This window comes from Apus apus, chromosome 14 (genome assembly GCF_020740795.1).
Source record: "Apus apus isolate bApuApu2 chromosome 14, bApuApu2.pri.cur, whole genome shotgun sequence".
Taxonomy (NCBI): domain Eukaryota; kingdom Metazoa; phylum Chordata; class Aves; order Apodiformes; family Apodidae; genus Apus; species Apus apus.
Window position 1 is genome coordinate 7,364,736 of NC_067295.1, and position 61,817 is coordinate 7,426,552.

The window sequence follows — 61,817 nt, forward strand, 5'->3', positions numbered from 1 at the left end:
AATCTACATTATACCTGTAAATTGCTACAGTGAAGAAGTCCCATCCCTTACCAGCCTGCCTGGGAAATGCTGCTTTTTAGTCCCAAGGAAACTGTGACACTATCAGCTCTGCTGGAGCAAAATCAATGCAGCACAGCACAAGCCTGTGATGGCTCCTCTCTCAGGCACTGTTCCTCCCTGGATAGCCCTACTTTGCAGGGAGAAGGACCACACCACGTACTTTTATCATGAGAGGCCAGATTCCACCCTTGCCATCCACACCACAGAGCAACAGCTGTCCTGCCAGCACAGGGCTTCAGGGATGTGGGTTGGAAGGGCTGTAACACAGGGCTCCACAGGCAGCTCCAACTGAGAGCACCTCAGCTTGTTCTTCAGGTATGAGAATACGAGAGAAAGTAAGAGTTCCTCAGTGACATAAAACTTTGTACAGTAAGATGGGGGAGAAAAAAAAAAAAAGCCCATTTTCTTTTTTGAAGAGCTCCTGCTTAATTTATTGTGTTTTATAATATCAGAACCTAACACTAACCCAGAAAGAATCCTAATTACATTACAGGCTTCATCAGCAAATAATTTGTAATTGCACAGATAATTGTCTTACTATATTAAAGCACTTTTATCATAGTTTTAGCAAAAAGTAAGTCCTTTGTCTCTTTTTCATTATTTGTATTACAGTGGCACCCACTAAAGCCAGCCCTGAGGCTGGATGCTCTGGCAACATAGACCACAAAAATGTCCTTACTCTAGAGAGCTCACAATCTAAGAAAGCTTTGTAGATGTTTACATTAGCAAGTACTTTTAAAGTTGATATGCTTTGCATGGTTCAAAATTATCAGAGCAGATCCAAACCACTCAAGTTAAATATTGTGATTTGGTGGCCAGTTTCCCACGTGCCACTTCACTCATCAAGTTAGTCAAATGCTGTCATCAATTTTAATTTCCTCTGTAGCAGGGTAGATAAGAAGAGTTACCTGCTGGTCTTTTTAAGAAAAAACAGGGGATAGCTGGAGGCAAAAATAACCTCTATGGACAGACATGTATTACAGAAGAAGGAAAAGAGTGACAGCAGTACCTAACTGTAGGTGTTTTGGCTGAAGCCATGAACTTAAATGGAATGTTTCTGTAGATGTTCCGCATTGTGATCATCCTCATGTTGCTGTTGACAATGCTGGTAGAATTTCGAACCCCAGGGTCCCCCCATCCCTTCTGCTGCTGGGAAGTGTCCATTGGACATGTTGAGTATAATGGAGGTCAAGGATTTAATGTAATTTTTGGCCAGTGTGAGAGTCTCTATTTTGGAAAGCTTATTCTCAGCTCTCACGTGAGGGATCACCTCCCGCAAGGCCTGGAACGCATTGTTGAGCTTGTGCATTCTCTGCCTCTCCCGCTCGTTGCTTTCCAGTCTCCTCAAATGTCTGTCCTTATTGCTCCAAGAATGCTTGGCTCTGGCTGTAGTGATCTTGCTGCTCTCCTTGTTTCCCCCATTCCTCCTTTCTTTGTGTCGCAAACACTTCACCAGTTCTTTTTTCCTCATTGCTGACTCCTCAGAAAACGCTTCTTTGTCAACAGTGTGTCTTCGCTTCCTTCCTTTCGTTTTAGTCTTCATGTTTTGTAGATGTACTGGTATTAAGCATGAATGTGCTGTAAAAACATGACACCAATATCTTTAACTGTTGCACAGCTCCATGCTGAACACGACATGGTGCAGGTTTGATATCTTGGTTTACTTGTTCACTACTGAAAAAACATCACTGGCTCACAATCTAGTCATGATTGCTTTAGAAGTCATGAATGTTATTAGTCAAGATGACTTCTGTAGATGAACAAAGGAGAAAATCCTTTTTTAGGATCCTCCTTCAGCTGGAAGGAAGAGGTTACAAGTAGAGGCCAAGTGAATAGAACCACTGAAGCAAAGATGCAGTAAATCACCTACTGGTGTCCCCATGTATAGGAAGCCAAATGAAAAATAGGTACCTCTACTTTCTTACAAGTAGGCCTCAAACTAGAGAGATTTGTCTTCTTTCACTGCATGTAAAAAAATGGTCTACAAGCTGATCCAGCCTTCCTGGAGAAAGAGGGAACCACAACTAAAAAGATATCAGAAGTACCATGGTCAATTAGGTTTGATAACACATTGCCTGGTTTTTGATCTCACACGCTTCTGTTTTCTCCCAGCTCTAGTTGCCACAAATTATAATAAAACCATACATAGGCTCTTTGTATGTATGTGGGCTTGTATATGGGGTTTTAGACAGAACCCTCAGGCTCCTACTCAGAAAGTAATTGCTCCTTGATATCCTAGTAATTGCTTGTTCTAAGAATAGGCTTCCACTGTATTTATGAACAGTCCACTAGAGGGAAATATGACACACTAAAGCATATAGGGGCTCAGAAACTTCAACAGCAACGTTTTCACCCACAGCATCTCTGCATTCTGTGCTAGTCCCCACTGCACACACAAACAAAAAAAGCTTTTCCCTCTTCCAATAACCATCAAATAATGGTGTGCTTAGCTGCAGTTTCTGCCCCAGTTCAACAGCAGCAGGGCAGTATTTATTATCCAGGTTATCCAAAAAGATAATGTTCCTTCCTCACATATATCAAGGCAGTTGACAGCATTGAAATGTTACCTTCCCCTAGCCCAGATTCTGTGCCAATGCTGTTATCTAAAGAGAGCAGCCTCACAGCAACCCTGCCTTTAGCATCAACAATCACTGAGACTTCAGAAAAAAATCCACTTTCTTCCAGCCCATATAGTCATAAAGGTTCAGTCTTTAAAAAAAAAACAAAAAAAACACCAACCATTTTTTTGCTAAGGCTGTTACGTAGGAGCAGTTAAGAGTTGGTGAGCCAATAAAAAACCCACAAGAAACTAGCCACAGGTGCTTGACTGTCCCAGTATAGGGACATCAATCTCAGCTGGAGCAGGTGGTGAGCAGTTTCCGGGTGCACTGCAGTAAATATAACTTCCTCTCTCATTTCTTTAGAAACATCTTCAGCTGCTCAGCATTCACAGAGACTGTTTGCTGCCTGTGAAGGCAGCCCGGCCATCCCCAGGCTCCTCACTACCAGGGAGGCAACTTTGCCAGAAAGGAGAGGAATTCACAAAGCAGTTTGGTTAGGGTAGCACCCAAGTGACAAATGATGAGCAAAAGGCAGCACTGAGTAACTTGTGTTGTGGGAGCCTAGAAGAAATGTTAAGAGACACAGGTATCTCAAGCCAAGAAAACAGGACTAAAGCCAAGTGCTGGGTTTGCTCTGGACACTCAGTCTAACTCACTTGGCAGAAAAGGCAGGACAGAAAAGTAAAGGCAGACACAAACAAGACCAATCAACTTCACCCCCTCCACTGCAGCAAGCACTCTTGGGGAGAGCAGAGAAAGGAGCAGCTGCTGTTTTAGAGGGAAATAGCCCACAGGAGGTTGGTGGAGGCTCACAGCAAAGCTGGAAAGACAGTTCCAAGAGAAAGGAAGCTTTGCCAAGCTGTGGGAGCAAAGTAGTTTGCAGAGCTGCAGGCTAGGGGAAAGTAAAAAGGATTACATGGGATAAGAGGATGCTTTGCTGGCCAAGGTTTGCTTTCAGAGTGGTGCACAGTGCTGCAAGACCCTTAGAAAGTACCACATGGAGCCACAGCCAGGTTGCCAGGACCCTGAGGGAGCTGGCATGAGTATGCAAGGAGGAAATGGAGAGGGGATCAGGAGCAATAGAGAAACTTTCGAGTGATCAAGAGAAACCAAAGACAGAGCAGCCACATACCAAGGAACTTTCCACCCATCGATCACAGCTGGCATCCCTCCTGTGACTTACCACTGCCACCAGCTGTGGAGAAGGTGCCTAAGGCCCGAGGGGTGACATAGCAGCCTCCTGCGGGAAGCCAGGAGCAGCGGGAGGGTCTGTGGGGGCAGCAGGGGCACTGCCTGTCCTCTGGGCTGGGGTCTGTCAGCAGGAGCCTGTGAGGGACGGGCTGCGGAAGCAGTGTCAGGAGGCTGGCAGGGAGCTGCCGTGCCCGCTGCCCCGGCCCCGCACCGAGCAGCAGCCGCAGCCGCAGCCCGGCGCGCCCGGCAGAGCCCGCAGGTGGCTGCGCTGCCGCGACACGTCGCTTTAGCGGCGGGGGCGGGCCCGGCGGGGCGGGCCTGAGGAGTAACGGGCCCCGGGACAGACCTGCGGGGAGGAGAAGCCCCAGGTGCAGGCAGAGGAGCCGTGCAGGGACACACGACCCCCAGGTATTGCCTCTGCCCTTCCTTCCCCTCGAGGGGGACAAGGCTGCCGGGGTTTGCTGATCACAGGGGGTCAAGCAAAAGGCAGGGGAGGCAGGACCGCAGCGGTGCGTGACACGCGCTGCTGCCACCGCGCTGACCAGCGTCACTGCGGGAGGGCTCAGTTTGGTACTTCATTCAGCACGTGGAGGGTCCTCGGGTGGAGCAGGAATGTGCACACAATCATAGACAGAGCACTTCCATCCCTTGCAAGAAGGCTGGTGATGATACAGATTGAAAGTGCTTACATTCTTTGGTAAAAAGTTCTATGTAAAATGACCAATGTAGTGCCACGGGATGCTTCACATCTGTTCACAGTAACGCCCACTGTCTTGGTCAAGTTTCAGCCAAGTACTCTCATTTTATCTAACAAAGTTAAGTCATCTTGATATCAGTTTCTCATTCCCAAGTCTCAAGAGTTGCTGGGACTCAGAACAGCTGTGATATGATGCAGGGGCTTCCACAACAGCCTCCACTAACTCCTGATAGTGCTGCCATGTGTCATCACAACCTTACTGGTTAACAGGTTAAGAAGAAAAACCAACACCCTCCTCCTGTCTCTCAGTGCCCAGGCTGAAACAGTCCCAATCTCATGTGAAAGATGCTACCAATACACTCAAATAGTACATTTATTTACCCAGTTATCCTGGGTCCATTCTACACACATACTTCGATTAAAGCAGAAAAATAAAACCATTTATAGAAATAAATTCAATGCTGAGAAAACATACCATTAACCTGTTTCCTAAAGGATACTTAAAATTTCTGAAATCTCCATTCTTCCTACAAATGCTTAATTCTAGGATTAAAGGTAATATTCAGTGTTTAGAATTACACTGTTTGTATTCAAGTATTGCTTCTCTACTGACTGCATATATACCTTACCTGAAGTTCACGTAAGGGTCATTTTAGGGGAAATTAATGGTGATTGCACTATTTAGTGTGGACTCATCTCCTGTAGCTTTGAGCTTTTTGTACTTCTCAACCTTTGGACACTAACAAATATATCTTACAGTAGAACTACACTATACTGTGGGCCTGATCCATTGCTGGCATCTGTTTAAGAATGAACAAACAGACAAAGAGATTATAAATATATACCTGTATTTTATTTTCAATATTAAATATTTTTAAATTACAAGCAGTTTCTTGAATCACACTATGCATGATAAACAATATACAGTAGAAATTACAATTTAAAAATGTACACAATTTAAAGACATTTTGACCTGAAATTTCATTAACTATTATATATTGCCATAAACCTCATACCTGTATTAAATTACAATAGGAAAACCTCATACCTATGATTATTACATAGTTTCTCATTTACAAATAGAATTCAACATTATATATATACACACACACACATCAGTACCATTATCATTTAAGTTACACCTACATCTGTGCAAGTTCAAACAATTTCTTAAACAAAACTAACGTTCAAGTTTCTGAAAAACAGGCTGCTGGTATTACAAATACTTATTTTCAATAAGTTTATATGATGTTTGACTCTCCTCTAGATTTTTTCCAATCTTGTACCAAAACCGTTAACATACAAGGATATTTCTGTATGACTTAAAGCTGAAGTAATTTTGTATACTCCATTCTTATTTAAGGCTATTTCTTATAAGGCTAATATACTTTGATTCCACCTTTCACCAACTTCAACAAAATTAGCCATGACACTAACACCTGACAATGCTGACATTATAGCATAGTGCTTAATCATAAAAACAGAGTCTTTCTACCAACCAGCCTCCTCATGAAAAAGATTGAATACTACATAAAAATCTGCTAAAATACTGATAAGAAGAATGAGGCTTAAATGGCTTTCATTAGTGCACCAACAAGGATATGAAAAAAAAAAGTTTATTCTGCTCACATGAAAATGGCATTTTCCATAAATGCAGTTAGACACACAACATATCTGCAGCTTGGGGATTTGGGAGAGTACAGGTGTTCCCATTAAAACTGGACACTTTGTGTTCTGTTGGCTTCTCACTACAGATCTTAATTTTTTAACAAACTTCCTTAGGTGGGAAAACTCAGATCTTTTAAGTAACTTTAGTAGCCAAATTGAGACAAAGCCTTCACTGTTCAAATAATCAAGATATTCTACTAGAGAAGGAATTAAAATGTAACGAGTCCTCATAATAAACCATTGAAAATAGATACATGTACTTTCTGAAAGGGAAACCATGCTGAAGTAGCTAGTGCAAGAAATTACATATAGTTCAATGAATTATTTGTAACAAATCCCCTTATTATAAGTTAACACGTTGGACTTACTGATTCATCTTCATTGTGCCACTGACTGCTAGGCAGATATTTAGATATTGCTACTAGTTGATCAGGTTTTGTTTAAGTATAAATTTTTCCAAAAAAGATCTTTTTATATTATTGCAATCCAGCCTACTGGATTCCTGAAATTAAAACCAACGTTTAAGTGAGGTGAGTCAACTTTTTCTCTTAATTGTACAGCTAAAAAGGACATTACCTTGCTTAATATCATATACATCCCAGCTTGTTTTGGAAAAAAGGCTCCTTGGGCAATTCATTAGCAATGAGTCCATTTGGACAAAGGAGTAAATTTGCCCTTCCTATGTAAGATTTTCTTTAAAGTGGGGTAAAGATTAAGATTCTTAGATTTCCATCAAGCAAAGGAAATTCCTGATGTACAAGAAAAAAAATCAGATTTTCCCAGAATTGTAAGACACAAAATGCACAACCAAATTTTAACATTCTGGAGCGTAAGCTTTTTTTTTTTCTAACCTTGGACTGTATTTTAAATCCAATTATTCAAAATCATGGCTGAACTCCAGGTCTGATAGATTTTTAACCATGCAAGGCAGAGAAGAAAGTCCATACATTCTTTACAGACCGTTATGGAGTTTCATTCTCAGTTTTCATTTTCCACACTTCAAGTATGGTGGGATGAGATACCTTAATGATCTAGCTGTATCAAGGAGTGTAATGGTGGAATTATGGCATTTCTATGCATTAATTTGTGCCCAAAGTCTATTACCTGTATTTTAAAATATTGAGAGTAGTACACAGCTTCCTTAAACCCTCTACAGTATATACTGTAAGTCTGTATTAAGAACTACCTGTCTTTGCCTCTTCAATCGTGTTTTGGGAAAAAAGTCCATGAAATATTCAGTTCCTCTCTTCATACTGAAAAAACAGTTCTGACTAATTCTGAACCTGAGTGCCTCATCAGATCAAGTTATCTCAACAATACATTGGCAACTTTAAATAACATTATAACTAAATCATTCCCTTTCAATTGGTATGGAAACCATTCTGGTTAAGGGCTAAAAAAAATGATGGGAACAAAACAATTTACATATTCCTTTCATTTTAAAACATACTTTAAAATAAATCATAATGCATATAGAGGTATACAAAAGCAGACTTTACACATCTGAAAATATCTAGTCCTCCCATACTTCATGTGATGAAAATTCTCTGGTGACTGGATCTGAACACAGAGCATTTGGACCACCATTATACTGAAGACCTGCCAAAATAGCCACTAAAATACAAAGTACTTAATATTTTAGTAAATTTATATTTTAGTATGCTAAAATACAAAATACAAAGTCAGGTAAACTGTTCCTATCAGTGTTTTCTACAGATCTGCAGCTGTATAAGGCATTCCATGAAGTCAGGGATTTGCTTCTCAACTGAACTCACTCTGGAATAATAATTAAGGAATTCTTTTTTCTTTTTTCCCCAAGTAGTTAAGGGATTTAACTAGCTAAATGCATGGCAGAGTATGAAGGTTAAAAACCCCACATAATATTCCCTTCCCTACAGACAGCTTCAGAGCAAACTTTATTAGACTGCATCTTTGGGTCAGAATGCATTTCATGATGTACCATGGAGCCTTGAAGACATCTTACAATAGGCCTGGCCTATGGAAGGTGCAAAATGGGGCATTAACCATTAATAAAATTCTTAGTTGTCATAACATCACTGAGAGGTAGATTTACCACAGGTCTGAATGGCAGCCCCAGAAGGGTGAGCTGCAAAATTCACAGAATGTACAACTGAAGGGCCAAGCGTGCCCAAATCCAGTCTCTGTTGGTATTAGTCTTTTTGTAAGATTCATAAATTCCACAGTTTCATACAGCCAATTTTTCCTCTTCTTTCTCCAAGGCAGAAATTGTGGAAGGCCCTTAATTATGATATAGTCAGATGCTATTACAATTTAAGCAGTCAGTAGGATCATATTCAGGAATTAAGAGACATTCTCTCTTTTCATCTAAAAATTTCCAAGTATATGATATATTCTTTTCCAGTTTCCTATAAAACATGAACACTAACAATCTATAATCATTATCATTTAGAAATGGTACTGAATATAAGATTTCAGCAAGTCTAACATAACACTCAGAAGTTATGTATGTTTTACAAGTACCGTGCATAGCAAAGGCTACAAAAAGGACAAATTAAACTGGATAACCAGGCCAATTCAACTTGTCTTATTTTCCTTGAAAGATTTAAGATTTTGATTCTGTACATCATCAGGAAAGAAAGGAAGAATAATCCATAGTGCAATTGTAATAAGCAAAGTAATATGTAGTGATATCTTTTTGAATAAATATGGCTCACTACTGATCAACTATAATTCATACAGCTTCAGCAACACAGCCACCTGTTGCACAGGACAGCTATACACAATTCTACAACAGGTGTATGTTCAAATAGATAATGAACTACATGGAAAAATATAAAAAGAATATTATACAATCTCATACATAAACCAGACTGTAGTGTAATTGCTTTACTTGTTTCTTAAGTTATCTGAAAAATTCTTCAAGTACTTGAAAACTGCGGCAGAATCATCTTCCAATGAAAAGCAAAATTGCACTGATTTAAAAATACATTACAAAGTTAAATACACATTCAAATTAATGTCCTGATTTAACATTGCTTTCAGTGTTTACTTTCATTTCTTAGTACTTCTTGATTACCTGTGTTACTCCAGGAGGATGCAGAGTTTAGATAAAGGAGTTTCAAAGTCTGTGTGTTTTATGTATGCAGTCCGAGGAAGTTTTAATTCATTTAATCTTTCTCTCCATCTTCACTGCTTCCTATTAGCAGAAGAAAGGTCATAAGGTACAGTGAGATTCTTCTGCACAACCCTCACTTATTTTGCAAGACTCTTCCTAGAACTTGGCATTCTGCTATTTCCCACTTCCAAGTTTTGGTTAATCTTTCCCTAGAGCTTTCAACTACTGTAAACACTTGGTTCCTTTATACATAGACATCTGCTTAAATCACACAGTTCAATGTCACTTCTTAGGACACGTAAGGCAATGCAGGATCTCCAAAACAATCTCTTATCTCTAAGTTACTAAGCAGCAAACATTATCTAATCAATAAGCACAATACAAGAACAATACAACTCCATATATAATCACCAATCATATTTTTATAGACATTGACCATTCACAAGTAATATTTTTTTCTTTAATAATGCAACATTTAATCAAGATTAATAATATGATGAACTGATTCCAGTCCACTTGTTTTTCCTTCTCTTAACCCTAAAAAATGTATCAAAGCTCAAAAAAAGGTTTGTTACAGAGAAGAAAGCTTCTGTTAATACCACTAGTACTCAATATTGCTATGAACTGATTTCTTCGGCTCTCCTAAAAGGAACTTCCCTACTCACAGTCTAGAAAACGTGGCAGTTCTTGTGAGAATGTCAAGAATGCACTTTCTAAAAAGCAACATGAAAAGAAACCGAACTGTAAAATAAGATTAGACAACAATGGCAGAAACAATGTGTTCCTGGCATCCTCACCTTCTGCGATGAAAATAAAATGCAAATTACTCAACTGCCATAGTGTGGCACAGAAGTGCTTAAAGACTGTACAGACCTCATTTTTAAAAACACAGCACTAGTTTTTTTGAACAGAAAAATTGTGAGCTTGTCCTGTAAATGTTCCACAGAATATTCAATTGCAAGTTTGTAGCTGTCTTAACCAAAACAGGTCAGATGAAGTTTTTATAGTGCTAAAAACGCTTTTCTAAATTAAGCTTTTTAAAATGGAACAAGCTTTTTCATATCTATTACTTGTATCTTCACACAAAGTTTTTAATTTGTAGTTTTTAAATAATTATTACAACTAAATCACTTACCTCCTTGCTCTATATCTGAATCTGTAAGGTGTGTAAGAGAAAAGCTTGCCATGTTTGCAGGAGAGATAGAGAATCTGGAATAAGGGGATGAATTTGACCAGTTCTGATCAAGAGTCCGGGAAGGTGGAGGTGGAGAGAAGTACTTTGATGACTGAAGAGGTGGTTTAGAACCAATAAGACTATTAGCTGCCTTCGATATAAAGGATGGATCTGGAGACGAGAAGTCATCATCCCATTCAAAACCCCCACCTTGGGGACAAAAAAAAAGGAAATTTTACATTACTGTAAAGTCACACACAATTTTAAAAGCAAGGCCCTGGAAGACTGCAGTAACCCTAAACAAAGCTTGTCAATTTTCTGTTCTAGCCCTGGAGTCACAGACATTTGTCACCCATGGTTTGGGAGCCTCTCAGGATTCCCTAGACACATCAACACAAACAACCAGTACTACATCACAAGCTTTCATAATTTATAAAATTAAATGAGCCTAGCTGAAGTGTATGCTTGGGATGTAAAACTGAAGCCAGTAGGGTACAGGGAATTTACAGATCATATCACTTAAATGACATTTCATTAAAAACTATTCATGAAATGGTCTCAGCCCCTGCTGTGCATAAATATGTTCAAGTACCTTCTTCATCTGTTGAGCTTTCTGAATTTGCAAATCTGTTTAGGTAACCAAAACTGGAAGATGGGACAGGAGTGCTGTGAGAGCCTTCACCATTCAAGTCTGCTGCACGGTTTCCCAGCTCCTTAGTTGGTGTTTCCTAAGGCAAACAAAGCCACTTCTTTAACTCTTGCACACACAATGTATCCATGCCTAGAGATGCAAGCATTGAAAAAACACATTCTCCCACCCCCAGCATCAGCTCTCCTGTGGAATTGGTCTGTAAAAATCTAGTTATTACCACACATACAAAACTTTGAGTTATAGATCAAGTATATCCAAGTACTTCTATTTCTAAAGAAAGTGGTATCAAATCTGTGCTAAAATGCATACAGGAAATTACTATTTCAATATTATTTAGGATATGTGAAGGTTTCATATTTCTAGAAACAAAGTTAAAACATGTTCCAATTGAAAATAGTTCCCTTATCAGCCTGACACAGGTAGGGTTTTTTTTCTATTTAATAAAGCCTTACCCCATCTCCCAACATCATTTTTCTTAGTGTTTTTTTACCCCTTAATCACACTTCAGGATAAAGAGACAGACTTTGTATGACCGATATTTGAAGCAGCCAACATTTTATCAGTTACTGTAATAAGTAGAGAGTTCAACACCTAAGAGCAGTTCAAACACTGCTAATATTTCTCCTTCCCTTCTGACAAAAGGATTACTATTCTACAGACTGCCTAAACACAAATATATCACCTATGTTTTCTATTCCAAAACACAACTATGTCTAATATTTATGGACGTCATCATACGCAACATTTCCGAAGCCTGACAACGTGACTGTTCTTTTAAACTCACTGTACTGGTTTAGTTGCCATAATGTTAAAATGAAAAATCCCCTCTGTATCAAATTACAGAAGTTAAATATTGATAAAGCAGATAGGGAAACAAAGGTAACCTTGCATGTTATAAGCAGATCAGTATTTTACTTTAGAGCTTTAATCACACTGGATTCATAAAAAGTAGCATTACCATCTAAATACTGTTTTCATATTTTATTATGGTTTAAGGTAAATTTTACCTTAATGCTAACTGAACACATGATTCAGACTTAAGTGGTGGTTTGTTTTTTTGGTTTTGGGGGCTTTTTTCCTTCTTTTATAAAATAAAGGAATTGAATTTCAAGTCTTCAAAATCAATGAATAGAAACTGCATCTATAAAGTTGCAACAACATTCTGGTAAAATAAATGAGTAAGATCTGGTCCATAATGATGCTGTTTCACATATTCAAATTAAATATAGCTTATAAACATCAGAAAGACCTCACTAAAAAGACATTTCATTCAGAGACAGTCAAGGGTCCAAAACCAATGGAGATTCAGGATTTGGCAACCAACTCTGCCCAAAGCAAAACCCTTCTTCACTTCAAGCCAGTGCTCCTACCAGCAGCACACAACTGCACCTAGCCAAGAAAAAATAAACCACATCACAACTAAGATCTAATCCTGCCAAGACACGAAAGGTGATCTTTTAACAATGTGTCCACAAATACTAAGCTATTCTACCACATCTTGCTTTAAAAAAAACCCCAAACCAACAAAAAAATTTACTTAGTAATTAAAAAAGGATACCTGATCAAACAAATAGACTGTCACATCATCAAAGAACGTTACAGCCTTTTTCTCATTTCTCCAACTCTGATGCTGCCTTTCATCAGGAGGTTTTGGAAGTTTCAACAAGCTTCTCAGATGTTTCGCATCATCTTTGTCAGTAAGTATCTCAGGTACTTGATGAACAGTTTCATCCTCACTGTCAGAACTCAGACTATGCATGTGAAAAGTCCTCATGTCATCCTCAGAATCACTGTTTTCATCTTCCTCATCTGCATCATCACCATCTTCTAAATCAAGCATTCCAGAAACATCGAGTTTGCCAAGGTATTTTCCTTCAATATCTGGCTCTTTCAGTTTTTGTCCTTCAAGGTGATAGAACGACTTCTCACTGTTACTCGGATCTAAAGGACTGTGTATGTTATACACAGACTTTAAGTCTCTGTGTGAAAGAAGTTCTGAAGTATTAGTGCCAACACAAGAGACTGTTTTATGGGAAGTCTCACATTGTTTTATTTCATCCCTTAGGTTACTTCCTACTGGTAATTCCAGAGAATTCAGAGTTGCCTCATCCCACTCATCAGGACACCCTTGCATCCTTACATCCATCTCTTGCATCTCTAAGTTATGATTTAATTCTAGTTTTGCATTTTGATTATTAGTATCCTGACAATTCCTTACATCACACTGCTGCTGCCTCTCTTCAAAACGGTAATCATCTTCAGTATTATTATCTCCTCTATTTGAAGAAACAACACATGAAGTCTCTTTTGGCAGATTTACAGTCTCCTCTGTTTTTTTATCTGGCTCAGAATCATTGTCAGAGAAATAGGCAGAATCTCTATATGAATTTTGACTTCCACCCAGAAAAACCTTTGGGCTTATTTCAAAATTGCTGTTCACTGCATCTAAACAAGCTGCTGCTTCTGAAACAACGATGACTGGGTTAGGAGGTAAAGCACTGACATTGCTCTCACTGGCAAGACAGAGAGCAGTATCTACACTAGAAGCATCCTCAACAGTGACATGAGAAGTCCATTCTGGAGATTCCAGGTTTTCTGTTTCATAGCCACTGTCAGCAGGTTTATCAGGTGGCAAAAGTTTCTGAGGGCTTTGAGCTTGTAAAGATTCTAAAACCTCATTTACATCTAAAGAATCCAAAGAATCAGGTGTCTCTAAAGTTTTTTCTACAGTTTGTATAGGAGATGGACTGTCTTCCAAAAAACTATCCTGACTTGCACAATCAGAAGTAGCAACAGAAATTAAGGTTACCTCTTCTGGGACATCCTTACAGTTCTCAAAATTATTTGTTGTTTCTTGTATTTGTTCCAGTAAACATTCATCTTTTTTTAACAGAGGAGTTTTATCTTGCAAGTTTCCTTTCGTATCTTCCTGATCACTACATTTTTCTCTACTAAAAGTTATTTCATCAGAGTTGAAAAGCACTCCTTGTTTTATCTGTGCTTCACACTTGTCTGTTTCAACAGCAACACTGTAATATGGGTTGTTTCCAACATTACTATTTTTGGCATTATTAGATAGCTCTTCTTGAGAAAGAGTATCAGTGTTACAGGACACAACTTCGTTGACCTGCACATTTGAAAGTTTTCCTTCATCCTTTAAATAAGGAAGATTTGCACATTTATCACATGAATTAAGTGCTGAAGATGGACTAGAAGATGCCTCTGTGTTTACAGTAATTTGAGAATTAAAATCTTTATTCATTGTCACTGGGTTAAAATTTTCATCTTTCACTGTTTTAAGACTTTCATGGGTTAAAGAAACGACCTGTGCATTTTCAGCCAACACAGAGTCAGCCTCCACAGAGTTTCTATTTGAGGTTTCTAATATGTTTTTTAGAACATCTTCTGGTTTTTGCCCCAGATCACTGCTGGTTTTGTTAGACAATAACCCTGTTAATAAGTTTTTCTCTTGAAGAAACAAGAAGTTATCAGAAAGTTCTTCTAAAGTTACAAAATCAGACTGGTTAGAGATATTTTCACATAAGGAAACGGTTTTGTTTTCAGAAGCATGACTAGAATGCTCCTTCTCAGAAAGATCTACTGCCTTTCCAACATCTGTGTTTAAAACAGTTGGTTTAAAGTCTTTAGGAGTATCATTTGTTTCAGCAAACCCAGGTATTTTTCTGTTTGTCAATTCTTCTGACCTGTCAATGTCATTAAAGACATTCTGGAAAGGACTTTCTGGACTACTAGCAGCAGGCAAAGCCTCCTCTTTAGGATCTGTATTGTAGTGGAAGAAGTCCCCATCAGTGCTAGATTCTTCAACATCAAGGTCCCTGAGAACGGTGAAATGAGAACTTTTTTCTTGTACAGCTTCTTGATTATCAACTTCTGTAGTTAGAACAACTGACTGGTTGTCAAAATTTACGCTGCAGCCACTTCCTTTTTCCTCTAATTGGATATAGTAGTCATTTCCAACAGAAAGCTTGTGTGCATCAAACACAGGCAGCACCCCAGGGACAGCAAGTGATGCCCCTTGACCACTTCCATCCTGTGCTCCCGAACCTTGCTCTGAAAGGGACCTCTCAAAAACCTCCACTGGAAAGAAAATGCTTGTGTATGTCATTGCTTCATCAGGATTCACATGACCACATTCATCAAAATGATCATGTTTAGCTGCCTCCCAGATATATTCAAAGCTCAGACCCTGGCTTGTTTCAGTTACAGTAAGTACTTCCTCCATCTCATGGCCAAGTCTATCTCCTGTAAAGTGATCTAAGATTGGAAATGCAGAATTATTTGTTTCTCTATTTGAGGTGTTTGGTTTAAGGGCATTCCACTGCTGTTCAAAATCAATCTCTGAGTCCCTTTGGCTCTGCATGCGAAGGTAAGTTAAAAGTCTATGCACTTCTTCTGCTGTTGGTCTTTTTTCTGGAGGTAGCCAGCAGAACTGCAGAACTTCATACCTACACAAATAAGAAACAAGCTTCATTCAATAGGTTTCACACTGAAAAGGCATTTATAAAAAACAGATATCTAACAAGCTAAGGAGTAACAGGACTTTCCATCTATAGAAACTCCTTTTGCTTTTATATAGGGTTTCTTTGTCAGCAGCATGATTCCATGTAGCAATTTCAGTATATTTAAGAGAACTGAGTAATTTGAGAAACAACTCCGGCAGCTTTAACCATAAATAAAATAATGTAAAGCTTACCATCTATCAGAGTATGGCTGCTCCAGACGTGGCTTGAAGAGTTTAATCTGCTTCTCCTTTATGACATGGGTTAGGACTTCCCTGTCAGAGAACTCCGAGTAAGGCCGAGCAGCATTCTCAAACAGCTCCCACAAGGTGACACCAAGGGACCTGAAAAAGAGTAGCAAATGACAGTGCACTCTAAGAACCATTTACAGTTGCTTGTTTAAGAAAGTAAGAACTACACAAAGTATAACTGACAAAAAGAAAGAAACATCACTCTCCCACTGGCTCTGTAGCAATTCCAGAACCTGTTAACTCGTTTTATTTGACAAGATGCTAGAAGCCTCAAGAATAAAGTTGATTGAAGACAATGACCACGAAGGCAACAAAATAAGAGGCCTCAAATGAGTCTATGGAAGAAATGTCCACATATTAAAGTAAAAAATGCATATTTAGAGAAGAAAGATGAAAAAAAACTTCTGGTGAGCCCAACAGCAGGGAAAGCTTTCATTGGAAATTGCACTGATGGGTCAAACTGCTAGAAAGCTAGTCTTCATTTCAGTGTTCATAAAATTACTTGTTTTTAAGCTGCAGTGGTCAGAAGACACATACTGTATACAACACTCATCACATTTTCAGTGATTAGAGTGATGCTGATCTTTGGGCAGCTTTTCCTTGGCTCAAGATGCAAAGTAAATGACTGCATGTATTAAGGCAAAATAATTTAGATTGGAAGGGGTCTCTAGAAGTCATCTAGTCCAAAGCCATTCAGAGCAGATATGTATAACAGGTACTAAAATTCAAGTTGGAAATTTTAAGACCCTGGCTGCTTGTAGTTTAGAGCAGCAGTATGAGCTGAGGAAGCCTACTTGAAGAACGCAAGGAAATCAGTATTTAGATAATTTCTAGCTATCCCACTTGCCTTCTGCAAGCCTACCTCTAAATTAGCAAATAAAACCTAGTTTACAACTTAAAATACTCAGATTATAAAAGCATGAATTTAACTACAATGTTCTCAGAAACATTAGCCTAAGTCCCAATTTCCATTACTCAAATTTCTTAGGACTTCAGAATTTAAGTGGAACTTGGTGATTTTAAAGAAGTTCCTCGTGAAGATTTTGATTAGCCTTTGTCTATAAGGTCTTTGGTAGCAGAGACAAACAGCTAATTGCAACCCTCAAATGCTGCAGCAAGAAATTGAGATGCTACTGTTCTACTAATGAAACTTAATTGGGCGCTAGTGGGATTCACTTTTTATCTCACCCACAGCTAATATACTACTGGAAAAATAATTTACCACTTCCTTCCCTTATAAACATTTGAGGGCATTTGGAAAATACACCATAATTACTTTTATTAGTATGAACACCTGCTGTTCTGCTAAAGGTTTCTTCTTAATCTAACTGTTCTCCCAACAGATTTCTAAACATCTTCCCAAAGCAAGATATAGTTCCAGATTTGTAGAGATTAACCTACTTTACATCTGATGAGAGAAGGCAGTGCATCAGGCCGACATTCAATTTAACTAGAAATAGTATTTACTACTTTGTGTAACATTTGAAAATATGTTCACAAATCTCTCATTACAATGATTTAAAAGCCTACTACATACCATATGTTACTGTATTTATTTTGCTCTGCTGATAACAGTCTGTCTTGAAAACTTGTCACTAACTCAGGTGCAGTCCATCGGAGAGGAATAAGTTTCTTCTCATCTGTCTCAATATAGTCTTCCTAAATGATTGATAAAAAAACCCAAGACAAACACTGGATCAGCTTCCAGAAGTTGACAGTCCTTTCCTTAATATGGTTTTGTGTGATCCCTGTGCAAAAAATTAGAAGTAACAAAACTAACCCAATTTTTTTCTCAAGCAGCAGAGAATGAGACCATAGAGGAAAGGCATTCACTGCTCACTGCACAGTCTAAAAACTGAATGACAGCTTCTTGTTTAAGTCTTGGTACTCAAAAAACATTATTTAATGCCTTGAATTTTTCACTCTCTTCATATATTTAAATATTTAAAATCTTTTCATTAAGAAATTTTGATTTAATTTTTCCTTTCTTAAAAAATTAAAATTTGTGTATATCTTAGGACTACAGTAAACAGAACCTAAAATAGACTTAACCAGAAGCTTCCTTCTGGTTAAGCATAAACCCTATTGATCTTTAGAAAGATCATTATGTTACATGAACTTACTACAGTTATTTGCTAGTTATACTTCAAGAGCCCATTATTCAAATAAAGGGCAATCTAGTATCAGTTTGTAACTTCAAAGTATGCTTGTTATAACTTTAGGCCCCAAATCCTTAAAAAAAAAGTGGTACATGACTAGATTAACTTACCTTAAATCTACTGAATCCTATACCATAATCTCCTACTTTGACATTTAAATCCGATGTAAGGAAGCAATTCCGTAAAGCCAAGTCGCTGAAAAAGCAAACAAGTAACTAATGAGACCAAACCAAGAAGTCTTCAATGCAAATTAAGACAAGCAGGTTAACGAAAGTAACACTTGGTAGAACCATCAGGCCACAGCTTAAAGTATTACATGAAAAGCGAACAAAATGCTTAAAAAATAAAAGCAGAATGTTATGTTCTAGTAGCAAGTAGCAGGCCTTAGCAGCAGCAGAGCAGTAATGAGAAACAACCAGCTCTAAGGATTCAGCATCCAGGCTATAAACACTCCAGCCACGTCACTCACATGAGCTGCAGCCCAATCGTAGAACGGCTAAGGTTGGAAGGGACCTTAAAGATCATCGGGATCCAACCTCCCTGCTATGAGCAGGGACACGTCACACTAGACCAGTCTGCACAAGCCTCATCCAACTTGGCCTTATCCAACAGACATAAATCCTACTAAAAGGCTGAAGCAAGCTAGGTGCAAACAGGTGTGCTCCTGGAGCTACCTTTCTGACTCTTTGATTTCCTCTACACTAACCAGTGTGCTCCAATAAACCAACTCATCACGCACACTTATAATGCACAGTAACAGGGGAGATTCATTTCAAAAGCAAAATTTTGGTCCAAACTACATGTTAAGATATTTCTGTTGTTGCTTACATTTTCATTAAGTTTTAGAACCTATGTAAGACAACAAATGATCCCATATCTCACTGGAGTATTGGGAACCATAGTTGTATATAAACACTTGCCACTTGCAGAAAAAGCAGACTGACAGAGTCTCTCCTTACAGCTGACTTATTGAACAAGATTTGGTTTGTGAACACAAGGACATAATTCTCCTCAGGCCCTCCCACATTTTTGAAAGAGAATCCATTTAGAGGCACATAATCAAGCACAGAAAAACCCACAAGCCTAGACCATAATGCTGTCCTTTATAAAAAAATTCAAAATGTAGTCACTTCTCTAGAGTAATGAAGTAAACTCTTAAGCATTCAAACCACAGACAGAACGTATGTGCAGTTATTTGATCCTACTCATAATTCCACCATGTCGATTACTGTGGCTGTTCCCATGCTAAAGGGATGTAGGTCCCTCTTTACCTAACACCTGTCACTGTATGTCTTGCATTGTAATTGCCATGAGCAACATCTATCAACAACTCAGATCAGGTTTAAATAACTTACATTATGATTACATTATGATTAAACAATTTACATTATGATACTAAGCAACTAGTAACATCTTACACCTAGATAAGTTCCTCTGAACAGAACCATACACTACAGTAACTAGAATTACAGATAGCCTATCAAAAAGGCCATCAGAAAGAGCAATGTATTTCACAACATCCTTTAATAAACAAAACAAAAAGCTCTTGAAATCACAGAGAAGTTGTTTCCAGTTTCCACCATAAACCAGACCACAAGTACTTGTAGCCAGCAGTGCTGCTGTAATACCACTAAGGAGCTGTTTTAGAAAACTCATCATGCAAACTCAGAAATTTATGCAAGTTTAATGAAGCTGCATGCTCACTGCAGAACTGCAGCTGTGACAGCAAAGAGCTCCACAGACTAATTGCTCAAATATTTTGCTTCTCAGTTTCAAAAAGGGTACCAGGCAATTAACTGCATTGGAAGAACTTCACAATTGCTTCTGTGTGGCATAAAAAAAGGCTCTGAAGTACAAACAGTCTGAAAGCCACACAGTTCCTCTACTGGAAAGAAATACATTTGTAACCTTCAGGCACACCCCAAAGCTTTCCAGCTTGTTTTATACTATTTAAATAAATAACCTGGAAGAGAAAATAAAGTTCTGGCTGCTTGAATTTACCACTAACAACAAAATCACTGATGCTGGAGCTTTACCACTTACTCTGACAGCATCAGGATAGTGTTGCTAGAAGTAAACATTTACAAAGAGAATCCTGCAGATCCACAGAATAATTATTTATCAGGTTTCACTGTATTTCACTGAAAAAGTACTGTTAAATTTAATACCTACAGAGCCATGCTGCTGCAACAGAAGAAAAAGTGATCGCTCAGCCTGACAGGTACAACTGGTAGCACCTTCAAGTCATTTGAAATTGTTAAACAGGTTAAAAGAATACCTCTGCCCATCAGCCACCAGCTGAGTCCAGGCTGATGCCTTCCAGTTCCTTAACACCTTTTCATTTAAAGCCAAAAAAAAATTTTGGCATAATTCTGAGCTACTAGTTTCATTAGTACATTTTTACCCACCCTTTTGCCTACTACTGCAATTCTTCAGTATCAACTTCATTGATTAAAAATAAACCAAACATTCCCCCACCCAATTAAAATGAAATTGTTCTCCCGTTATGATTTCTTCTAAATTTGATTACCTCCCTTACTGAAGATTGAAAGGTTACATGAACACTAATTCAGTGAGAGAACACCTGCTTAGTTTTTCATCTGAAGTCAGCTTCTTCCTTACTGCATTAGAAAGGCAGCATTTTTAGTTCTTCTCCAATTTTTGTAACACAGCTAACAGGTTGCGAAACTGAAGTTCTAAATATAGCCTATGAAAAATACACAGCAGGCAAGATTCATTCTAACATTATAGCATCCCTTCCCCCCACAATAAACAAAGCAAATATAACTTGGCCAAGAATTAAACAGCTACATCTTCTGTACTGGCTGAGCAGTAGGTTGTGTTCTATGGCCTGCAAACCTCAAAAGCTGCTTTCAACCAGGTGGGAAGTGTAACACCACAGCTACTGCAGTTAAACTGGCATCTTCATAAGCATCACACCTTCACGACTTCGGATATGCAAGTTGGATGGAAGTTTGTTAAAACAATCTTCAATATGCACAGATCTTAATGAAAATCTCTAAGTCTGAGAGTGCATCATAACCAAAAGCCATTTACTTGGAGAGCATACCTGTGCACAAAGTTATGCTTATGCATTACAGCAAGTCCAGCAGCAATCTCACACGCCATCCTCTGCAGCAGCATTATTTGTGACTCTCCTTTAATGTGTTCCTGCTCATTGCAGATGTAAGTTTTTAGGTCACCCTGTAAAAGAAATCACTTATCAGCCTTGTATGTTGGTTGAACTTTAAAAACATTTAATGAAGAACTAACTGAACTTATTGATTAACCACATTTGAAGAGAGTTTCAAACACTGCCAGACCACCAGAGCTTTACGTGTAAAAAGCACTGTAATACTCCAGCCAAAGAACAGATAGGATGGCAGCAGTTTTACTGGAACCTAGGCAAAGCTGAGCAACAGACCCAATTAATGAACCCCTAGAAGCACTCCATTAAAAAGAACAGCCTTGGAACAGAGGTAAAATAAGAAAGTTGTCAAACATCAGGAAAGCAAGACTAAAGTAAATGAACTCAAGCAAGGGAAGAGAACGAGTTTTTCATGCCACTATTGTTCCTAGTTTCACAATTGGACTTTCAAGCTACCACGCCCATATCTTCATTATTTAAAATACAGACTTCCTGTAAGTTTAGCAATTTCAGATGGTATTTTTATATAGAGACTGCACAACATGATACATCACAACTTCTTTCACCAGCATAACATTCTGGTTTCTAGATGTCCATGTGCATTGTCTGGCTAAATCTTGGGCCTGGAAGGAGATTGAAGGGAAGTCTTGAAATCAGAGAGGGAGTTTTTTACAAGGGCATGGTGTGATATAATGAGGGGTAACAGTTTTAAGCTGAAAGATAATAGATTTATAGTAGATATCAGGAAGAAATTCTTTGCTGTGTGGGTGGTGAGACTCTGGAACAGGTTGCCCAGGGACACTGTGGAAGCCCCATCCCTGGAAGTGTTCAAGGGCAGGTTGGATGGGGCTTGGAATAAACCTGGTCTAGTGGGAGGTGCCCCTGCCCATGGCAGGGGGTTGGAACTTGATGATCTCTAAGGTCCCTTCCAACCCAAACCACTCTATGATTCTATGACTGACTAGACGACAAGGGAGTCTTTGCACTGGTTAGAAAGTGCTGTGACGTTCAGAAAGACTGAAGATCACTAAACTTCGTGTTTCTCTGGTGCTCATCTACATTACGGAGCTATTACTGAAGTATCTCATTCCTCCTTGACATGGTTAATTGAGGATGAGATTTTATAACTATTAGTTCAAGCAACAGACACCTGTGCTGTGCATTAAAATTTAACAGTGCAGTGATAACTGAGGTAACACATCACAAACCTGGGTTATATTTAATAAATTAAGCCACCATGGGACAGGCAGTACACTTAAAAGCAGAAACTACTCCTGTGTAAACCAACCTCATTTTAATTTTTTGAAAACATGCAAAGATTCTACAGAACATACAAACAGTTATTCTACCTTCATCTGCTTTCTACGTACCACTTAGGCTGCAAGCAGCTACAGCACTTTGTGAGAAAGCATCCATAGCTTCTAATACTATTTAACATTGTAGCACCTTCATTACATTCTCTTTGTTCTGTTTTTAGCTACTAATTAGGTAACATTTATGTATTTGCATCCTACAGAATCACATTTTCTTAAATGCTTCCTGAAAGTCTTCTTACTTACAATTACAGCTTCAATATCATACTGGCTCATGTATATATGTAGAAACACAAACGCCCCTTTCAACCTGGCCAGAGCAGATTTACTAGAGCAGAGTTCCAAAGAACTACGGAACGAACCGTGTCCATGACAGCCAGGTCCCAGTCCCGGAGCCTGAACATCAAGCACCAAGCTCAACGGACTCTAGGTGGCAGCAAGAGTCTGAGGAAAGTCAAACCCTCCAAAACTGTTGACATCCATTCCAACAGTAACTGGCGACTTGGGTTTGTCCCAGACGGATTAAGTTCCTAGGATGCCTGAAACTTACCGAGGAGTTACTACTTAATTTTTAAATGCATTATTAACAGCAGTGCCGAGCGACATCCCTTATTTCTTAAATAATTCACACGGGCACACATTTTTTTTTTCAGGAAATAAAATTTGTTTAAATCCAGCACCTTGAAACATACCAGTTCTGTTTTCACCTTTTATTTTAATTAACGCTACAATAAAGGTTAAAAACATAAACCTCTTTTTTTGGTATTGCTTTAAAAGGACATTGCTTATATCAGACTGGGGGGAACCAATAAATACACTCAAATGCTGGACTGCCACCCCCCCTCCAACACTGATTAACAGAGGAAGTACCTGTGGTCACTACCATTTAAATGCCTGAAAGTGCTGTATGGTACAGAGCATCTATAGTATCAGAAAGTTGTTTAGTATATGTAAGTTTAAGAAATATTAAACAGATACAAGAGCACAAAGTCTTTGAACCCAGCAGACCTGATTTCTCAAGTTGTCCTGAGCTGTCAACCCCTTTTTTTTTTAACTACATACCAGTGATGTATCTACTATTTGCCTCATATTGATATTGACCATGACTGTTAAACAGATTTGCTCAACTCTTTGGTTAAGAATATTGCAAATATTTGGGTTTTATTTGAAGATGATCTTTTAGTAGTTAGAAAAAGCCCAAAAGAAAGAACCACTGCAGACAGGCACCTTCCACTAACAGCAACATCCTAAAGCAAGCTACAGGGCATTCCAGGCAAATACTGCATCCTGCTGATTTCATCTGTCCAGGGAATTGCAAGACTTGAAGAATTTCTGTAAAAATCTGATAGGCAAATCAGCCTCACAACATACATTCTACTTCCACATTTGAATAACTTTCCTTTACCCATAAATTATGTCAATCCATTAGCAGATTTGCTGTGCTGACAAAATGCTGGCCACACTCAGCTGCGTAATACATTAAAGTTAATAAGCCAGCTACCACTATTTTTAACCTGGCATCAATCTACAATGTTTAACAGTGAACAGTTAACTATTCATAGAAAACTGCACCACCATACTAAGCAAACGAAAATGTGGACTGGGGGTAAAGAACTCATTGAGCCTTTCTTTTTTTTATTTACCATTTCTAAATGGTAAAACACAGGCAAAGGAAAATTAGCATGTAAAAGCTTTAAATCACTCATGTGCAACTGACCTCTGCCATTTCTTGACCAGCTCTGCAACGCAAAGGACATGGAGCAACTTGGATTACATTATAAAATAGGCTAAATGTTAGTAAATACAGTTACTGAACACACAAATAAGCAATCTTGAGTAAAAGAAATGTATAAGCAGTTTATATGGCCAAAAAAACAAGTGAAGCTAGCCTGCATGACACTGCTACTGAAACAGTTAGCTCTGGTATCTCTGCACTACAGTTTCCAGCACCTCTGACCAAGACCTTTCAGCACCAAGGAGCTTGGGAACTGATAATCCAACAGGGCTGCCTGAGCAGCCAAGGCAAGGTCAAGTGGCCCTAAAAAGGCTAAGAATCCCAATAAGAGAAGTTGCAAAAGGGGCACATGTTGTGGTAGGCTATGAATATGAAGGAGTGCACAGAAAACAACCACTGTACCCTCTAGACTGTGTTGGTCAGTAGAGTAAATTTTTTCATTACTTAATATGCCCAACTTGTAAAATGAGGTCTATGTTGCTGAGAGAGACCGAAAAATATCTAAATATCTAAAGATATTTAAAATTCCTATCCGACACAGTTGATATAATTGCCACCTTTTTCTTAAAGATCAAATTCTTAATCACATAAGCACAAAGGATTAAAACAAGTTTATTCTTTGTTGTGTAAATATACCTAAAACACCAGTAACACAAGGAAAAGAGCTTTAGCACAGCACTATACCACTGCTAGCAAAAGAAGAAGGTATTTCTCAACCTTCCCATTTGAACAATATATAGTCACCACAGATACCTGAACCTTTAGTCACCCACTTCAACTCTGGCTGCCCCTATCATCTTTCTGTTGAAAAGCCAGACTTTGGAAGCACCACCACACCCTTCAATTTACCCAATTTCAGAAAACAAAGTACAGAAGAAGCTGCCAACTTTCAAGATCACTTACTAAGAGCCTAAAAAAATCCAAGTAACTGCCATCCCAGCCACAGTGATAAAAAGCAGCTTCTAGAATATCAGCCTACTGACACTCCACTAAAAACCTGTCTACTAAAAAAAAAAAAGCTATCTAGCCATACCTTCTATTCCAAACAGTGCTGTCTGGCTTCCTTCACACTTCTCCCTTCTTCATGTCTCTCCTGTCCCCTCACTCCAATATTGCTACTTCCCACACTAGGCCCTGGGACTACAACAAGAATTAGTGACATACAGGGATACCCAGATAGCTTACTGCACTTGTCTTAAGCTCTGCATAAATTATTCCAGGGAGCACTGTTTTGTCTGCCTAGCCCTTCTCTGTGTGCAGTGAATGAAATACCATGATGTCTAGGAGATAGTCAGCTCTACCAAGTAAGAACTCCTCAAGTGAGCCAGACTTTCAGTACAAAAGTAATGTTTAACTCACTGTAATACATAATTTCCTAAAAACAAGTATTAGTTCACTTGGAATAGGAAGCAGTACAGACATTTATTTTCCATTCCAAAGGCATTACCTAACTACATTCAAATACATAAAACTACCACTTTGGCTGTCAAGCTTACTGCCTCCAGTTAAAGTGAAAATCTATTTTATCCCCTTAAGTAAAATCCTTTCCAGATTACTCTGCAGGATCATGACAATTTCTGGCATTAATCATCAGGCATCAAACAAGGATTTTTCTTTTTTCCTGTACACATAAAGTAGGGCAATCTTGAAAAGTTACTCCATTTTGAAATTCAAAGTTGGATTAAATAGCATAACTATTTAAAAACATGGCAGCAATTAAATCTGATTTGGATGTCTATTTATTAGACTCTATAAAACTTTCAAGGGTCCTTCTTAAAGAACCTCCAATTTGAGTAGCAGGTTTAGAAAGCAGTAAGAATTACTTCATTTCTACATGTTGAAAATCTATAAAAAACATTATCTGGTTAACCTTAGGCATCTACTTTTTAATTCTTAGCAAAGATAGAACATTTCACTTTGATCAGTCACTCTAAAAGTTCAAGCACTTCTTCCACTTAGAAAATAATTATTTTATCAGCACTTCTGCTTCATTAACTTACCACAGATAGTACATTTGAGCAAAGAAGCAGTAATTAAAAATAAAAGTTATTTAAGGTCACAGATTAACTGATGTTTCTCAAGAAAACTCAAAAGTTCATCTTAACTCTTATTTCGATTTCTTTTGGCAACTGATGCAACTAGAACCACATCTGTGTGCCTGTGTTTCAAGGAAAATTCTGTAGCAGTGAAGTTGGTAAAAAAGGATCTTGCTGCATATTATAAATGCAAACTGTCTTCTGAAATACTTACTTCTTAATAACACACATGTACTTCTGAGTTAATTTCTGTCTTCACATTTTCCAAGGACTTTTGCTTTCAATGATACCCAGACCAAAAACTTCAAAAGCAGCCACTGAAGCCAGTGTTTGGATAGCCACCTGGAGTCCTGGGTTTGTTGGGGTTTTTTTAATCATGTGTTATGCTACAATAAAGTAATTAAAGTCTTCACAGACCATGGATCCATTGTCATATTCAAATTTTAGTCTCTGAAGTCTCTGTGTATCCCGGGCACAGTTCAAAGTTTCTGAACATGCACACCACCCCCTTCTCACAACATTTATGCAAATTCCAACACATGCCCAGGAATGCGGTGGCTGAGCAAGGTTTTCGTGCAACTATCCCTCCCATCTTCACTGGCCTTTGTGGCACTAACAGCAGAGCAGAAAGGAGAGAGAACACCCTTCACTGTGCTGTTAGCATTTCTTCTGGTATTTAGGCAGCATAATAAGGCAGTTGATTGGGGCAGGGGGAGGGAAAGAAAAGAAGGATAAGAAAGTAGTGAAAACAGAAATACAGTAACAGAAAGATCAGCAAGAGAATAGGATGATACTGAAAATTCTAGCTATTAGGAGACACTTACTGATTCTGCAAGTGAGCCTGTCATTGCATTTTAATCAAAAGCTGCACAGCATGGGTAAAATTTGGGTACTCTGGAAGTGGGGAGGCAGAAGGGAGGAAATTCTTTCCTCGTTTTCCTCCACAAACATTTTCATAGAAATGCTAATAAAAGCACATTAATGGCTGCACAGACAGCAAACAATTCAGGATGTGATTGTGAGCACGTGCATATGACACTGTACTGCAATAAAAAACTTCTATGACCTCCTTTCCCCTCCATGCTCCCTGTTACATGATGTAGGCAGACTGAAAGAGACTAGTAATTCCGTTGTCAAAGGAAGAACAGCTATTTTCCTCTTCAGATCATTCTACAAGCAGCTGGAATTTGTATGATTGAAAATAGTATGAACAGACATTTACACTTGTAGTCTGTCTCTTGACCACAAAAGTCTGTCTTCAGAAATTCTTGTTATTCAGAAAACTTCTCAGAAAGAAAAATAATTATTCCATGAGTGAGGGACAGTAAATAAAGTACATATGACTTACACCAAAAGAAAAAAACAGCAGGCTTTTGTATAAGTGCACTTACCAAGTCACAGAACTCAAAAACTAGGAGATAAGGAATGGCTTCCACACACTGCCCAATACACTGGAGAACATTTGGATGCTGAAGGATGCTGGAGTGAAAAAATACAGTTAAAGCCAGAAAGATCACAGATGACATGATTTGCAGTACAATGCAACACACTGAAATCCCCAGCAGAAGTTTCAACACATAACATTGGTGGGGGGGTGGCAGGAACAGAAGGTGCCAAGCATCCAAAGCCATAGATAACCATTTGCACCTCTCTCCCTCTGTTGTATTTCTGCAGCATAACATTGAGAGCAGCTGAAACCCAGAAGAGCTCAAAATCACCAACTCCAGCACTTCCACAAGTCAGTCACATCCATCCTACCACCATCCTTCATACAAAAAATAACTGCATGCAACTGGTTTGTGAACTACACCGAGGAACTGATCTGGCTAAAAGCTAAATCTTTTCTTAGCCAGGTTAGTTCCCAGCCAGATCAGTTACTTTCTCTAGATTGCTTTAATGTTCAACTTGTGCCAATGCGCAGGAGGCACTAGATTTCTTTTTCTGACTACTGACAACAATTTAAGCCTAAATGCAAATAAGAGTAGGCTTTGGAAAGCACCAAGACTGGAAAGCTCTCTATGACCACTCACTTGTCGTACATTCAGGCAAGGTAAACCACATTATGAGGCATGTCTAGTGAGCTACAATATCCCTCTCTTTCCCAGTCATCTACAAAAGCCATTACCTTGTGGCAGTTAGCTCAGAATTTTCACTATTTCCAAAACACAGGAAGAGAAATTACACTTCCTTTAATATACAAAATACCTTTCAAATATACAAAGGCTCAACCCCTACAAGACAGTATCCTTCAGGCATAATACGAGAAAAAGACATCAAATAACACTGTTTTATTGGCATTTCCAGTTAAATGAATAATTTCTCAGTTTCTGGGGGGGTTTCGTGTGCACAAACCTCCTTGCAAGTTATCTGAACAAAATTAGTTTTTAATCACTATGTGGCACTTAGAAACTGGTATGTATCTGAAAACATAAAGCATTACCAGTTCCCTTGCTTCTAACAGGAAAGCCTAGTACAGGAGCTAAGCTTCAACTCTGAGGCAAGCAATTAGGCATAAGGGTGCTTTGCAATAATAGGAATTTGTTCCAAAATCCGTGGAAGAAAATCTGATAAACAAAACTGTTTTCCAGTATTGAACAGTAACTACCAAATACAGCTAAGCAAAGTGCTCATTTACATTTCTAAGCAAGCTCAACTTTTGCTCACTTTGGATTGTCTGTATTTCACTTTTCAAAGACACTCATTTCAGTTACAAGGAAGGGCAATTAGAGACAATAACACTCAATGAAAGAAATGTTCATCATTCATATGCAGTACTAAGAAGTGTGTAAGTTAACCAAGCTGTGAAACATCACTTACTAATATGGTTCTCCATTTCTTAAAAACTGTTCTTGCTCCTTAGGACCCGCACTTGCCTTCAACTCCTTCACTATTACCCTTGCTACACTAGTGCCTGTGTAGATCTCTCCAAGTAGAACCTGAAAAAAAAGATAACCATAGTGTCTTTAATCAGAGGGAAAAACCCCTGAGTTTCCCTGCAAAGAAAACCAAAACTAAAAAATACTGCAATATTTTCTGACTTTTTTGGTAAACACATGCAGAGCTTTGGTAATTAAATACCTGTACTTAATACATCTTAACAATTGAGATACTCATTGATTTTCAGAAAACATTTTCTAGTGAAGACCACTTATTTTCTTAACATTTTTTCCTAGAAAGCACTGACAGTAACTGATATATATTCAAATCACAGAACTAAAATGCCTACCTTCTAAGTAACTGGTAAGAAACTACAGATAAATTAAAGAAGCAGTGATTCGTGCTGTGATTATAGCTAAAAAGTGCATGCAAGGAAACTTCTAATTTCAACTGCAGTTTTTCTTATGCTATTGCTTTTTTCCCCTGAGGGTACCATCTTAATGGAAATACAGTAACCTGGTTGATTAGGAATCAGACTCACACTGCAGTAAAACATTAAAAAAAAAGACCTCTCACCTTTCCAAACCAGCCATTTCCAATTTCCTGGATGTAGTTTAGACTCTGACGTGCAACTTGAGACTTTGATCCATCTGTCATACACAATGAAACAGATGTAACATGTATCAAACCACTCAGATGGCCAAAGTTACCAACTGCTGATGAAATCATGCAAGCTCCCACAATATTTATTCCCAGTTACATGCATACTTCCAGACTAAGCAGCAAACAGACATAAAAGTATGAAAGTAACGTTGTGACAACAGCACTCCAGCAAAACTCCCCTCAGGTCCAGCTTCTAAACCATACTAGAATACAGCCCCTACAAAAAGTGATTCTTCTTATGAAATGTACGTTTTCAACTTTTAATACATTCAGCAAGCAAGCAAAAAAGCTTGAATTTTAATTCCAATATAAAAATGTATCATGCCCGGTAGCTTGACAGAGCAAACCACAGATTCATAGAAACTTTTAGGTTGGAAAAGACTTAAGATCATTGAGTCCAACCGTAAGCCCAACACTGCCAAGGCCACCACTAAACCATGCCCCTAAGCACCACATCTACATGTAATTTAAATACTTCGTGGGATGGTGACTTCACCCTTTCCCTGGGCAGCCTTTTCCAGTGCCTGACAACCGTCTAAGTGAAGAAGTGTTTCCTATTATCCAATCTAAACCTTCCCTGGCACAACTCGAGACCATTTTCTCTTGTCCTATTGCTTGTTACTTGTGAGAAGAGGCTGACACCCACCTCACTATAACCTCCTTTCAGGGAGTTGTAGAGAGCAAGGTCTCCCCTGCTCTAGGCTAAGCAACTCCAGTTCCCTCAGCTGCCCCTCAAAAGACTTGTGCTCTAGACCCTTCACCGGCTTACACCTTAAATAACCTACTTTAAAAAGTTTCCTACGTCACTAAAAGTAGAAACCCAAGACAATATTTATTGCTTGCACATCTTAACATTTATAGTTATATAGAATTACCATTTTAAAAGAAAGGGTTTAACTGCTTTACTCTTCAGCCCAATTGTCCTACTTAGAGCTACCGTCTGGAAGGAGGACATTTTCCAGCTAAAAATACTGCACATAAAGAGCCCAGAGAGGGAAAAGATAGAATACAAGACCCAGATGTTGGCAGACTCTGTACTATAGAATAGATTCAGTAGTGTTTTTCCCTCTGTTGCCTAACTGGTTAGGAATACCAATAAACAAAAACTTCCCATCACCACTACCTGCTTGACTGAAAATTCTAGCCCACGATTTTATCTCCATAAACAATGTTTATACCAATATGATTTACTGGAAGAGCTGGCAAGATCTTTCACAGGTAATTCTCACTCACTAAAACACGAAGTAATAATATATTTTTTTTGTATTAAAAGCACGGTGAGTGTTTCATAAAATTTCTACACTTTCAAATTCCAATAGAAGCTTCCCTGAACATCTAATGATTAAACAACACAAGCAATATCTGTATAAACTATATATGAAGTATTACAAGAACTACATTATGCTAAACTATGCCTGCAATATTTAAGATGCTTAAGTTTCCTTTTACAAAGGGAATTACTTTAAAGAATACATTCCAAAAAAACTTCATACAAAGACATCTAATGCTCTGTCTTACCAGTATCACACAAAAAGTCTACAGTGACACTAAGAAAGCAACGCAACTGAAACCGCAGCACTGCTGTCAAGTAAGCTTAGATTCACTCTTGCTTCTATTTAAGGCCAATGGTTAAAACCTAAGGACAACTTAGCCACGAAAAAAACCCATAAAAGAGCAGAAGTCACTAATGCCCTAGAGCACTTCAAAGCCTTTAAGTATATAGAAGCAAAATGAAAGTACCCTGGAGAGGTTTACTTAAGCTACTCTCATTCTCTTAAGCTACCTTCGAGGTATCCTGCCATAAATAAACATTTTATCCTATACCCTACAAAATAAATTTACTCAGTCTAAGTAAGTTTGTAACAATTAACTTGTTACAGTAAAGTCAAACAATCAACTACACTCCATTTTTTAGACTAAAATCGCTGAATTTGGGGCTTTCATTAAAAATAGTATTTTACCTGCACGAGTTGGAAACTGGGAGGGAGTTGGTACAGCAATACTGGGAACTGAAAGAGTGAACACTTCTGCTGGAGACTGAACAGATGGAGTATCTTCTGCTGGAGGTGTAAAATCTATTTCATCATCAAAGTTATCTTCAAATTCCTGAAAAAAACAACAACAACAAAAAACACCTTAGTAAACAAGCTGATCTTTGCCTTAAAATTAGCACTAAGATGCTTCTTTTAGTTTGAATGACCACGTTAAGGAGGCTTAGCTTCTTTTTAAGAACAGTGAAAGACTTAGTATTTTATTCCTGATTTGCAATTACTGATTTAAAGATACTGAAGTATCAAATATATTGCTTTTAACAAAAAAAAAAAAAAAGGGGGGGTGTCTTAGTTTCTTGCTTGTTTGTTTTGTTTTTTTAACTTTAAATACTATCCCTGGCTTTGAATTAATTACCAAAAGCCAAGGCCAAATATTCTCCATTTAGAAATGAGAACAAAACTTAGTTAGGAACACTGATAACAGATGTTCCAGAAGTAACAATTTCTCCTAAGAGTTTGACTACAGTGGAAATGGATCTTCAGAATTCTTATTGGACAGGAGTGTCTCAAATCCTGACAGCAAACTAAGAAAAACAAATCAAAAGAATACACATAAAACCCACCAAATGGTTCTTTAATTACACCAAAATTGCCCAAGGCTGTGCTTTTTACTGATCTAAATAGGCAATAATGTTTTTGAAAAGACAGTAAAGACCCTTACTGCAGCATGGACCTAGTACTTAGATGGTTGCAGCAAGATTTCACAGCATGTAGAAATACAGTTGCTGGCTATTCCAGAAGAGAATGTGCAGTGACTCTGAAGTGCCACTAACTGCAAAGTATTAGCACAAATAATAAGTATTCTGAATATCAGAACACAGCCAAGAATACCACATGTATATACATTTGTAACTTCTGATGCTTACCTTGAAATCTATCTCAGGGTCTTTACAGCAGGAAGCACAATTTACCAGCAGTATTACCAGTACTACCAGAGTACATAGCGACAGAACCACAAAAGATGAAGAAATTTCAGCTGTAGCTTCTTCTCCTAGAAATAAATGTGTACACAGTATTATATAAATGTTTATCACTTTAAGAAGTTCCTTCAAAACACATTACCATCTGCATTTATTTAAAAGATGCAGTTTGAACATGTAACTCTGAATACGATAAAAATAAGAGGAAACTGAACAGAAAGGACATACTGGTGAAGTGTACCTGTGCTCTACCACCTACCAGCACCGTCTGGACTTACTTGACTCAAGCTAAGAGGCCACAGCCAGCACAATTTACTGAAGCAGGTGATGAACAGTGATAGTCCCAAGCCTCAGGATTGTGTTTAATTTTACAAAATTATATAGGTATCAAAACAAAGATATTAGAAATTTGGTCCTTCTGAAGACATTTTCCATGAGGCTGCCTTAAGAGAGCCCCTCCTGTTCTCATGACACCTGCCCTAAGAGAAAAGGTAGCTAGAAATCCTCACTTAAGACTGTGTATAAATTTAAGATATATTACTATAAGGTAGTACTGTCTCTTTCAATAAATGCATTCATTAGTCTGCCAAATATACAGGTTGGTTTCCCAAGTGCAATGGATCTCATCAACTTCACCCCAATTTCTGTAGCTCACCTTCTAGTCACAATTCTGAAGAGAAAAAAAATCTCTGAATAATCTGTCATCAGAACAATTTAAATTCATTTAAATCAAGTCTTCTAAAAAACACCTGTGTTTTTCCATTTGTAAGCATCAACAAGGAAAAAGGGGAAGGTAACAGCTGATTTATGTTTACTTCCTTCAGATGTTCAGTAACCTTATTAAGTAGGTTGAAAATTACCTAAACCACAAGTACAAGCATTTTATGAAGTCATTAGCTAAATTACTGTAACAAAAACAGAGGTAATAGCTTTAGATAAAACTTCAGAAATTCCTTTGAATTTCTCCCTGAAACCAAATCAGAAAAGGTAGCTTTACTACAAAAAAGTAAACATATTTATGTTACCAGATATTACTAATTAAAATTTAAAACTTTTCCCAAGCCATCCCACCTAATTTCTAAACAACTTCTTCACCTTTACCACCAGCTTCACTGAAATGAGAAGTCAACTCCCCGCAGACCATCTACTGACAGATGCAGGTGTTCCCTGACTAATAAACACCCAGGAACACAACACAATTACAAGATATATTCCCTCTAGTAGAAGAGCAAGGCTCCAGAACCCTCAAGACTGTCTCATCCAGTAAAACAGATGGATTTTCAGAAAGTTAGTCAAGCAAAAGTAAATCACTGCACAAACTTGGACACCAAGAACATGACAGAATGCACTACCATCTTAAAAGACTGCTATTTGAAGACTAACTTTAGACTAGATCCTTAAGAAGCAGGTATAAAGACACTCAGTTGGCAAGTGTAGAAAACACTAAAAAAGCTATCAAACTTATTTTGGGTTTATGGTACACTACATCTCCTTTTTGATGCCCAAATGGCTAACATGGATTTATTAGCCATGCTGTCTTCCTGCTCCCTGCAGGAGATTAGCTGTATCACCTCTCATTAGCATCCTCCCCTGCTCCAAACACCACATCTTTCTCTAGATGGTCTTTTTGACCAGCCTCTATGAAGAGTTTGAGCAATTCTTCAAAATTTGCTTTACTGCTTTCAATCTTACTGCTTCTTTTCAAGAGCTGACAAGGGGTCTGTGCACCCAACAGTACATCTATTGTAATTATATTAATTGGCCTTAGTACAAGGTGTTATCTCTAGCTACAAATTCTCACTCATGCTCTTGGACTATCAAAATTACAACAGCCTGACCATGACACGTGTATACACAAACATTACCATGCTCATTTCATCTTACAATCCCACTTTACACGCCCCAAAAGCTGCAAGTTATCACAGCAAACCCAACTAGGAGAATCCAAGCTCCTGGTGGTCTTATGCTTGTTTTCTAGTTTATTTAACTCAAAATGAGACATCGGGAGCACTAACAATCATAAGCGGCACTTATCATACACGTATTTAGTTATTTTACATTAAAAATATAACATTTTGGTTGGAATTCCTTCTGTAGAGGAAACAACACATTTATCAAGCCTAAAATACACAAGGTTTATGTCAGTTACCCCCTTCCCCATAATGAAACCATCTCCTCTAAATGTCCTAGAATGAATAAAAAAATAAAATGCTACTGTTCATTATGTTACTTCCTAACCTTAAGGACTTTTTATAATTCCCAGGAAAAGGTTATGTGCATGAACTAACAGTAAGAAAGGAAAGCCAACATCACCTTTGAAAAGGCAGCTAACCACTAACAGTTCATTCAGAAGACAAAAGTATTCTAAACTTCCAAAAGCACAAGGCAAATTTCACATAGTTCTAGAAAGATGCTTTAATACAAGAAAAACACCAATTATCACAGGCAGGTTTCTGCAACACTTACAAAATACCATTTCAGATGACTCATAAGAGCTACTTACTGAGATTTGTGGGATCCATCTCTATTCAGATAAAAATCTGATGTCTCTGTATTCATCAGTAAGTGGTATCTTTTAATTTGTACTTTTAAAGAAATGTAAAATTAAGTATAAAATAATGGCAACCTACAACTGGGCTAAAAATATTTTAAGTCATTTTAATAGCTTGGATAAATACATATTCAGTGATGGAAGTCACTGATTAAGTATTGGAACAGGTGATTGACAATGCTGAAAACCTGCTGCAGTCTAAGCTCGTTTGCATTTTCCAACTATTTCCATCCATTTATTAATTCACTGGAGCTTAGTAAAATTTCTCAGAACTGAAACAGTAGATGTTTAATACCTCCTCTTATTTGTAAATTGTGTAAGTATAAAGGAATGACAGCTAGTTACTGTAAAATCCTGACCAAAAAAGCAACCAGAAAGAAATCAATTCAAGTAAACAAAGGACCATTTTATATAGTCACTGCAGAAAATTTTTCTGTAATAAAAATCTGTAAAAATACATTGTAGATTCAGATTATTTTTCATCTAAACCTAGATAAAAGCCAATAAATATCACTCTCAATTTCATAATGAATGCAGAAGAATCCTAACACAAGCTTCTAAAAGTAGTGATCTTAGTAAATTTACTCAACATATCCTCCCAGTTTAAAACCCTACCATATTTAATGTACCCCTACATGGTAATGATCTACTACATCTTAATATCTAACCAGAATTTAGAAACTGTTCTTTAGAACAGAAAGTGCAAAACAGACCCAAAAATTATATATATATAATGCCAACAATATAAGGCTTCCTCTTACTTATTGCAAACAGTCTAGACTACTTTGGTCTGGTATATCCAAACTACTTAAGCAGGAGGAAGCAGCCTGGATTATATCACTACTATATTAAAACAAGCAGGAGATGCAGTGTGTCTGTGTTACTATATGTGTTACTGCAAGGTTAACACAACATAATGCTTTACAAAGAACTCTGTGCTAGTAAGTGTTTCATCCCAAAATGGCATCTAGATGATGTCAAATTATCAACACAGAAAATAAGGACTTTTTTCAAACCCTCACAATTTTAAATAGTGCTTTTATCCTGTTATTTACTCACTTTTAAGAAGTGTACAGTACCATAAACAATTCAAAGCCCTGGCTGAGATAGGTATTTAATTAACAGGTACTGAAGCAGATTCTTCAACACCTCTGAAGGCTGCCATTTCATAAGCAAGTTTTACACTGAAGTCTAAATTTGAGCACAGCACATCTCAAGTCAAACCCTGTGTGCAGGCAAGTACATGAATATGCTCACTGAAAAAACAATTATGATAAATGACGCTGGCATTTGCAGATCAAGTATAGACAGGAGAACATACACTCCAGTATGTATTAGCAAGTTCCAAGGGGTGGAAAAAATGTTATTTTCATACCAAGTATATTTCAAAGCAATTTATGTAAGTCAGGATTCTCTATACCTTCCTAAATTTCTTTCAAGTCTACTTTCTTTGTAAGATAATTTCCTATTACATGCAACAACTACTCAAACATAAGTTGGTTTCCCACCAGAACTGGTTTCCTTCTCTATCCAATTTCTCAGTTTGCCCACAGTAGCCTCAAATACCCACATAAGACATCCACCTGTGGCTTCCTTTGCTACCATTAATTAGGAGCAACAGGCAGACCATCTGAGAAAAGAGCTCATCCATGTTCACTTGCCAACCAGCAGCCAACACAGAGAGACACAGGACCAGAGGTGACTGCCTGTCCACGAGGGATGGCAGGCCTGCCCTTGTGCCACTGGATTATGAAAGGCCATGATATTTGAACTCTGGCTCTCAAATTTGGTTCAACGTGACTAATCACGTTAAGGTATTAACCTTCAAAAAATGCACATCACCACACAGTTCTAAGCTAAGGGAAAAAAGAAAAGTAAATGTACATGACAGACATTACTTAGTCCATCAATAAAGGACACTCACTACTGTGATAAAGGCAGTGCAAGGCCCAGATAAATTAAGCATTATTAGGACACAGTGAACTTCAAGGGAGCATCTAATTTTCAGCTTTCAGCACAGTAGTTGCTATGCAACAACAGTCCTACTGCATGAGCAAGATCCTTTTCTTGCTAGAGCAGCTATATAAATGGCAGTTCTGCACTAATAGCTATAACTATTTCCAGCACAAATCTAGCATGACAGCAGTCACACTCAAACTGCCTCATGGACACCCTCAAATTATGTGATCATGGACTGAGATGTTACTTTACAACACAAAGTCAGAACAAAGCAGCCTTGAAAATACTAATGAATGACCAAATCAAACTTTGCTCCCTAATTACAGTGGGAAAGTGCTCTTGACTCCTACCCAGTTCTTCAGGTGTCAGATTCAGATTATCTTTTCCTCACAAACGGTTTCTTCTGCATTTATTTACTCTCTGAAATCAGAGGTTTGCTATAAATGGCACAAAACCAACACAGACACAACCAGGCCTACTGTTAACAGGTACAATACTACAACAAAAACCTATTGAAAGTAATTTTAGATATGTCTGTTGGGTAATGTCTGATTTCTATGACCAGGTAAAGCACAAGACGCATTGCAACTCCTGCATTTCTCAAAAAAATGAACACACCACTTGAGCACATTTCATTAGCTACTGCATTTCCATAATCTCCATTTTTTCCTGCTGTGCTCCATTTAATAACTGAACACAACATTTTTGAGAATCAGTTTCAGCAGAAGTGTATGCAGCACCATCAGTTGTGCAACACTGTATTACAACAGGCTTCAAAATACTATTTAGAACTGCATTCAAATCACCACCACAGACACAACACATAATAACACAAGTTTTGAGGAAGTGTTATTTGCCCTTCAGATCTCTTTTGGAAAAAAAAAATAAAATTGGATGAGAGGCACTTTAAATACCAGTCAGCTCTTTGCTTTGAATGACCATTACCAGTACAACAAAAAGTAACTTTCCTAAGATCTCAGATGACTTTCATTGATTTGATGTTCTCAAAACAACATCAGCACCTAAATGAAATCTAAAACTGTTTCCACACGCCCGAAGTATTTCAAATAGAGAGTGGAAATGTTCCTTCATTGAGCAAATTCCTTAGAACAGGCATATATAACACACCTTAAGGGACTTCAATGAGGTTCTCAGTTTATACCTGAACTTTCCAGCTTTCGAGACACTTTTAGTACTCATTGCTATTCAAAGAAAACACAGATATTTCACCTTTTGAAACAGTAAAAATAATCAGGAAAAAAAACAATTAATATGGTATTAATTGTAGGGTTATTTCAAAAGCCTGTCCTCTCCTGACATTATTACTACCCTTATAATGGATAATGCAAATTTTACATAAATAACAGAAGCAAGCTTCAACACGGATATTACAAATGTAGCTTTAGACAAAAGCACTTTATCACCTGATTTTATTTTCCCTTCTTCCTTTCAACTATGGAAAATTCTAATTACTAGACACAGTCTCAAGAAAAAAACCTCTTAAGGACTTAAAACTACAGCTGTCCAAGTTACTTGTGCACACTTGTATTTAATCTTTCCAAATACAAGAAGCAGTAATTAACAGCTTGTCAATAAAACTGTTTTCTGCCTAAATCTGAATTGTGTTACATGGCCTAAATCAAAGACTCACTCTTAGAAAGATGTAAGATTACAAGACTTTCAGAGGCAGTGGAACAACCGCAACAAAAAAAATTACATCCAGGTTACTCTGTTACTGTATTATTCTATATAAAAATTAAAACATTTCACCCCTCTATTCAACTTGTCCATTACAATCCCTATCTTATCCTAACACTCTATTATTTCAGGCCCGTCAGGGGGGAGGTGGGCAGCATTAATGGCCAATAAACGTGCACAAACAGTTCTTTTGAAAAACAACAGTTAATCATTAGAAATAAGGGTACTGAAGATGGCAAGAAACAATTTCTTACAGCTTTTCACCACGAGGCAATAAAAAACCCCTCTGCTACATTCCTCCAACCCACCTTGTATTCTGATTAAGTTCTATAGTGACAAATGCCAGTTCCACAGTTAAATCAGTATTGTCCTACGTAACAAGTTACAGTACTTTCAAGAAGTATTAGCTACTTCATATCAAAACTGGATATGTAACTCTTTATGTCCACAATTCTTGGCAAGCTATCTCAGCCCTCCTGTTTGCCCTTACAAAGAACACAAGATGTTTACCCTGCAATCTAAGCCAACACTTTTTCAAACTATTTTATCCCATGCTCCCTCTAAATACTTTCATGGTGTGCTTCAAATGATCTTCTATAGCTACTTTAGTCCACTTCGTACTAAAGGTGTCACAGGTTACATATTTTAAGGCAAGAATATCTGGGTCAATGCTGGATTCTCATGTAGCACAGCATACTCAGAACACACCTCAGATCCTCATTTCTTCTGAATACTTGTCCTAGCCGGAGTGCTGGCTTAACAGTTATTAACTAGTAAAACTGTGAGGTGGGGTTAGTTTTACAGTTCTGTCCTTATTTATTACCCTAAAGCCTTCCTTAGTAATGTCAAAGAATTACTCATACAACAGCATACTGCTCAATTTTAATAAGGACTAAATATAGGCTAGTACTTCAAGTGTTTACAGAGCAAGATCTGTTTGAAGTTTCAGCGTTAGAATCTCGTGTTTGCACAAAGGCATCTGAAGACGAGGTAAAAAAATACATGTTAAATAATCATGTATCCTGTGCCTCCATAGGAGTGTTTCTGGAAAATCAATTCATGATCAAGTATAGTATGTTTTTACATTATAATCATTTCTTCAACAGTGAGACACAGGAGTTGTAGATTTTTTAAAAAAAACAGGGTAGACCACAATCATTTAAAGAAGCATGAGAAGGTTCAGATTTTACAGTAGATGCATTTCCAACTTCAATGTACAGCTGGGTTAAGAAATGTGGGAAAGCAAGCAGCAACATTTTGCCAAAATAGCTTATTCAGTACTATTTGTCATCCCTATTCATAGCTGAAAGATCCTTAAGAAGAACAGGTTATAGGATGAATTAGTGATTTAAGAGAACCAGATCTGGTCTACAGGCTGAACGCTTAAAAGCCAGAACTCGAAAAGCTTACTTTTAAAATTTTCTACATCTCTTTCACACCAAGAAAGTCTCAGGGTGCAAAGACAGCCCTATCAAAGTCATGTCGCTGTTAAGTCACTGCAGGGATGTTTCCTTACCATTAATGAAACTTTTCTAAGTGTAGTAACATTTGACAAGGTGTTGCTTCATACCAGCATTTTGTACTCTTCTCCTCAGAAGACAGTTCACTGACATGGGCTGTTCACACTACCTTTATGTGGCCAACAACTAGGTACAGGTAGTGCCTGAACTATACGTGCAGACTGAAATGGCTTTCCTGACACTTCGTACATTTCTGAGTACAAAAGTGGCTCAAAATGTTTCTAGTATCACTCATGTTGCTCCAGACCTTTCATAACAGCAATACAAACAAAGAGTTTATATAAAGCAATAAAAGCATCTAAGCTATGGCAAATTGTATCCAGAACCATCTCCAGATATTAGATGTGAACACCAAATAGAAAGGCAGACCCAAATTAAAATCTAAGGAAGGCTCCATGCTTCTTATGTTCTTCTGCTGCAGAACTGGAGCACTAGGGCTGGAACAGTGCTGTTATTTTTGTAGCCTCTGGTAAGATACTGGCAGAGGGGCTGTTTATCATGCACAGGTGAACCACACATGAATAGCGACTGAAACCAGGCTACAGCAAATATACAGAAAATTACTTCTATTCAGATTTGCCTGACAGCTGTTCTGTCCCCCAAAAATCTGTGTCTTCTGGGCTTCTCAAACAGAATGCTGCATCTCACTGTGTAACACAAACTCCTTTTCTTACACAGGATCTGAGGCAAAATCAGCACTAATTAATGGGTCCTTTCAAACCCATGAGCCATGCCTGATGCTATGACACCATACCTTTAGAATGTTTCTGATCAGTGCTGTTACTATGCTGCAATGATACCTGAGGTATTGTCAAATACACCCAAGCATTCAAGATGTGAGAAATTACCTCAGAAAATTATCTCCTGTAAGGATTGCTTTAGTTGAAGCAAAGTCCAGACACTCCATAGCCAGAGAAAGTAGACTCAAGCCTGTGAACAAAGCTTGCATGGAATATCCCTGCAGGTCAGAGTCAAGGCTGGTTTATTACCTTAGTCACAAACTCACATGGAAACAAAAGATAAAAGACAATTTAGCAGCTCTAGCTCTACAATTACTGTCTAGGACAGAAGCTAGAAAAATAAATATAGGGAGAAAAAAAACAAGTTAAATGCTTGAAAGTAGGCAGAAAGGTAGACCACTCCCAAGAAAAGTATATATCACTGATTAAAATCCCTGCTTCATAGGCAAGGTTTTTCTTAACTCCAAGTGATTCAAGTCATTCACTTGCATATGCTTAGAAAATTGCTTTCTTACTATGTGCAAGTGTCAAAAATTTTACATTGTACCAAACAACAGGCTGCAACCACAACCAGAGCCCCAGTCTGACAGAACTCCAGGTAAAACATCCAGCCAAACAACTCAAAAGCAAGAGTTTTCCTCAAGAGTATATATACACTACAGAACTCATGTTAACAAATTAAGTTACTTAAGTTTTAACTTATTATCTATGGCCAGCTAACACCAGATACAGCTGCACGAACACGTAGATAAATTAGATGTATGGCTGTGAACATTATACACCATTTTCTAAGCATCTTCTGGACCGTACATCACCAAGCTCATCACAAGGACTCATTGTCATGACATTCACAGAATCATGTATCATATCATAGAAAGGTTAGGGTTGGAGGGGACCTTAAAGAACATCTAGATCCAACCCTCCTGCACGGGCAGGGACATCTACCACCAGATCAGGTTGCTCAGAGTCCCATCCAACCTGGCCTCAAATACTGCCAGGGATGGGGCTTCCACGACCTCCCTGGGCAACCTGTTCCAGTGCCCTACCACCCTCATAGTAAAGACTTTCCTCCTAATATCCAACTTAGGTATGGGAACCCAAGTCAGAAGAACAAAGAGTCTGAGCAGGAGTCTCAGATTATAATGCACTATGTTTGGCTGCAAAAATGCTGCTGCTAAAGAGTAGTTCCCAAATGCCCTTACTTCAGCCACACATTACTAAAAGTTAAAGTCATCTTAGCCTGATACATTTGAGTAAAACCACTCCACAGGCTCAAAACAACTACAGTACTTTATTCTATTAACTACTTTCCAGTAAACCTGCCCCCAGCTCTCACCTCTAGTCTAAAGTGCAACTTTACATTCACAACTACCACAGTACATATCAGTATCCTCCTTTTCCATTCACAGAATAAATTAAATCTAAGTATTTTGAGCTAGTAGCATCTTCAACAACTTGTTTTTCCTGTATTCTACAGTAATTGCTATGTATCCTACCAGGGGAACAGCAAAACCCTTATTTCCTTTACCCCTTCTCCTTATTGTTGAAAAGAAAAAAATAACTAATTCAGAAACACAACCTCAAAAATGCAAGATGAATGTAGAACACATCATCAATGCATGCCTTCATCTGCAAACACACTGAAGCCATACTTAAGAAGAACAGCATCATTCATCTTGATCGAGGCCCTAGGAACTTGACAGTCCCCCAGTCTGGAAATACTTCCACAGCAGTCCCACAAAATGGAGCATCTTTGAACACGGAATCCCATCCAGTCTTGCTAAAACCTGCTACCACCACTTCCTGCTTTCCAGCTTCCTCCACAAAAGAGAAGCTAATTTATTATGGGCATATTCTGTGACCTCCTCTGCAAAGTACACTGCAACAACTACAGACACTTTCCTCCTTTTTTTCTGTGGATTCCCACCTTTCCTGTAAGAAGCTCAGGGCAACACACATCAAAATGTTTCTCAAAGAAGCAACCCTTCTTGCTAGGTGAAGAATTGTGGGATCCTGAAATAACTCTTTTATGAAAAGCCCATTAAATTCTTCACAAGTTCACAACTCATATGCATCAGACCGAGTGTTACACTGAAGTGCAAAAACTTTCAAGGCCCAAAACAAAGACCATTAGCAACTGACAGTCCCAACACAGGAAATCGAAGCAATCTCTCATGGGTTATATGAGAAACTCACAGTATGCGAATACATGTTTTTAAACACACCTCATTATTCTTAACCCAGTGAAACTCTGTCCTGGTGAGACCTCCCCTGGAGTACTGCATCCAGCTCTGGAGCCCCCATCACAAGAAGGATGTGGACCTGTTGGAGCATGTCCAGAGGAGGGTAATGAAAATTATCTGAGGGCTGGAGCACCTCTCTTATGAAGACAGGCTGAGGGAGCTGGGGTTGTTCAGCCTGAAGGAGAGAAGACTCTGGGGGGACCTTATAGCAACTGTCTGATACCTGAAAGGAGTCTATAAGAAGGCTGCGGTAGAGCTGTTCACAAGGGCATGTAATGAAAGGACAATGAGTAATGGTTTCAAGCTAGAGAAGGGTAGATTTAGGCTGGACATTAAGAAAAAGTTCTTTAATATCAGGGTGGTGGATCACTGGAACAGGGTGCCTAGAGAGGCAGTGGGGGGCCCATCCCTGGAGACACTCAAGGTCAGGCTTGATGTGGCTCTGAGGTTCCTCTTGAGGTATAAAGGTTTAAACACTATCTGTCAATAAAACAAACCAAATACATTGCTTCTTACAATAGGAGCAAAGATATGGCAGAAAGCATACGTTTCATTTCCCAGAGTTCACGAGTTTCTATGTTGCACTTTGTTCAACTTCAGCTAACATCCCACATACACACTCTTTGGGCTAAAATTACAACCAAAGACAACATCTAAAATTACAGTATCACGTAAAATTTGTATTAGTCCAATAGTACAACATCTTAAGCACTTCTCTTCACAGTACAGCATTTAACACGACTTGTTCAGCGTTTCATAAAACCAAAATCATAATGTAAAAAACCCACTTTAATACCAACTCCTGCATTATCTCTATTCAACTTCTCATTCTGAGAATGAAGCTTTTTAGCAGTGTCATGGAAGTTGTCCCAGCTTTGTAAGGTACACAGCACAGTCCTGATAGAAAAGTGGAATTTTAATTAAAAAGAAGAAAAAACTTCATGCTGACACTTTGATATCTACCTTTAAATAAAAAAAAAAAAATTAACTGCATTTCAGGAAAAAAATACAGAAAAGGCCTCCACGGAGAATAGATTCTGCTGTCTTACAGCTTGATGACAAGTTAATATTTGGATAAACTTCAAGGATTTCATAAATGAGAAAACTATCACTTAATCTCAAAGGAAATACAGATCTGACTGACAGTTTTATCTTTTTCAGAAGTTCCCTTTTATAGAAAATAAGAAATACTTCCAAGAATGCTGATGGAGGGTGTAACTTATGAACAATTCAGAAATATTCTTGGGGAAAAAACTGGGAAAGAGGCACAGGCCCAAAAATAAAGGAAATATCCATTCCACTCCCAATTTTGATACTTTCTGTGGAAGAGCAGCCAAATTACCTAACCTCTGTGGTCCTCTCCCTCTCCACTGCTGCTGCTCCTCCTCTGAATACATTGTCTATTTCAGCTGTTCAACACTTCATGGCTAGAAATGAATCTCAGTACAGGCATTCAAGCCAAACCAAACCTATGAAAATTCAGACCCAATACAACATTATGTTTGCAAGCTTCCACAACATACAAAAAACCCCTCCACAATCAAGGAGATGGTTGTTACCTATGAATACTAATAAACCTCTAGCCGGTAAATCATGCAACCGAGGGAACCTATTTTTTTGCTTGCTTTTTTAAGGCAAGCAGGAAAACAAGTGAGAAAATAGAAGGAAGTTAGCATCACCCATGACCTAATATAACAGACAAATAAACGTGAACTACACGACTGTTTAGAGAGACCGGGCGGGCGGCGGGGGAGTGCGGGGAATCCGACTAATCTGGCCGGAAAGGAGGGAAGCGCCGTCTGCCCTGAGGAGCCTCCACCCAGGAACGGGAATCCTGGTGATTCACGGTCAAAATAAGAAAAAGAAGAATCACGCTGAGGTCCGTAGAGGCTGGAACGGTAGCCACTACAGAAGGAACGTAGGTGGGCAAACACACGGAGAGAAGAAGCAGGTAGCTCCACGGAAAGAGGCGGAGGTATCTGCAGCGGGAGATCGCTCAATGCCACCAGCGCGGGACGCGACCGGCAGCCCCGGAGCCGCAGCCCCCGCGCCGGGCAGGCCCCTGCACCGCCTGCCCTTCCCGACGCTTGGAGGAGGGGAGAGCGCCGAGCCCTGCCCGCAGCGCGGAGGACGGGGGCTCGGAAAGCCGCAGTCCCCTCGCTCCACCAGCCCCGAGCCCCAGGCGGGGTCACCCCGCGCCGAGGCCGCCGGCGCTGCCCCCCCGCGGAGCCGCCCCCCCCGCTCCCCTCCCGCGCCTCACCTGCACCTGCTGGCGGAAGCGGAGCCGCCCGGCCGCTCCCCAGCAGAAGCGACAGCAGGAGAACGAGCCCGAGCGGGCGCCGCGGTGCGAGGGGCAGCGGGCCGCCCCCCCGCCGCCCGGCACCTCCGCCGAGCCCCCCGCGCTGCTGCATGCCCTCCGCTGCCGGCCCGAGGCTCGGCGCCGAACAGGGGCTCGAGGTCCTCAGCGTCTCCGGTGAGCCCCCACGGCAGCCGCCTTCCCCCGCCTCCGCGGCGCGGCTGCCCGCGGCATCGGGCCCCGCGGCCCCGCTCCCCTCACAGAGCCGCTCCGGCCCCTGCGGACGCCGCCGCCGCCGCCATCTTCCGGGCTACCTGAGCGGGGGAGGGCGGAGCGCGCTCCTGACTGACAGCGCAGCGCACCAATCAGCCCGCGCCTCCCGCCCAGGGGGTGGAACCACCGGCAGAGACGCGGCTAACCCATGATTGACAGCCGGCCCAGCCAATCGCGCCGCACCGGGCGCCCCAGGCCGAGGGAAGGTTGCGGCGCGAGACCGGCGCAGCGCGCGGTCCCATCGAGCCGCACTCGGGGCGGAGGGAGGGGGGCGTGGTTTCCCTCGGATTGACAGCTCGCTCCGCCAACCGGCTGGCGGCGCCGGGCTCGGGGGCGGGGCTTGGCCGGGCCGTGCGCGGGGCAGGCGGGAGCAGCGCCCCCTGCAGGCGCGGCGGGGCCCGGGCCCGGAGCGGCCGAGGCAGGGCGGGGCGGGACCCGCAGCGGGGGCCGCGGGGCCGCCCGCGTTCAGCTGCGCTCTGCCCTCGGAGCGCTGCTCTGCGCCAGGGGCCGAGCGAGGCAATTCGAGAGAAACCAAAGGCAGACCGAGTCCCTTCGGGAGCAGCGGGAGCGGCAGGGCGCCCCGGAGCAGCCCGGTTTCCCGGAGCAGCCCGGTCCCGGTCCCGGGAGCGCTGCCCCGGGCTGCGGTGCTGGGGGCTGCTCTGCAGGAGAGGAGCACGGGGAGGCTGCAGCTGAACGGGCAGAAGCCAAGCCCGGCAGCCCCTGCCCTTCCAGGGCTGGAAATGACCTCGTTGAATTAATGACACGAGCGGGGCTCGGAAGCGGCCGTTCCGGGGCAGGTCTGCGGCTCCGCGGGGCGCAGCGCGCGGGAAGGAGGCGCCGGGGCTGAGCAGCATCAACAGAAGGTTTAATGCTCAGGAACCGGGGGCTCTGTGCAGGGGGACACAGGGAAGTGCCGTTCGACTAACAAACTAGATTTTCATTTTCCAAATAATTTAGCAAAAAGGCTAATTATGTCAAGGTTATATAATTACTTTGGGAGCACCGATTGTCCAAAGAAACGTACAATGAGGCCACTCCTGGGACTTCATGAAAGGCAAGTTTTGTGCTCAAATCAGTACTTGGAACATGATGTCCAGGAAGACACAACATAAACCCAAGTCCCTCTCTTGTCACTAAGAATTTTTTCTAGGGTAATTTTTCTCGTACCACGTGGATCTACTTCAAATCAAACTATTTTCCTCCTACCCCCAGATACCCTCTCTCTGGCTTGAAGGCACTAATTGTACTACCAAATGACCCGTATTTTTTTGAAATGTTCTAATTAGTTTTTCTTCCAAGGGAAATATTTTACTTGAATAATTATATGAGAGACAATCTCCCTTTTTGTTATTTTAGTAAACTATTATTAAGTCATTATGCTGCTTATTGTGAACTATTTTTTTTTAAAAGAAGTACTAAACAATAAATATTCCCAAGGGATTCCTTGTCTGGCTGTCTGTAGATTTTATGGACTGGGAAGACAAAATGTGGTCCTTTCCCTTTAAAATCAGTGATATGTGACATGCAATGTGTATCATACTAATTTTTTGTTCACGTACAAACAGCCACCATCTCAATTCAAACAGCTCTGTTCTGATGTGAAACTGATGCTGGTGACAAACATGCAGCCAGGTCTTCCTCCGTGCATGCTGTAAACATCCAGTGGGAATTTCAGTTAGTCCTTCATTCTACACTCCATCAAATCTCCCTCCACTGGGTATGGACATGAGGGCTGGGGCCTCTGGATGTGAACGTCTCCTGCTTGTTGACATTATAGCCGCATTTTTTAATGATTTATTTCTTTTAAACTACCCTGTACTCCTGTGGTATAACTACGTGGGCAAACCCAGTGTACGCACCCCTCCAGTGTCCAGGGTCTAAGGTAATTCTGAGATCTGTCACTAGCTTCATGCAAATTCCATACATAAACACTTTTGAGGTTCATAGCAGCTACAGACACAAAGTTAAAAACTTAATTTGTAGCCTATCAAGCAGAATTACAATGCAAGGCTGTTCTCACTGTAGTACTGAAAACAATCCACTGTGGTTTAAACACAGCAGATTGCTTTATTTGCCCACCCACCCTATTGTAATTGAATGTTGGGCCTTTGATGTAATTTGCTGATAAAACACGATGTTGCAATATGACCTGGGAAGTTAAGGCAGCCTATCATTAACAGGACTTGTCAAAGCACTATTCTATAATGATGATACACCTCAGGTTAGCTGTGAATTAGTCACTGGTAGAAGCTAAATAACCATATCTTCCAATCCTTTGTTCTACAGGTTAGTCACAGTTACTTCCTATCTTCAAACAGACCATGAACATCAAAACAAAACAATGATGCAAAGCCCAATCTCCTGTTCACCACCATCAGGAATGTTACAATTCACCCATATACAATTTCTGCAGTTAAACATTTATAGTAACCATATGAGACTAATGGGATGAGCAACCTAATACCACGTAATCCAGAAGGTACTTAAAAAGAAAATATATTTACTTCAACAAAACTCTTGCTGTTCACAAAATGGGGTGTATTACACATATCACAGCCTCATGTTTCTTGATTATGCACCGTTATCATTGCCAAATTACTGAAGCTGCTGTTCTGTGTGGGAGGTGTTAAAACCTTTTTTTAGAGGCAGATAATTGGATCAACTGAAGGATATTGATGGTCTTATTTTCAGTTGGCTTTCTTCAATATTTTTTATAACATTATTGGTGTGGAAGGAATTTTGTCTAGCAGACTGAGTAAGTTGCCAGAGGGGTGTTAAAGGTCTTCAATTTAACTGTGAATAAAACCCCGAAATATTCCCAATTTGCTTACTACAAAACAGAGTATCACTAAGCATCAGAAACAGAGCTGATTATAGAATCAAGGTCTTTATTCCAGGTCACTGTTTTAAGCATAAAGATTAGTTTCCATATATATATGAATGTTGAGACACAAACCCCGCTCTCCCTCTCCCCAGAATAAAAATCTCTCATCCTTTCAAATATAACCTCTTCTTTCCCTGTCACTGTTGTCTTTTCATATTTCATAAAGTCATTTGCTTCTCCACCTGATGGAAGTAAAATAAGTATCACTGACTTTAGCCTCTACTTTCAGTCATAAGTGACCTAATTACGTGGATGCATCTTTCTCAGTTCCAACACTACACCATCCAAAATTTTATTACATAGCTCCCAGGGAAATTGGCTAAAGAAAACTGGGTTTAAAACATTCAGTTAAGGTTAATTCACTTCTTTGAGCCAAATCTTTTCCCCTTTTCTATCTGTCACTCTACAATGGGCTTAGAACAGAACTCCCCGATTTCTTCCCACAAATGCTGAAGCTTGCAAATGGAGAAACAAGGCTCTGAAAAATATGGCAGGGCACACTTTGAATTGCTGGTAGAAAATTCAGTTTATATTAATTTTTAGATGTGCTAAATAAAGACTCTTTGTTAATCCTTTCTTTGTAAACTGTTTAAGGAATTACATTCTTCTTGAGAAATAGTTCATATTTGGATTTCCATCTGTCACTAAATGTCCTGGAAAATTTAGTATAAAATACTATAATTAGTGTAGGCGTTACCTACTTTGGCTTCAAACAAGTGTACTTGGAAGAGGTTTTAACATTAAGATATGAAGATGAATCATAATTGTAAATTTATCTTATTTGATTAATTTAAATTTATTAAATCCATTTCATTTCACTTTAGTCCACTGAACTATAGAATCAATGGAGTTAATCAAAAGAAGGAATTTAATGAAAAGAGCATTTAAATACTCCCTCAGAAAGGCATAAGAAATGCCAACATCAGTATAAATTCCTTCTCATCAGGATTCCATCCTGTATTACAAGAAATACAGTCATGAGTGGACAAATTTCTTCCCCACGTATTACTCTTTGGTGATGTTGCCAGCCAAAATGCTAATTCATGCCAATTTTAAACTATTTTTTAATGCCACTGACAACTGTCTAATGCTGAAACAAAATGCACTTCTGTGGGGATAGGTCTGTATTTCCTTCCTTCTGGAAGCTTCCACCACATTTTTAAGGAGGAATTATGTGTGTCTATTTTCCACAATGGGACAGGAGATTTAACACAAAAAGAAATGCAAAATTATGACTTCTGTGTAAAGAGGCTGTTGTTAAACTTTCATAACTACATCAGAAATTCCTTGTCACACTCTCCTATTTATTTTTAGCAAATTCTAAACTGTGTGCTCTATTAAATTTTGCTCCAGATGCAGCAAAGCAGAAGTGAATAAAGTGAGAAAGCATTTAATCAGACGAATGTCTAATGCAGCACTGGTCTAAATATAAAATATATGCCTGTCAAGGAAAAACTGAAAGAATATTCTCACAAACAGATCAAAAAAAACAGGATAGATCAAACAATGAAGTTTCAGTTCAGCCTTTCCTCATGCAATAGTTGTGGAAGCTGCTCAGCAACTCTCAAAAACTTGTCCTGTCTGAGACTACCCAAAGAAGCAAGTGCTAGTGCTTAAGGCTTCATGTGCTTTTATACTGTAGGTGTAAGATGACAAGAACAGCAACATTTCAGCCCAAGTACAGGAGTTGGGTAAAACTACCTACCAGTTATGGAACCAGTGCCTTTTTGAAAATAACAAAACAATCTACAGGCTGCAGTAAATGGTCCTATCATTAGCTATATTTAAATAATATCTTGCTGGTGTAAAGTGTTCATACAAACTTGTAAAAAAAAAATAAATAAAAAACAAAAGGGATCTCCTCATCCCAAACCTTTCCATTAAGGAAGGCAAAGGTTTGAGCAGAAGATGTAGTATGATTTGCAATTCTAGTACTAAATTCTAATAAATCTGATCCATCACCACTTGAATGTGTCACCTGCTGAAAGAGAAAAATTGAATTAGTTATTCAGAACTGTGTTTTGAGCCCTATCAAACGGGGTATTCCTGATCAACCTGCCTATTAGTGTAATACTTTCCATTTCCATGCCACTTTATACCGAGCTTTATAAAAATAATTAAGAAAAGCCCTCCTACAAGTACAAGTTCTCATTAACATTGAGCAAGCTGAAGCTCAGGGAAGATTAAAGGACAATTTTTTACACATTTAAGCACTCCTCTCTTATTTTACCCATCTTTAATAACCTGTTCCTAAGTAACTGCTCCAAAGTTAAACCAGAACTTATCTTCTGGCATCTTCAACAGTCTCCTACTGGCTTCCACACTTCATTCTTTAGTGAGCATAAGCAAGGACTTCAGGCTAAGTGCACAGCTAGAGACAAACACAAGGATTCAAGATTTAAAGGAAGGTGCTGTTCACTGAAGCATTGTAAAGGCAGATGCTTTCTGCCTTGTCCTGAAAGTTGGTGCTTTGCAGTCTTATGTTAATGAGTCTTGCCTTCCAGTGCACTGAAGTTTCAACATGACCAATTAGGCATCGAACAATTGAGGTGAATCGAGACAAATTAAGCAGGATCAGGAAAAATCTTGCCAGTTGAGCAAAGAGCACAAATCCATATATCCAGCAAGTGTGCCGAGTGTAAAAGAAGAGATGTAAAATACCTCAATGAAAACTTGTTACAGAGAAAGCAACAAAAACCAATGAGCAAAGCTTATGCAGCAGACTAGGAACAGTCACTAGAAACAAACTGCATACACATCTTAAAAACCTAGATGCTATTAAGGGCAGGTTTTTTAAAAGTTTACTTATTAAATTTAAATGGTTACTTACAAAAAAACCAAACAGACCTGAAATATGCAGCTTATTTTCCTTATCCTTGCAGTCTAAGAGTCTAAAGATCATTCAAGAATAAAAGACCTCCTATCTCCCAGAGTCCTTTCCTCATCTTTTTAATAAAATTAATCCCTATGAAAACAGGTTTACAAAATTATTTAAATGTTTGGAGTCTTACAGGTGAAGTTGCTTTACTAGTAGGATTAGAAAATACAGACAGATTAAAAAAACCTGAAAATTTAGGCAAGGATCATAATTACTGCAACTGTTTTGTAATCTCCAGTACCAACAACTTAATGAGCTCAGCTTGCTGGGTGGGATGTTCTTTTTCTCCCCTCATTACAGCATCACAGGACTACTGCATCTCTTCTAATTCTGCATAACACTGTTTTGGCCATATCCTACAAGGGAGTAGGGCTGCTTATGTGACTGATGGCACTCATGGGTGCCAGTATATGCAGAAATATGTCTCATATTATTACTAATGAACTCGAGGGTAATCCAGGGAATGATCCCCTCTTGTATGAGCAGTAGCTACCCAAGCACAAAAGACATTTTCAAAACACTCACCACTTTGCTACTTTTCAAAGCTTTGGCTTAACTGAAGAGGTCTAATTGCAGCCAATAAATGTCAGTAGTTATAATTTTCCTCTCCAATACAGGAAAGGAAAATTTAGCCCAAATAACAAATAAATTTATCTTTATGGAGAACTGGTGTTTTCTTGTGCTATCAAAGTAATGTGGAAACCAATAAATACACCTTAACAGGTTGCTTATGGTGTATCAGGCAACACAGAATCTAAATGACTTCTGAGCAGTATCATGGGGGTTGATGATAAATTGCTGACTATTTATTAATCTTGTGAATCAACCCCTATATACACTGAGTTATTAGGAAGAAGTGGTAGCTGACAAGTTGCTTTTTTTTCTTCACATCCAAATGTAAATCATTTGAACATGAAGGAAATTCAATCTAAAGATCCAAAGCTAATAAAAATCCAAGGGCTAATTCAGGTCTGTACACAACACAAAAAGGATTTCAGTGCCGTAAACTCCTTGGGGTACAGTGACTATCACTGTAAATTGAGAAAAAAAAAAAACATAATAATAAATTAAACTAGACGAGAAAGCAGCCAACAGTACTTTTGCCAAAACTTTAATTCCTCTGCAAGTGCGTGCTACCAGTGCCAAGAAATTCTGACCACCTTGCCATGTGTTTAGAACATGGCAGGTGACATACCTACTAAAAGACATTAGAAAATGTTACAATTATGTCTACTACAAACATCCTTCTAATGCAGAAGCAGACTAGGAATTTTAAAGATAAGGAAAAAAAAAACAACTTCATGTCATAAGGTACCATTATAAATATTAAATAGAAAAAGCACAATTTCCTCTTGTGTTACAAGCATGAGACACCAGCACATGTCTGGAAACCTGCCTAACAAGCTGACAACTTCTGAATTAACCTTGTGTGAACACAGCTCAGGTTATCTATTTATAAAGTCATACCACAGGTGTTGCCTACAGTGGGATATTACAATAAGCAGCAGTTACCAGAGCTGCTCTCATTTTGATGCAACCCAGGTGATCAGTTGTGCCTTATCAGTCTTTCTAGCTAGTGCTCTTGATTAGAAATTCAGAGAGCCTGGCATCTGGCACAGGAAGACAACAGAAATTAACATTATCATTTCCCAGGAGTCATGGATTAAATATGGCTTGCACCTGCTCTGTTTCTGCTGAGCTGGTAAAAGCAACATTATCAGTGTTACCCTTTAATTGGTTAAATTTTACAGCTTAACCATCAACCACTGCATGGACCACTTTTTAATTTGATCTAAATATAATCTTCATCCCACATAAACCTCTAGACACATTTCTTTTCATCAAAGACATGTCTCAAAAATGCTGAATCACTGAATGGAAGTAACAAAAAATGTTATTTTTACCAAGCAAACTAATCCAACTCCTATTACATTCCTACACGTTAAATACTCCTGTCTTCTATGAAAATCTTCCACTGCTCTTTGTGCATAAGCAGAAACATCAGTGTATCATGCCTGATTTTTCTTCTGCCCAATATTTGACTATAGTTGTTGGGGATCAGAATTGTTACAAGAGCTCTCCTCTTCACTGGCAGTGTGGCATAAATTAGCTGGTCCCAGCACTAGGGACAGACCTGTACACATGTCCTTGCTGCAATGTGCTTCGCTCCACCTGGCAAACACAAGCCTGGCAACAATCTGCTAGCATTCTCCATGTTGATCTAGCTTCCCTGTGTGGGTAGAGCCACTGGAGAGCAAATATCCATGCTAAGGATTCCTGGTCTTATCTATCAGGAGCCTCATCCTGTAGAGGAAGGACAAATAGGAGAGAAAGTGGAGAACAAAGGTCTCTAGAACATCAAGATGATGGCTGAAAGGCAGGAGATCATGTCTGTGCCCCACCGTCACCTGCCAGTGACTCCCACAGAGATATAAACAGCACCAGTTACAGCTTGAGCCCAGGCTAACCTCTCCAGGCTCTGGTGCTGTGTGTTTATGCAGGTGGGTCAATTAAATGTACACACTCCTTATAGCTAGAGTAAACTTGGAGTGAGAAACACACAAGAGCTCTGCCATGGATTGATTTAGTGTCCAAAGAGCTCACCAGTGGAAACTGCTTCCCATATGTGCTCTAACTGCTTTTCTGCTCTGTCATTCCTGTCTTTGTCTGAAATACAGTTTTGTCCACCACTGAGAAATTACGTACATCTCCAGATGGCTCTGAATATTTGCTTCCTTGAAGCAGAGCTTTGTCGTGCTGTATAGAATTGCAAGACATGACAGAATATCAGAGAGTGTATGTTTAGTGCTCTGCAATCAACACACAATGTTCATTCTGCTGGTTAAAGAGGCTAAAAACTAAGTGAGAGATAGATTTGGAACATGGGAGGTACATAATAAACTATGGATTTGCTAAGTCCATGTCAAAGGAATCTTGCATGTAATTATTTTTCCATATATATATATATATAATTCACAAAGAGAAATAATATTCATTACATTCAGAGGACCAATAAATTGTTTGTTGTACACTGCAAATGGATGGACAACAAAAACTGAAACAATTTTATTTTACTCCTGCTGCATATGCACTTGTGATAACTACAAATTAAAACATGCAACTGGTCATGCATTTTTTGTATGTAATTTTGAGTCCAATTCATCATCTGGCCCAGGAAGCACTGGAAACAGTTATCATTGATAGTCATGTTTATTTACATCACTCTGGAAAAGAAAGACTCTTGCACTGGGTCTGATAGTTTCTGTGTGATCAGTGCACAGTGAGCTTAGCATAAATGAGACACAGTCATAGTCGATGGGTTTGAGGTGGAACAGGCATTTGTGTGTCCTGCCTACTGCATTGTTATTGATATGCCTTTGCTTTTGGCTTCCTGTTCCTACATTTGGCAGAAGAACTCAGGCCCCTGCCCCACCCTAAAGAAAAAAAAAAAAAGAATTCTTGAGGAAGAGCAGAGAAGGAATTGCACAGGTAGACTTGCACGTGACAGACATACCTAAGAATGCACATAAAATTCTGAAGAAAAAATGCCTACTTTAGTGCTAGGAATTCTGCAAGCCTTTCAGCTGCCAGCAGAATGCCTCTGATTCTGCACTTAACTGCCACAGATTGCACTAGCAGTTCTGCCCATTCACAGAATGAAGGGTCAGCCCCTAAAAGCCTGATAAGATATTGCAGAGATTGCCAGAAAGGAAGAAACACACCCACTTAGGGATTACTCTCCTAAAAAAAGAACATGCAAGGAGGAAAACAGTGTCTTTCAAAATGGAACTACAAGAAGCAGAAAGCAGGGATCTGCCTTGTGCTGTGACTACGTTTAGAACCATATGACCTTATTTATACAAGGGCCTCAACTCAAATCAGTTGAAGAAGCCCCCATTCTCAAAACTAGGAAAAGAAGATGCAACTTGTATTCACTTAAGACTCTATCCAGACTTGCTCATAATTCATTATATAGTTTTGTATATGCAGATGAATTGCTCCTAACTGAGCAATTACAGAGGATGCACAGATTGGAATAAACACAGTATGAGATGAGAGCCCAACGAAAAATTCTTATCTCATTTCCCAAAAGTGAGCTTCTGTCAGAGAGATGATCTTGGCTGCATTAACAAGCCCCCTAGTTACTCCCAGCAACATGACTTTCAACAGCCTTTGATACACATGACAACTTTGCAGTATTAAAGCTTAATTTATTGTGATCACAATTCTTTCTTGATTTTGCTCTCCACTGACTCTGATGCAATTAATTCCCCTGACAATGTTGCTTATAAAACCAGATAAGTCAAACTAAAGCAGTTAATAAGACATACATATGGACCACACTTTTTTCCCCTGCCTGCAATATCCTGTGCATATCTTTATGTAGAAGCAATGACTCTTCTTGAAAATATTACATAATTCATGGGATAAGAAGCTGGCATTTGTGGTTTTGCATACATACACGCACATACATTAATGACCCTAAGAAGAAAATTGCTGCAAGTCAGAACTTTATGTAGCTGTCAGAAATGAAAACTGGATCTAGGTCAAAACTGAAGCTTTAAATAAATACAATAGACTTTGGGTAAAATGAGGTCTAGAATGTGCAGCCTTGGATCTGTAAACTTGAAAGATTATTCTGTATTTTCATTGGCATGTAGTTCACATTGCAATACAGTTCTGAACAAACAAATATGTAATCACTTACAAAACATGTTTTCTAACTGCTAATGAATCTGTGGTGAAATAAAATAACAGGCTAGGATGTTGAGATCTTTCCTTCTGCTCAACCCTCAAGCAAACATCTCCTGGAAACTCACTTTATGTAACTTCACATTATAGAACAGGAAGTGAGATATTGAATAAGGCTTCTCTATCCCACAAGTCAGTTGAGTCTTCGCACTTTGATTCTGCAGTCAGAAGGACTTCAACCATATGGGTCCCGGTGTTGGCCCATGTGCATCTCATGAGATTACAATCCTGACTTAGTAATAGTGCCTGGAAGAGGTAAAAGCAGAAGGAAAGTTCCCATTGCAGAGTCTTTTGTTGAATACATAATGTGAATATAATGATTTGGAATGACCTGGATTGATGCTGTAGACTATAAATAGTTGAACTGGTAACTGCCTTGACTCTGAAAGCACCAAAACTAATTGTTGACCACAATTCATGGTCACTGTGCCCAAGAGGCCTTCAACCATGACATCTCCTTCCCTGTTCATAAAGAGCAAGTCTAGCAGGGCACCTTCCCTGGTTGGTTCACTCACCAGCTGTGTCAGGAAGTTATCTTTGACACATTCCAGGAACCTCCGGGCCTGTTCCCTCTCTGCTGTGTTGTAATTCCAGCAGACATCAGAGAAGGTGAAGTCCCCCACAAGAACAAGGGCAAATGACCACAATATTTCACCCAGATGTTTATAGAACAGCTCAACTACCTCACAATTCATCCTTTCTGTAAGTAACACACTACTAAGCAGCGGAAAGGTATGAGAACAGCAGTACTGAAACATAGTCCAAAAGTGTTATCAGGTAACACGCAGGAGAGTTATTGTATCTGAATTAAAAACATTGCAGATAGACTGTTGCTGCTACATGGAGAAATGCAGAAGTCCTGACCAGAGCTGCTAAACTGTAAATGCTGTGAAACTGCTGGGATGCTGTTGCTGGCTGGCACTTATCTTTGAAGAGGAGTTGAGCTATTTTTGAACTGATGGAATGGTGTGAAGATGAATCAGATACCAAATTATTGCTCTTTCTCCAATTCACTGAACGTTTTGCTGCACTCCCCCTTTCTAATTTAATTTTACATCTCTGAAAAATGAAGCATGATGCATTGCAGCCAGTAGTAGGAGATGAAAGGGAAAGCATTACTTGACCCATACAGCAGAAATCCTGATTCAGGAGACAAGAATATCTCTTTCCACTCACTGCTTTGCTTTCCCTTCAGGTTCCAGCTACAATGCATGCTGCCCTCAGCTATTATCTAACATAGAAATGCACAATATTTACTTTCTGACAACAGTTGCTCCTGACCCTATGATGGCAATTCTTCATTGTGCAAGCATTTGAAAAATGCTTTGCAACATCCAGCTCTGTCTGGAGGCACTCCCAGCTACAGCAGCTGGGTGTGTGCAGCCACGAGTGACTGGGGTGAAAAGAACTTCAGCAATGTCGTTTCTCAACAAGTCCTTTATTTTTTGTTTGATGTTGCACTTGCTGCTGAGAAGCAAATCTCTGATGGATTCGGGGGATCAGGTATGTGGGAGTGCATTTCTCCCCTGGCCCAGCTGAAATTTATAACTCAGTGAATGCTTTCTTGATGTGGGTAAAGCAATTTCTCTGAAGAAGAAGAAGGAGACACCAAGATAGCCCATTAGCTCAAATAGATCTCTGTAGAAAATGCCCTGAATGTTCTTATTGGCTCCGGGTGCCAGAAAAACATTGAAAAAAATCTATCCAATGGAGGAAAAATCAATGAGCATGAAAAACAGTGTTTCTGTATTCTAACTTCATCCTCATACTTGTCTCTGATAATCCTGAGTGGGTAGTCAGAGCCTGAGGACCTATGGAGTCAGGGTGTTGAGACAGGCAGCTAAATCATCAAATGTCTATTTCAGACCATCTTTGGCTGTGAAAAGTATTCAGTCACCAGCTGAGCACTGGCAGTGCACAGCTTCTCTTCTGCATGCCTCAGACAGAACGTGTCCCATCTCTTTAGAAAACTGTCTTGCATAGACAGAATGGCAATGCCAAAGGTAGTATTAGAAATCAGAAGCTCCAAGGTCTACATACAACTTTGCTGGATCACAGAGGTGCCTCCTGCACTTGAGCAGGGGACAGAATATTCTGACTACTGCCCTACGTAAGGAGCTTCTTAGGAAAGACAGGAACGGGAGCAGAGGAAAGGTATCACTGGATGTTAAAGAAATGGCTGAGTGCAAAGGAGATCATAAGGATTAAATAGACTCTGTTTGGGTGGAAATTGCTGGGACAAGTGATGACTCAAACTGCCCCAGAAGGACAGTGCTGAGAATCTTTTACAGCCACTTGACTGTAAATTATAAGTGACGTAAAATTATGGGAAAATAATTTATTGTTTGTGGAAAAATTTAACTTACCAGGCATAATGCAGAAAATAAATGCTACCAATGATGGAAGAGCTCCATCAAAGACATAGGGATGGTAAAATATGGGTTTCTTTAATAATAAACTAACTAATAAGAGGTGGTGTTACTCCAGAGTGAGCAAAGAGGACCTTTGCTTTGATTTACATAAGGCTGATGACAGATGGGAATGATATATAAAGGAAACAGCAGTAGGATAACAGAAATGACATTGTAATGAAAGGTTGACTGAGACTTCAGTATAGTAAATATAGTGTTTTTATCCTAAAAAGTATTTTTAGAAAGTATGTATGTTCTAAAACGTATTTTAAAAATTAAAAAAAAAAAAATAATGAAGGAAAGAGCAATTAATTTTAGGGAGACAGAGAGAATGTGAGAAAATACACATGGTTTACCAAAGTATGTCAAACCGAGACAGGATATTTTGAGTGAGTCTTTTTAGAAATGAATAGTAAAGTGAACTCAGTCGGTTGAATTTGAAACGTACCATTTGATGCAGTGCTCCACAGAAAAACATTGCTCAAAGTGAAGACCATAGTGATTAATGGAAAACCAATGTGAACAAGGAGCAACAGGTTATAATAAAAAAGGAGCTACAAGAATCAAACAAATTACTGGATGGTGTTCCTCAGGGATCAGTCTTTGGAGCAATATCAAATAGTGTATCGTGCCATTAAATAGGAATAATGATCAAGCCCAGCCTCAAAAAGTTTGCATGTTATGCAAAGCTGGAGGGGATTGCCAATACTGAGGAGGACCAGATCATCACACTGGAATTAGATGACCTTCTTGCCTGCTGTGATAGAAATTTAATAATGTGAACTGCAAAGTCATGTTCTTGGGATTCATCAGCTGGAAGCAACCGAGAAGGAAAAAGATCCGGGTGTTCTGATAGACTGTCAGTGTGCCAGAGCTGCCAGAGCAACACAGCTGTGGAAACAGATAATGCAGTGTTCAGATGGGTTAGGTGAGATTTTTAGAAGAAAGGGAAATATTGGGACATTTAGATGCTGGTAAGATTTTGTATTAAATATTTACACAATTCCAGTCAAAAGTGTTGAAAAATACTAGCTTAAATTGGAATCAGTGCAGACTGGCTATTAGAACAAGTACAGAAAAATCAGTCTTAGGGAGAGATAAAAGGAGCAGGGCTTGGTCAGTGTGACAGTGGAGAAACAATACACAATGCCCGTTGCATTGGGGGAGACATAGCTAAATGATCTGCTTCTCACCTCAGACAGCTGGGATTTGTATGTGGCCATTCTGATGTGTGATAAAACACACACAATGGGACCTCACTGGACCAGCTCCTCCTCTCCAGTCCACTCCTGCTGCACTGGCTTCATGTCAGCTACTAGTGCAGTCTGACTCTCCCTTTTCAAATGTCATACACTCTCTCCCACAGCCTAAACTAATCAGTGGTTGACATTTTATCTTCTACAATATTACGGCTGAATTTTGATTCCTTAAGTGCTTGTTTATCTTGGTATGAACCAGGAGTAAACCCCCCATTACTAACCAAAATTGGACATGGGTTATTATAGAGAACTTGGGAAACTCGGATTGCTTCTTATATTCTTTTCAAGTACCCTTTGCTTCCTAAGAATTCTATGCAGCATCAGCTGTAGCTGTTCATTCTGCTTTCTCTGCTTTACTGATTCCTTGTTCTTTTATCTAAGTATGGCATGAGATAAAGAACACTATGTAAGTTCAAGGGCTTCACTTCTGTACCTGCCAAAGGAGATTCTCTGAACTACTGCAGGATGGCTAAATGTCTTTATATTATTAGCATTTTCTCTACAGCTACCATCTTCCCCACCCTATTTTAAGAGGGAAGAAAGCCAGAATAGTTACATAACACGTTCCCAACAGGAAGCAAAGTAATTGCCAACATAGTGTTTATTTTATTTTTTTCCATGTCAAACTGGAAAAAAGCTCACATCCCACTGTGAGCTACCTGGCCAAATATAATCCTTTCTTGTATATCTGAGAAGCACCTATGACATCTCAAACATTTGTGGGAATTGTATTAGTAACAGTAACAACAACAGCACATTCACGATGGTTTGAACTACCTCCTGTTATGTTCCTTACATGCCTCTTTTCCAATGGTATCACAATCTGTCTCTAGAGCTCTCACACAGCCCACTACACCACATGAAATCTTTTCATATTTTTCTGGATTTTTGAACATGTGAAATTGGTACGAATAATTCTGATTTAATCACAAAATCCTCTGTAACATGTAGCCTGTCAGGATAAGCTGGTTTGTTCTCTTAGAATAAGCATAATTCCAATAGGCTCTGACTGTGCACTTAGACAGTCCTGTGTCCCAGTGGATACAGCACTGCAAGATCTTTCAAATCCCAAAGCACTACTTTGTTTGAAGTTGGGTCTTTTATTCATGCCACTGGGAGCTATTGGGAGAATCAAGATTTTTAGGAGAACATCTTTCTGGAGAAGTTAACTTCCACTGTGAAGAACTTCATTAGGAAAGATAACAGTGGGCTGAAGGCTCGTGTACAAGACACCTTGGCAGGATGGAAAGGGTTTGGGTGATCTCAGAGCAGCTCTGTGCTCACCTGCAGGAACCAGAGGAGTCACAAACAGAGCAGACACAAAACAACAAAGCAGCTGGAAGGGGCAGCACTGGAAGCTTCTTGACATTGCTGCTGACATTTTGTCTCTTGATTTTTGCACTGCAGGGCAGGATTTAGTGACTTACCAATAAATCTTCATATTTACCTTCCCACCTACCTCAGCAGTGTAAGACGGGTAGCCTTTTCCATCAAATATGATCACAAGTGTTTTTACAGGCTTGATTATTTACACACTTAGGGCCCCAGCCTGTCTGTGCAGCTTCACGCACACGGGACGT

At 39.3% G+C, this 61,817-nt stretch overlaps 2 protein-coding genes across 2 annotated transcripts; both read right to left on the reverse strand.

Annotated features, from left to right (window-relative positions):
• Positions 1-461: 461 nt before the first annotated feature.
• On the reverse strand, positions 462-4,109 carry BHLHA15 (basic helix-loop-helix family member a15). The gene is made up of 2 exons (XM_051632295.1): positions 3,805-4,109; positions 462-1,638 (listed from the first exon to the last, which is right to left on the reverse strand). The coding sequence occupies exon 2, from the start codon at positions 1,601-1,603 to the stop codon at positions 1,103-1,105; it is 501 nt and encodes a 166-aa protein (XP_051488255.1). The 5' UTR covers positions 1,604-1,638; positions 3,805-4,109; the 3' UTR covers positions 462-1,102.
• A 1,231-nt stretch (positions 4,110-5,340) lies between these two features.
• On the reverse strand, positions 5,341-46,079 carry LMTK2 (lemur tyrosine kinase 2). Its single transcript, XM_051631848.1, has 14 exons — positions 45,745-46,079; positions 32,720-32,844; positions 31,764-31,908; positions 29,716-29,789; positions 29,080-29,198; positions 27,654-27,741; positions 21,101-21,234; positions 18,141-18,225; positions 17,409-17,530; positions 15,815-15,964; positions 12,659-15,566; positions 11,041-11,176; positions 10,410-10,658; positions 5,341-9,355 (listed from the first exon to the last, which is right to left on the reverse strand). The coding sequence occupies exons 1-14, from the start codon at positions 45,893-45,895 to the stop codon at positions 9,327-9,329; spliced, it is 4,515 nt and encodes a 1,504-aa protein (XP_051487808.1). The 5' UTR covers positions 45,896-46,079; the 3' UTR covers positions 5,341-9,326.
• Between the last annotated feature and the right edge of the window lie 15,738 nt (positions 46,080-61,817).

Excerpts from the sequence above, each read along its gene's own strand:
- BHLHA15 (XM_051632295.1), bottom strand. The coding sequence starts at position 1,603 with ATGAAGACTAAAACGAAAGGAAGGAAGCGAAGACACACTGTTGACAAA.
- LMTK2 (XM_051631848.1), bottom strand. The coding sequence starts at position 45,895 with ATGCAGCAGCGCGGGGGGCTCGGCGGAGGTGCCGGGCGGCGGGGGGGC. Across the intron at positions 32,845-45,744 it reads GCTTCCGCCAGCAGGTGCAG|GAGAAGAAGCTACAGCTGAA; the intron begins GTGAGGCGCGGG and ends ATTTATTTCTAG. Across the intron at positions 31,909-32,719 it reads ACCCTGAGATAGATTTCAAG|GAATTTGAAGATAACTTTGA; the intron begins GTAAGCATCAGA and ends TGTTTTTTTCAG.